Here is a 72,089-nt window from a genome sequence, read left to right on the forward strand (position 1 = left end):
ATATTTTTTGCATGCAGCAATGAATTTTGTTCACTCAAATTCAGCTTTTCTTCGCTCACAATAAATTTCTCCTCAAAATGCAACACTTGCACCTGCAAACTTTTTTTTCTTGCACTCCAAATATTTTTACGTGCGCTCAGAATAGTGGCACAAAATTAACCCCATAGACAGCTTGCTGAAGAACTCGAGTTTCTTCTCCCCCCTCCATGCTGTCAGACACTTGAAAGTGACCCGCGCGTGCTTCTCAGCCAATCACAGCGGTATAGACACCCAGCCTTCCATTTCCATTAAACTCTTTCATTCACATAAATTATTCTCTTGCATACATATATTTTCTTCACACATGAATGCATTCTCTTCTTACATACATGTATTATTTGTGAGATTAAATGCAGTAGGAATGCATAAATGAAAATGCATGTATGTTAGAGTGAAAATTTGTAAATATGTACATTAAAATACATGTATAAGAGAGCACAATATTGCAATGTGTGTGTTAAATATGTGTAAACATGAGAATAAAAATATCTAAATATAAAAATTTAAATAAAACTATGTGAGAGTGAAAGTATGTGTGTGAAAGAAGAATGTATGTGTGTGAGAGTGACAATACGTGTGTCTGACAGAAGAATGTATGTATGTGAGAGTGAAAGAATGAATTTTGGCTTGTACGGCCCCTCATATATATACACGAGGGGCCGTACAAGCCAAAATTCATTCATAGGGTAAGTCCTCATCATTATCCCATAGCGGTTCAGGTAATCTCTCAGGGCCTTGGAAGGGTGGCCATGTCCAGTCTACCTCATCAATGTTGGGAGAGTCGCCGAAATACAAAAAATCTTCCTCGTTGTCAGTGTCCATAGTCCACAGTTGTGGTGGTGAGGGGGGTGTGCTCCACTCCGACACTGGTGAATACGGTGCGTTTTCACTCCAATCTTCAAATGTAGGGTTCGTGGCTGGATCTTCAGAGACTAAAGATTGCTCAGTATCCCTGGTACCAAGTACCAAATATGTACCAAGTTCTGTCACTCTGATGGTTGATTGAGCAGAAGGGCTGGAAGATGCCATTTTCATGGAGAATTTCAAGCCCAACAGATGGGAATTACCGTTCTTTTCCAAAGTTGCAGCTGCTAGGGACACAGTGGCCAACTCTACGGTTTTTGAAAATTGCTACCACTCCTACCCGCACCCTTTAAGATCAACCCACTTCCAGATCACGCCCCCTTCTGTTATTTTAAAAAGAAGACCGCCGTCTCATTCCTTCAAACCTTTTTTTTTAGGTTGGAGGTGAGCTTCACTCCCTCCAAGAAATCTACAGGAAGCGGTGCCTGAGGAAAGCGGGAAGGATCATCAAGGACGGGCCAGATGGATGGCCTTTTCGGGTTGAGGATGGAGTCAAGCTCAACTCCCAGTCCTACTACCAGTTTCTGGAAGACACCTTCTTCAAGCAGTGGTACAGGAAGAAGTCTGCATCCTTCAAGAAAAACATGATTTTCATGCAGGACAATGCTCCATCACACGCGTCCAAGTACTCCACAGCGTGGCTGGCAAGAAAGGGTATAAAAGAAGAAAAACTAATGACATGGCCACCTTGTTCACCTGATCTGAACCCCATTGAGAACCTGTGGTCCATCATCAAATGTGAGATTTACAAGGAGGGAAAACAGTACACCTCTCTGAACAGTGTCTGGGAGGCTGTGGTTGCTGCTGCACGCAATGTTGATGGTGAACAGATCAAAACACTGACAGAATCCATGGATGGCAGGCTTTTGAGTGTCCTTGCAAAGAAAGGTGGCTATATTGGTCACTGATTTGTTTTTGTTTTGTTTTTGAATGTCAGAAATGTATATTTGTGAATGTGGAGATGTTATATTGGTTTCACTGGTAAAAATAAATAATTGAAATGGGTATATATTTGTTTTTTGTTAAGTTGCCTAATAATTATGCACAGTAATAGTCACCTGCACACACAGATATCCCCCTAAAATAGCTAAAACTAAAAACAAACTAAAAACTACTTCCAAAAACATTCAGCTTTGATATTAATGAGTTTTTTGGGGTTCATTGAGAACATGGTTGTTGTTCAATAATAAAATTATTCCTCAAAAATACAACTTGCCTAATAATTCTGCACTCCCTGTATTGTCCATATATTTATTACTCTCAGATTTAGCCATTCTTATATTTTTTTTGTTTTATGTTATTGTATTTTTTGCACACTTCTGTTGCTTGTGAAGCTCGCACACAAGAATTTCACTCGCATGTACTGTACCAGTGTACCTTCACATGTGATGTGACAATAAAAGTGATTTGATTTGATATTGTCCTTGAAACATTGGAATTTCATATATGCACGAATGGCTTGGCGCGCAAAGAATAACGTCACAACAATGTGATTGGTCACTTGCGATGTTGAACCTCATGTTCTGTTCATTCCTCCGTTCTCTGCAATAAATCACCAGTCCTCACCTACCTGCAAGTCCTGCATTTGAGTTCTTTCTTCCTCGCCTTCAAACACAACCCCTGACAATTCTTCATTCAGAAATGAAATTCCAAAAGTATCTGAGGTGAGTTTATAATCGGGGGGGCCCTCCCCGAGCCAAACAACACCCGTAGAAGGCTGACTCGAGCTCCTGCGCATGCTTAGCCTCCTGCCTCACACTCTCCTTGGGGAAGGCACAAACTGCAAACTGCTGATACCAAGCCGAGTCTGCTGGGTCCATGTTCTGTACTTCTGTCATGTGATGTGTGCAGCAGGAGAGAAGGACCCAATGTGCGGACTCCAGGAGGCAAAAAGTGTATTCCAAAAACAGCTTTATTGCTGAAGATAAAATAACTAATCTGAAAATACCAGTAAACTAAACAGGCAGGCTGGCAAATGGACAACAGAGTGTGGGATGAGGGAGATCACGACACAGACTGAAGAAAACACGGGGCTTAAATACACAGAGTGAGCAATCAGGGAATGGGAGACAGGTGGGAAACACAGCTGGGACAAATCAGGGCTAACGAGACAAGGGAAGCAAAACCAGATACATTAACATGAGACACGTACATTCAAAGTAAAAACAGGAAACATAACACAGAGACATGGACTTGACAAGGGGATACAGCTGACAGGGGAGACAGCAACTATGGAACACAGAGACATAAACCATAGGACAGAGAACTCTAAGGAACCAAAAGACTAGAAATTATAAATAATATAAAAGTTCAATAATAATGTAAAACTGAAAACTCTGGGTCGACAACCCAGGCACCCCAACATTAAAAGCTCTGCATTTCACTTAAATTTTTTTGTTTGACTTGTACCATCCAAACTGTAAAGGAAAATATTTGTTTATGGTCCAGTGTTGAATACCTATAAAGGCTACAACATAGTGTATATACACTATCCTCCTAAGACCCGAAGTCTTTCATGGCATGCATTTTTAATTTCTCTTTGATATTTGGGCTTATTGGGACCTGATGAATGTAAAAACCAAGAATTACCAGATTCTTTTTTTTTTTACCTGATTTTTGTTTCAGAGAAAAAATAATACCACATAAGAGGAAATTCACTTTGATAGAACAGTGGCAGTGTAATGTCCTCGTAAGTGGATATCAGGTCCTTGTAGAGCGAAATTTAGTATTTTGGTCTACACCAGGGGTGTCCAAACTTTTTTCACCGAGGGCCACATACATAAAAATATAGGAGGGGCTAGGCCTTCCACTCTTAGTGAAACTGTGGTCTCCATCTGTCATATACTGGGTTGCCTGTGCCGAGCTGGTGGGCGTTGCGGCTTTACGCCACCATGACATGCTTTGCGGCAGGGCTGTCAATGTGCAGTTCCTCTCTTAGCTGCCACACCCATTGTTGTGCTGTTATAACCCATGCTGGATACACGTTCAATAAAGCAGCAACATAAGAAAGCTACCGAGTGGTCATTCTACATGGTGTCAGAAGCGACCCGGACCATCGCCAGAATAACGCCATAAGGGAGAAAACAACAGAATGGCTTAGTTTAATCCCCCGAAAAGCTTCCCCTTCGATAAGCCGACGGAATGGCCCGACTGGAAACAGCGTTTCGAGCGCTACAGGATCGCAACGAAACTCCACAAAGACGAAGGACAAGTACAGGTGAGCTGCCTAATCTACACGATGGGAAATGAAGCAGAGAACATTTACTAGTCACTCACCTTCGCCGCCGATGAAAGTCGTGATGGCTTTGCCGTCGTAATGAGGAAGTTCGACGAGTATTTTTTCCCGCAGAGGAACATTATACATGAGAGAGCATGTTTTCACCAGCGTGTCCAGCGGCCAGGTGAAACGGCGGAGAGTTTTATCTGAGCCCTGTATGACCTCTCAGAGCACTGTGAGTTTGGTGCATGTAAAGAGGAAAATATCCGCGATTGTATTGTGGTCGGGATACGAGACAAGGACCTCTCCCGCAGGCTACAGCTGATGAAGGACCTCACATTGGCGCAAACGACCCAGATCGTCAGAAAGTCAGAGGAGGTCGCAGCACAGGTCAGCTTGCAGAGAGATGCGGGAGACTCAGTACAGGAGGTACGGGATAAGCAGAAAAGCATGGACTGGAAATCACAACAACAACAGCGAGGCAGGCTACCCGCGGAAAAAAAATGGGTGGGGCGTGACAAGAAATGCGGTAAATGTGGGAAGACACAGCATGCCAGGGATGAAAATGTGCCCAGCAGCAAAATCTGTTTGCCATGGCTGCCGAAAAATTGGACACTGGGCCAGGGTGTGTCGTAACACCAGATCAGTGAATGAGGTTACAGAGACAGAGAAAAGCGAGCAGGCCTCATATTTTCTAGGCTCAGTGTGTAATGCAAAAGGAAATAGCGAAGCATGGACTGTGCAGTTACTGCTAGACTCTGCCCCAATAGAATTTAAGATTGACACAGGAGCAGATGTCACTATCATAAATGAAGACACGTTCCACACACTTGCTCATAAGAGAACAGTAGAGCCTTCTAATCTCCCTCTAGATAGTGTTAAGATTCAGTATTGAGGAAGGGTACAAGAGGTGATCGAAGAATAACCACACCGATCCGGCCGGGTGAAGTCAAACGATGATTTTAATGAACACACGTGTGGGAAGACAACTCTGTACGCAGACAGGAAGTAGTCTTCAACTTAATCAAAGCATGAACAGATATTTTATAGCATCAGGGTTTGTTTACTGACGCCCCTTCATGCGTCACCGGTACATTTTATACATAGATCAGATCAACATCATCATGACTTTTCACCTAGAAAATCATCTCCTATTTTCATGGCTTGGTACTTTCCGTTCTTATCTTAAAATGAATTGTTCCTCTTTCTTGCCGAGACAACAAGGACGGTTCCTCTAAATAAATTTAACTCTATGTGTGTGTGTCACGACCTCACATGCTCTTTGTGTCACCTCTTCACCTACTGTCTGTGTCTCGTCCTCAAATGCTCTTTCTCAATTCACCTGTTGCACTTCTGACCTTTTACCAGACCAGAAGCTCACTGAGACTATGTGTATGTCTTCTACTAAATAAATGTTTTAACCAAGAACCTCTACTAAAACCTTAATATAAAATGATCTGATATATAAGTGTTTTGTAAGCATGTATTGCAATTCCTTCTCTGGCTCCAAGTCACTTGCACAATAGATTGTCCGAACATCGCGCCGAACAAAGCTTCCGACCCCCAATTAATTGACCGAGCTCCAACTCTTTAATAAGCACAGATATGCATTGTGTATAAAATAGTCATAACTGCTTAAGGCCTTCTTAAAGCTATCTGTTACATTGTTAAAGCCTCGTCTTAGCCTGCGGCTCAAAATAACTTCCTGCTTCTTTCAGCATACAACTTCCTGTCAGCCTGCAACTCAGTCTTTCTGAAAGAGACACTGTTTAAACCTTGGAATGCAATATCCATGCTGCAGATTATATTATTAATGCAATGACAATTATTTAACAATAGCAGTAAAATAATTTCCCTCCTCGACAATAGCCCCGGAGGAGAGCTGTTATGTCTCGGCTACTTAAAGGCCACAATAAGTTATAAAGGCAAAGACTACCTATCCAAGGTGTATGTGGTTCGTGGACGCAGAGTTAGCAACCTTCTCAGCCGCTTCTCGTCAGTGCAGATGAACCTGGTGAGAAGAACTGATGAAGCAACAATCACTGCCACCAGGAACCAACCACTTTACGGTGAACACGGAACACTAAAAACTGAACTAGTCAAAATTCAGTTAAGGGACGATGCTGTGCCTTTCCCCATGCTGCAGAAAGTGAAGGAGGAACTACAAAGAATGGAGAACCATGATGTCATTGAGAGGGTGACCCAACCTACCGAATGGTGTGCCCCAATGGTGCCTATCTTGAAGAAGAACACAGCAAGGGCCAGGATCTGCGTTGATCTGACAAAACTGAATAAGTCTGTCAAAAGAGAGCGCTATATCTTGCCTACCCCTGAGGAAACCATGTCCAGGTTGAGTGGGGCAACGGTCTTCTCCTCGCTGGATGCAGCCAGTGGATTTTGGCAGATCCCGTTGCATCACGAGAGTTGCAAACTAACGACATTCATCACGCCATTTGGCAGGTATTGCTTTAAGAGGCTGCCCTTTGGGATAACAAGTGCACTAGAGATCTTTCAGCGAAAGATGTTGGAGACCTTAGAGGGGCTTGAAGGTGTGGAGGTCTTTATGGATGACATCCTGATCTATGGGGCCACAATGAAACAACACAACACCCGACTTGAGAAGGTGCTGCAGCGCATTGAGTTAGCCGGATTGAAGCTCAACCGAGAGAAGTGCTCCTTCAGACAGAGCCAGCTTCGCTTCCTAGGGCACCTGATCGACTATTCTGGGGTCAGGCCAGACCCTGAGAAAGTGAACGCCATTCTTCAGCTGCCGTCACCAGAAAATGTGCAAGAGCTTAAACGTATCCTAGGAATGGTTAATTACCTGGGCAGATATATTCCTGCTCTTGCCACAGTATGCCAGCCACTGTACGAGTTGCTTAAAAGCAAAAACAGTTGGACCTGGGGTCACCCACAGCAGGCAGCCTTCGAGAACATTAAGAGAGCGCATACATCAGCACCTGTTCTTGCCTTCTATGATGTCAACAGACTCACAGCCATATCTGCCGATGCCAGTAGCTACGGGCTTGGGGCTGTGCTGCTTCAGCTTCATGGCGTAGAGTGGAAACTGTGGAGCAGGGAAATTATTTTACTGCTATTGTTAAATAATCATCATTATTACCATTGCATTAATAATAGAATCTGCAGTATTGATATTGTATTCAGAGGTTTAAACAGTGTGTCTTTTAGAAAGACTAAGTGCAGCAGGCTGACAGGAAGTTGCAGAGAGTTTGCAGGAGAGTTTGCAGAAGCGAAAGCAGAGTCTAAGTATTCTGAGCAGGTTAGACGAGGCTATTTGAATTACTAGGTTATTAAAATTGTCTGTTATACTTTTATATTCTTTTATTAAGCTCTTAGTAGAGGTTCTTGATTAAAACCTTTATTCAACATAGTACATGTATTTTCAGTTAGGTTATTGTACCTAAGGATGAGCCTCTGTTCTGGTGAAAGGTCAGAAGTGCAACAGGTGGATTGAGAAAGAGCATTTAAGGACAAGACAGTAAGTGAGAGGTGACATAGAGGCTGAGTGAGGTCGTGACATACACCCACACACACACACACATTAGTAGACTCATTTATAGGTGAGAAGTTGGTCATGTTTGTCTCTGGAAAGAGGAACAGCGTCTGGCAGGATGTGGGGCTCGTGTTCCAGACGAGACGAAGACAACGTTTTTTTAAACTGTGTTAAAAGCCAATGTGGTTGATTTGACGTATGTATATATTCTGTCGGTGACGCACGGAGGGGCGTCAGTAAATCAAACCCTGATGCTATAAAAATCTGTGTATGCTTTGAGTAAGTCGAAGATCAATTGCTGTCTGCGTACAGAGTTGTCTTCCCACGCGTGTATTCATTAAAATCATTGTTTGACCAAGATCTTCTGGACCATGGTGGTTTGTACTCTCCTTCCTCAATATTTGAACCTTAACATTTTGGGGGCTCGTCCGGTGGTTGAGGAGGGAGAATTGGAGGTGTAGATGGAGAGGTTCGGTGGTCTGACGGGCAGACATGAATTCCAGTGGTCGAAGTGAGTGGGCATAAGCCGGCTTATCCAAAGGTAAGGCACTACCTGTTGAATTATTTCCAAAGTGTGCCAAATTGGATATGATAAAATTTAAGTCTACTCACTGAAATTACTGGTGATGTCTGTTTTGATTTTGATGAAAATCTCATGAGTAGAAGCAGTAGAGTCTGCTAAGAAGAAAGAAATGAAAGCAGTTTGAGTCTGCATACTGGGTTGAAGTCCCAAAGAAATTGAGTTAGAGTCTCAAGTAGTTTGGTAGGGAATTTGGTCATTTTGTGGGTTAGAGTCCCCATTGTCCATCAGGGTAGATCTGCCTCAGTCATACACTTGTTTTGGGTGTTGATTGTTGTTTCAAAGTGTTATAAATTATTCTAGAACGGCAGTTAGAGTCTGCTAGGAAGCGCAGTGCTCAGAGGTAACGCTTGCCAATGCCAAGGACGCTTAGGCATTGTCCTCGAAGAGGGATAGTCAGTTGGTCACTGTGGAGCTTGGGGCACTCCAGAATAACTAGGAGTTAGAGTCTCCTTACCGTTTGGAACGGTAGTCTGCGCTTTTTTGGTCAGCAGAAGTTGGACTTCGGGCGTGTAATTTTAACTTAAAACTTCGGGGTAAGCCTTGGCTGTGAAACGCCAAAAAATAGAGCTTCAGGCAAAGTTTGGGTTGGTTGACGCTTTTAAATTGAGTTAGGGACTTTAGAGATGAGGCCAGAAACTGTTGGACAGATACTGGTTAATTGATCACAAAAAAGTTGGACTTTATCGGTTAGACCGTTAACTTAAATTTGTCAAAATTGGTTAGGCGCTAAAGCTGACAGATCTGACAGTGGTTGTAAATATAAGACGTCTTTGTAATATAAAATAAGAAGATCTCTGTGTGAAAGGAGTCTGAGGCAATGCTGGAGCTATTTTTAGACGGTGTGTGTGAAAATGCAAATTAGTAAGCAGTGAACTGTTTAAACCACAGTTGGTTTTAGATATACTGCAGCAAACATTGTTGAGTGTGTGTTTAAATGCCATTTATGTTTATTAGAGGACTATAAATAAAGTATTGAGTTGCCGTAGTGGATGTATAGTAATTGACTGAAGTTGGATATAGATATATAAATATATTGAGTGCACTGTATATACTTAAGACGAACATATTACTTCTCTCCAGCAGTAGTTGCTGGTGTGTTTTATTTTTTCAATTTCTTGTGTGTGCGGTGAGAATTAATAGAGGTTTCAGTCGTTTTTTCTTTGTTTTTGTTTACTTGCTCTTTCTGATTATGAAAGGCATGTCTAAAATACTCGTAGGAAAGCGTGTTTTGAGTTATATTCCTCAACTCTAGTCACAGTTTAAGTGTGTGAATGCGGTGAGTAGAAGGTTTTGAATGATGAATAAAGGTGTGAGAGGTATTTCTTTGGTGATGTAAAGTAGGATGTTTTAAAGTTTGAAAGTGTTTTCAATTTGAGAGATGCATGAGTGATGTTATAAGAGTTTGAGTTTCCTTTTCTTTCAGTTCAAAAACACATAAGTACATACACTTGGTACACCCGTTTACTCTTTGATCTTATTAAAACAGACGGTGTATTTGAGTTTGTTGCCTACTGCTCTAGACGCCTCACGGAGGCTGAAACACGCTACGCACAAATCGAAAAGGAGTGTTTGGCAAGTGTTTGGGCCTGTGAAAAGTTTGATAAGTATCTATGTGGCTTAGATCACTTCAGGCTTGAGACTGACCATAGACCTTTGGTGCCCCTGGTCAACAGCCGGGACCTTGACAATGTTCCATTGAGGTGTCAACGCCTCCTGATGAGGCTCATGAGGTACAAGCCGGAGGCCGTCTATGTCCCTGGCAAAACGCTTGTCATCGCCGATACGTTGTCACGGACAGAGATGGGCAGTAACGCGTTACTTGTAACGCGTTACTGCCTAATCTGATTAATCTGATTACTTTTTTAAAGTAACGAGTAAAGTAAGGGATTACTATTGCAAAAACGGTAATTAGATTAACGTTACTTTCCCGTAGGAACGCTGCGTCACTGCGTTACTAAAACCGTGATTTTTTGCGAGAATGTCTCACGACAGTGACGTAAGCGAGTGCGCCGTTAGTGACAACAGCTGTGTGCAGATCAACAATGGATCACATATCGAGTGCGGGGGAGAGTATGAGCGTGCAGCGTTTAAAGCGTGGAAGTACTGACCTTACTTTAAGTTTGATTCCATAAAAAGTGACAAAAACATTAGCGTCTATCGTGCGTGGGAAGAAACCTTCTTTTTACAGCGAAAAAAACCCCTAAACTTCCAAGCAAGCGCCGAGTGCGCTATGACGTAATGGGAAATTCACAGAGAAACTCGCGGATTCTTCCATTGACCGCGGCACACCTGCACCAGGGTAAACCTCCGCCTACCGCAGTCCTGCTTTACAGGTGAAAATAGAGCAACAGGACCGCTGAGTCTTTGACTTTATTTATTTTCTGCTGTGTTTTACTTGCATCTATTTGAAAGACTGAGTGTAAACACAAAAAATATTTTACTTTATGTGCTGGAATGTGTAGAAAATAGGTTTAAATGTTAAACTAATTTATTCAAGTCAGAGAATGTTGCTTATAGTTTAATTTTTACTTTATGCATAAAGTTAAAAGATTAAAACTGATAAAACAAGTTTAAAAAAGAGACTTTAGAAAAAAAACAGCATACAGATTTGAGTGCCGACTTGGCTGAAAGCATTAAAGATGTAAGAAAGCAACTAAGCGATCTGTCTATGGAGGAAATAGAAAAGAAACTGAGATTCACAAAACAAACATTTTATGAGTCTGGTTCCAAAGCAACCAAAGTACTGGCTAAACAGTTAAAATCAATACAAATAAGTAATGCAGTTAATAAGATTAGAGATCCAAACACCAAAGAACTATTATATGAACCAATACAGATAAAAATGCCTTTCAAAAATATTATAAAACAATGTATAATCAACCCGACCAAAAAAACAGACAAGAAATTGAAGAGTACTTGGATCAGTTAGACCTTCCTTCTATTGGGACAACTCAAAATGATTTTTTAACTAAACCAATCACTAAGGAAGAACTGGAAAAGGCAATAAGGAGATTGAAATCTAATAAAAGTCCAGGGAGTGATGGGTATCCCAATGAGTGGTATAAGACTTTTAAAGAGGTTTTGGCTCCTATTTTGATAGATTCTTTTAACTGGACATTGAAACACGCTAAAACTCCACCCTCTTGGAAAGAGGCCATTATATCAGTCTTACCAAAAGAAGGTAAAAACAAGGAAAACTGTGACTCTTATCGCCCAATTTCTATTTTAAATGTGGATTATAAATTATTTACATCCATAATCACAAGACGCTTACAGCTGTTTCTCCCAGATCTGGTGGATGAAGACCAGACAGGGTTCATTAAGGGGCGACAGACACAAGATAATATACGACGCACATTGCATATAATTAATGAAATTAATAAAGAGAAAATCCCAACAGCCTTAGTGAGCTTAGATGCTGAAAAGGCCTTCGATAGAGTCTCTTGGATATTTCTTTTTGCTGTTTTGAAGAGAATGGGCTTTAACAGTATCTTCATCGAGTGTATACAATCCTTGTACCACAGGCCATTGGCTAGAGTTAAAATAAATGGGGACCTGACAGACAGTTTTGAGCTCTTCAGAAGAACCAGGCAGGGTTGCTGCCTGAGTCCAGCCCTTTTTGCTCTGTATATCGAGCCTTTGGCTCAGTATATACGGCAAAGTGCAGACTTAAAAGGGGTTTTAGTTTCTAAAATTGAACAACGAATAGGTCTCTTCGCTGATGATATAATTATATACCTACAAGATCCTGACACTGTGGTGGACCACTAGAGGGCTCCACTCACACCCAGTGTAGAGGAAGTGTGTTCCTGTGTTTTGTGGCGCGATATGCGCAGTTGATGTTGGAGACGAATAAAGAAGGAGTGAGAACTGAGAGCTGTGTCGTTGATGCTTACCTCCACATTGGTGACCCCTGACTCGAGCATGCAACGGGCCGTAGATAACGCACACTCCGCTATGGATGCATCAGCGGCCGCCGGACCTCCGCCTCCTGTTGCAGCTACGTTCGCTGTGGCGCTGAAACTGCCGGACTTTTGGCTCCATGACCCCCCGTCATGGTTCGTACACGTGGAGGCTCAGTTCGCCCTTCGCGGCATCTCAGCTGACGACACGAAGTATCACCATGTGGTGGCCTCGCTCGACCCGCTGGCCACCCGTCGCGCGATGGCGCTCCTCCGGGACCCACCCGCCCAAGGGAAATACGCCGCCCTCAAAGAGCTGCTTCTTCGGCGCTATGCCCTCTCCGACGCCGAACGAGCCGAGAAGCTCCTCAACCTGTCAGGCTTGGGTGGCAGTACCGCGCTCGAGCTCATGGAGAACATGCTATCGTTGCTCGGGCCGGATGACGGTGGTTTCCTCTTCGTGCACCTCTTCCTTCGCCAACTACCGGCCGCCGTGAGAGCTGTCCTCGCGAACTCTCCGCTTCTGCCTGCGAAGGATTATCGCTCCCTGGCTGAAGAAGCGGATCGTATTCTCCTGGCTAGCCGCACTTTCGACGTTCACGCCCTGGCTACGGACACGCCGGCGGCACCTTCCACGCCTCCACCTGCCTCCCCCGGAGCATCCGCCCCCTTGCTGACGGCAGGGATTGCTACACGCCGGCACCGCGGAAAGAGCATCTGTTTCTACCATCAGCGTTTTGGCGACAGAGCGCGTCGCTGCCTGCCGCCTTGCGCTTTCACGGCCCAGGGAAACGGACCCGCCAGCGCGCCGTAGCAGCCGCGACCGCTGGCAATACAGAAAGGCTGCTCTTCATAGAGGACTCGCGCTCCGGGAGACGTTTTCTCGTGGACTCCGGCTCCCAGAAGAGCCTCCTTCCCCCTACCGCTGCCGACGGACTAGCAGCGAACTGTGGGCTGCAGCTCATTGCAGCTAACGGCTCTCCCATCAAAACGTTTGGGGAAAGGTTGGTGACTGTTTGTTTTCATGGCCGGGATTTCCAGTGGAACTTTGTTGTTGCTGCTAGCTCTGTACCTATTTTGGGTGCTGATTTCCTGTGTGCTCATGGACTACTTGTCGATGTCGCTAACAGACGTTTAATCGATGCTCTCTCGTTTTCTTCGCTACCCTGTTTTACTCGGGCCGCCGAGCCCCTGATTCGGGCTAATGTAGTGACCTCCGGGGATGCTTTTCAGTGTTTGCTTTTAGAGTTTCCATCGCTGTCTGTCCCTAATTTCTCTAGCACGGTAACGAAGCATGGGGTTGAGCATTATATTCCCACGGTCGGGCCCCCGGTGTTCGCGCGCGCGCGCCGCCTCGACCCCGCGAAACTGTCCGTCGCTCGGGAAGAGTTTGCAGCCATGGAGCGCCTTGGCATTGTACAGCGTTCGAACAGTGCATGGGCCTCTCCGCTTCACATGGTGCCCAAATCGGACGGTCGGTGGCGGCCATGCGGAGATTTCCGCCGTTTAAATAATGCCATGGAGAATGACCGTTACCCCATCCCCCACATTCAGGATTTTTCTGCCAATCTCGCCGGAACGTCGATTTTTTCTAAAATTGACTTGGTGCGGGGGTATCACCAGGTTCCCGTGCGCCCCGAAGATGTTCCTAAAACCGCTGTCATTACCCCCTTCGGCTTGTTCGAGTTTTTGCGCATGCCGTTTGGCCTGAAAGGTGCCGCCCAGACCTTTCAGCGGCTGATGGACTCCGTTTTGCGTGGGCTGCCGTTCGTTTTTGTTTATCTGGACGATATATTGGTGGCCAGCTGCTCAGCGAGCCAGCACGAGTCCCATCTGCGCCAGGTTTTCCAGCGTTTGGAAGCGCACGGCCTGATCATCAACCCTTCCAAGTGCCAGTTTGGGTTGCCTGTTCTGGATTTCCTCGGGCACCGCATTTCCGCTGAAGGTGTGGTTCCGTTGCCCGACAGAGTCCAGGACGTTTCGGCTTTCCCGCGTCCCACGTCGGTTAAAGCGTTGCAGGAGTTCTTGGGGATGATAAATTTTTACAACCGCTTTCTCCCCAGAGCTGCCCACCTGCTACAGCCACTCTATGCTGCCTTAAAAGGTAAAACAGCCAAAGATCCGGTTGACTGGCTGCCTGAATGCGTCCGTGCGTTTTCCGCAGCCAAGTCTGCGCTGGCTGACGCCGCCCTGCTGGCCCACCCGCTTCCGTCGGCGGAGATCGCGTTGACCACCGACGCCTCGGACGTGGCAGTGGGCAGAGTGTTGGAACAGCGGGTTTCAGGTCTCTGGCAACCGCTCGCCTTTTTCAGTCGTACGCTCCGGGATGCTGAACGCAAGTACAGTGTTTTTGACAGGGAGTTGCTGGCCCTGCACCTCGCAACACGGCATTTTCGTTTTTTCCTCGAGGGTCGCAACTTTGCTGCGTACGTTGACCACAAACCTTTGACGTTTGCGATGTCCAAGGTCTCTGACCCATGGAGCGCACGCCAGCAGCGCCAGTTGGCGGCCATTTCTGAGTTTACCACAGACATTCAGCATGTGGCTGGTAAGTCCAATCACGTCGCTGACTGTCTCTCACGTGTGTTGGTTTCTCCGGTGTATGTCGGCATCAACTACGCTGCCATGGCCGCCGAGCAACGTGCTGACCCGGACGTCCTTGCCCTTCAGTCAACAAAAACGGGCCTCGTGCTGGAGGACACCCCGGTGTGGGACGGCGGTCCGCACCTTCTTTGCGACGTTTCCACCGGCCGCCCCCGCCCGGTGGTTCCCCTTTCGTGGCGTCGTCGTGTTTTTGACTCGGTGCATGCCCTCTCTCATCCCGGCGTCCGGGCCTCGGTCAAGCTGGTCAGCGCCAGGTTTGTTTGGCCGGGCCTTCGTAAGACGGTGAAAGAATGGGCGGCGGTTTGTATCCCATGCCAACGCTCGAAAATCCACCGGCACACACAGGCACCCCTCGAGCCTTTCCGTGTCCCGGGTAGGCGTTTCGATCACGTTCATGTGGACCTGGTTGGTCCCTTGCCGCAGTCACAGGGTTTCACGCACCTTTTGACTGTGGTGGACCACACAACCAGGTGGCCGGAGGCGGTACCCCTGGCGTCCACGACAGCGGCGACGGTGGCCAGGGCATTTTTGTCAACGTGGGTTTCACGTTTCGGCCCCCCTGCTGACATTACCTCGGACAGGGGCCCCCAGTTTGTTTCCGAGCTTTGGTCTGCTATCAGAATCAGAATCAGAATGGGTTTATTGCCAGATGTTGAGGTTTACAACATTTGGAAATTGCTGCGGTGCTTCAGTGCAGACAATAAGAATTAAAGTGCTATGTAGAAAGAAAGATATGTGCATGAGATATACATGAGATATATACATGAGAATAAGAATTATGAGTGGCTGACGGCCTGGGAGTCAAGGTCCACCGCACCACAGCATACCACCCGCAAGCTAATGGGATGTGCGAACGGTTTCACCGGTCACTTAAGGCCGCGCTCCGTGCTTCCTTGACAAGTGGCGACTGGGTCGAACGTCTTCCGTGGGTTTTGCTGGGTTTGCGTAGCGCGGTTAAAGAAGACCTCGGGGTTTCCCCGGCTGAACTGGTCCTCGGCCAGCCTCTCCGGGTCCCCGGGGAATTCTTACCTGAGAGCCCTCCCCCATGTTTCGATACCTCTTTGTTGCCTTTTCGCCCCCCAAGAAACTCATTTCCTGTTCCTGTTCCCGTGCACCACTGCCTGCCTGACACCTTTGTTCCGAGTTCATTGGACTCTGCTCGTTTCGTTTTCGTCAGGCACGATGCCCATAGGACTCCGTTGCGTCCACCATATGACGGGCCATACAGGGTTCTTAAACCAGGCAACAAACATTTCGTTTTGGACTTTGGCGGTCGGCAGGAAGTTGTCTCTGTTGACAGACTTAAGCCTGCACATGTTATGCAAGAGGATCAGGTGGTCCCGGCCCAGGCCCCTCGCCGCGGCCGCCCACCTGCCACCGGGCTGATGGATTCTGTTTTTTCCCCCAGGAGCGACCCGAAATCAACGGAGTCCGAGTCGTCTTCAGCTTTTTCTGACCGCCAGTGCCAGCCTCGCTCCCGGGCTGGGTTGCCCTCTGTCAGTTCCCCACCCCCCCAGTTCAGCCGCTCCGGCCGTTTGCTTAAGCCCCGGGTCCTGGACTAGTTCTGCTGGGTGTTCGGGGGGGGGGGCATGTGTGGTGGACCACTAGAGGGCTCCACTCACACCCAGTGTAGAGGAAGTGTGTTCCTGTGTTTTGTGGCGCGATATGCGCAGTTGATGTTGGAGACGAATAAAGAAGGAGTGAGAACTGAGAGCTGTGTCGTTGATGCTTACCTCCACAACACGACCTTTCCTCGGTTGATTAAAGCATTAAAATATTTTGGCAAAAACTCAGGATATAAATTAAATATCGTAAAGACTCAAGTACTCTGTCTGAATTATTTCCCCAAAGAATCAATTCAAAACGAATATAAACTAAAATGGGACTCAAATAAGATCAAATATTTAGGTGTCTATCTAACTAGCGAAATAAGTACTCTATACGAGGCAAATTATGTAAAGATTAGTAATACAATCCAAAAAGATTTGATTAAATGGGCTCCGCTTGTCATGGACCTTAGCTCAAGAATAGAGGTAATAAAAATGAATGTGCGTCCCCGACTACTGTATCTATTCACTTCATTGCCAGTCCATATACCAGATGCACAATTTGGTAGATGGGATGAATTAGTTAGTAGATTTATTTGGAAAGGGACAAAGCCAAGAATAAGATTTAAAATACTCCAATTAAGAAAAGAAAAAGGAGGACTTGTCCTCCCGAATTCCAAGGAATGTTTCTATGCAGCTCAGCTGAGATATATTGTTTACTGGTGTTCACCGGATTACACCTCAAAATGGAAGCATATGGAGATAAATTATTGCTTATCATGTCATCCACAAGCAAGATTGGGAGAAGAAACTATCCAGTCTACGAACACAAATCTCATTACTGAATTCACTATTAAACTCTGGTGGATTATAGTGAAGAAATATAGAATTTTAGAAGACTGTAAATTGCTGATTTGGCCTGCATATTCTCAAAAATGCCAAAGTGGACAATGGGATAGTACATTTTTAAGATGGGTCAATAAAGGAATTACAGCAATGTGCACATTAATAGACGGGACAACATTCAAATCCTTCGAGAATCTACAGAGACAGTTCGGACTGGATAAATCAGATTTATTTAGGTATTTTTAATTAAGACATTTTTACAATACAGAAATTAGGAAGAAGCTCTTGAGAGAAGGAAGCCATATAACAGAAATAATAACAGGTGCATATAAAAATCCTCCATCAAGAATTTTATCGAAATTATATAATGGCCTGCAAAATTTGAATAGGAATGAAACATTATATATCAAAAAAAAGTGGGAATCTGAATTACATCTTGAGCTGTCAGAGGATGACTGGCGATCCATATGTCTCACACAGCATAATTCCACTAGCTCTAGACGATGGAGAGAATATGGCTGGAAAAATGTGATTAGGTTGTTTATTACTCCTTATATCAAAAGCAAGCAGCTGAAAACACCCCAAAAATGCTGGAGATTATGTGGAGACTGGGACGCCAATCATTCTCATGTGTTTTGGAAGTGTAAAAATATCAAACCTCACTGGGAAAGCATTGTGGTAACAATGACGAAAGTGCTGGGGTATGACGTGCTGTGTGAGGCACGAGTAATGTATTTTGGAATATGGGAAAATGTAAGAAAGGAGGACCGTTACTTGTTTAAAATTATGTTGTTGTCAAGCAAAAAGGTAATAACAAAAAACTGGCTGAAAAGTGACCCTTTAAAATTGGAAGAATGGACTGATGTAATCGAGGACATATATATAATGGAGAAAATGACCTACACTTTGAGACTGAAATCTGACAAACACCGAAAACAGTGGACAAAATGGATAGCTTATAAGACTCACTCAGCCCCATAGGGCAGGGACCTCTCCTCGTTCTTGTTGTTGTTTTTTTGTTTGTTTTTTTTCCTTTCCCCCTCTTCCACAGATTGGGTGTCCTTTATTTTATTTTTTTTTATTTGGTTTGTTTCCTTTGTGTTCTTTTTTTTCATGTTTTTGTTTGCATGTACTATAAAATTGGAAAAAGTACAAAATAAAAAGTAAAAAAAAAGAGAGACTTTTCCATTTGATTACATTTTGTATGATGGATTATGCAGAAAAAGTAGAATTGGGCTGAAAGATCTATCGCTTTATCACCTATTCAGGTTGTAAATTGTCTTTTTAAAAAGTAACTAAGTAACTAAGTAATTACTTAATTACTTTTGAAAATAAGTAATCAGTAAAGTAACGGGATTACTTTTTTGGGGAAGTAATCAGTAATTAGTTACTGATTACTTTTTTCAAGTAACTTGACCAACACTGGTCACGGAGTCCACAGACTTGGGCTGAGGATGACACTAGCACTCACAGCGAAATGGACTGCTACATAGCCACCGTGTTACAGGGCATTCCAGCATCCCCAAGCTGAATGGAAAGCTTTAAAGCAGCCACTACAACGGATGTTGAACTACAGACTGTCATCACGTACATACGCAGGGGTTGGCCTGTATACGGAGCTAGTGTGCCATTGAACATTAAAGCGTACATGAAAGTGAAAAACGAGCTATCAGAGGCTGACGGGCTGGTTATACGAGGCTGCAGAATTGTCATTCCAAAGTCACAGAGAACAGCCATTCTACACAAACTACATTACAGGCACCAAGGCCTCACCAAGTGCGGGGATAGGGCTAATTCATCTTTGTGGTGGCTGGGGCTCTCCACTGAGCTAAAGAATGCAGTGCTGCAGTGCCAAACATGTCTGGCACAGAGGCCAACACAGACAAGGGAGCCGCTCATCTCCACACCTTTGCCGGATTGTCCATGGCAAAGGATAGCCCTGGATCTCTGTGAACACAACCGGAATAATTACCTTGTTGTGTCGGACTACTACTCACGTTTTCTGGAAATACTGCACCTACCATCCACGACCAGTGGCCAAGTTGTTCAGAAACTGAAGTCGACCTTTGCTAGGTTTTGGATCCCTGACGAGGTGGTGAGTGACAATGGCCCTCAGTTCTCCAGCTCTGAGTTCCAGGCCTTCGCAAGAGAGATGGATTTCGCCCACATAACGTCTAGTCACCACCACCCATAGGGAAATGGTCACGCGGAGAGGGCAGTACAGACTGCAAAGAAAATCCTCCGGCACAATGACCCACTGATAGCACTAATGTGCTTTAGGTCTACTCCCTGTACCACTACAGGTTTCAGCCCAGCGGAACTTATTATGGGGAGGAAGATCAGGACAACCCTGCCTACCTTGGAGAAGAATCTTCAACCTAAATGGCCCAACAAAAGAGAGGTTTAACGAACGGATGCTGGTCAGAAGGCCAAGCAGGCGTTCTACTACGACCGCCGCCATGGTACTAAGCCCCTACCTCCACTCCATCCAGGGATGCTGTCCTAACTAAGCTGGACCAGGAGAAGGCTTGGGCAACACCGGCCATCATCTCCAAGGAGAGCGTCGGGACGGAACCGCCGCCATCTCCGCCTCGAACCATCTCCACGGGCTATGCCACAACCCCTTCCAACACCCACTGTGGACACTGAGGAGCTGCCATCTCAGGGTGCGCAAGCCAGTCAAGAGGCTGGATCTGTAGACACTGGGGTAATGGGAGAGAAGGAAGGACTGGGGATTGGGAATGTTGTATTGTTGCTGTTTTGCACTTATGTTTTGAGCTGCAACCAATACTGCTGTTACCTGGTTGAGTTAATTACCTTAAAGGTTTACCATGTTTAATAAGTCCTGTTTTGTGGACACTGCCCTTCATGCCGACAGTAAGCCAATTGTGCCCGGTCCTTAAGAGAACCGCCCAGAGGCTATTATAGTGTCACATGTTATCATTGTGTCGTTGCTGTTCTATTTGGGGTTTGTTATTGGAAATAACATGAAAAGGGGGGGAGATGTCATATACTGGGTTGCCTGTGCCGAGCGGGTGGGCGTTGCGGCTTTACGCCACCATGACATGCTTTGTGGCAGGGCTGTCAATGTGCAGTTCCTCTCTTAGCTGCCACACCCGTTGTTGTGCTGTTATAACCCATGCTGGATACACGTTCAATAAAGCAGCATCATAAGAAAGCTACCAAGTGGTCATTCTACACCATCGGTCATCCATTGCTCCCACGCCGCTCGCAGCCTTACTTTGAACGGCCGGTTCACACCGATGTCCAGCGGTTGGAGTTCCTTTGTCAGGCCTCCCGGAATGACAGCAAGCTCAGAGTTCATTTGCTTCACTTGTTTTTTCACATCAGCTGTGAGATGGGCACGCATAGAGTCACAGATCAACAGCGATGGTGATGCTTGGAAAAAACCACCTGGTCTCCTTACATACACCTCCCTCAGCCACTCTTTCATCATTTCCTCATCCATCCAGCCCTTTTCATCTGCCTTAATGATGACTCCTGCTGGAAACTTCTGTTTAGGCAAAGTCTTTCTCTTAAAAATCACCATAGGCAGCAGTTTCTGTCCATTAGCATGGCAGCCAAGCACAACAGTAAAGAAGACTTTTTGTGCCCCGTTGTGCGTATCGCTATCGTGCTGGTCCCCTTCTTCTCCACAGTGTGACTCACCGGAATGTCGAAAGTGAGCGGCACCTCGTCCATGTTAGTGATGTGGCTGGGCTGGATGTGTTTGTCGGCGATGTGTTTGCTGCAGTAGGAGCGGAAGATGGCCAGCTTTTCATTATAATCCGCTGGAAGTTGCTGCGCTACCATAGTCCTGGTCCGGATGGAAAAATGGCACCGTTTCATGAAACGAAAGCATCAAGGTTCAAGGTTCTTTATTTGTCACATGCATAGTTATACAAGTATAACACACAGTGAAATGTAACCTGACACGCTCCTCGACATGTGCAAAAAAATTGGGGGGGGGGTTGTAGAGGAAGAACATTATATATAGTATATACATTGGGTGTGCAGTAGTAGCAGCAAGCAGGTGAATTCTGTACATTAATTTGAATAGACATCTGACTATTTTACAGGATAGACAATATAAACATATTTAAAATTAAAGGAATTGAAATGTACATTGTGCCTTGGTTTAGTGTCTGGAAGAGTCCTGACTCAGTCAATTATAGATGATGTGAGAGGGCGGGTGTGTGTGTTTAGGGCACGGATGGCTTGGGGATAGAAGCTCCTCTTGAGTCTCTCTGTCCTTGCCCGGAAGATGCAGAACCTTCTACCAGATTGCAGAAGTTGGAACAGTTTGTTGCCAGGATGGGACGGGTCCTTCAGTATCTGCGCTGCTCTAGTCCGGCATCTCCTGGTGTAGGTGTCCTGAAGCGGGGGGAGAGCAATCCTGCAGCAGCGTTCTGCTGTACGGATCACTCTCTGGAGAGCTTTTTGGTCCTTCACACAGCTGTTCCCAAACCACGATGTCATGTTCTGTGTGAGGATGCTCTCCACAGCGCCTGTATAGAAAATCCTGAGGATCTTTGGAGAGACCCTGAACTTCCTCAGTTGTCGTAGGTGATACAGGCGCTGCCTAGACTTTTTGGTCTGGACCTGAATGTGGGCAGCCCATGTCAGGTCTGAGGAGATGTGGACACCAAGATACTTGAAGGACTGCACCCTCTCCACTGGAGCTCCATTGATGATAATGGGCTTGTAGTCTCTGTGCTGACTCCTTCTGAAGTCCACCACCAGCTCCTTGGTCTTGCTGACGTTCAGCTGGAGGTGATTGTCCTGGCACCATGATGCCAGATTCTTCACTTCATCCATGTAGGCCGTCTCATCGTTGTTGGAGATGGCACCCAACACCACTGTGTCGTCAGCAAACTTCACAATGGTGTTGGAGCCATGGGTGGCCACACAGTCTGAAGTGTAGAGGGAGTAGAGCAGTGGCGAGAGGACACATCCCTGAGGTGCTCCTGTGTTGATGGTGATGCTGTTGGAGAAGCACCTGCCCACCCTCACCACCTGAGTTCTGCCAGTGAGGAAGTCCAACACCCATGCACACAGACGGCTGTTAAGTCCCAGATCCCTCAGCTTTGTGAACAGTCTGCAGGGCACTATTGTGTTAAACGCTGAACTGTAATCAACAAACAGCATTCGCACATAGTTACCCTGTTTCTTGTCCACATGGCTGAGAGTGGTGTGTAGGACGTGGCCGATGGCATCCTCTGTGGATCTGTTGGATCTGTAGGCGAACTGCAGTGGATCTGTGGTGTCTGGGATGGAGGAGGAGATGATGTTCTTCAGCAGCCTCTCAAACACCTTCATTACTACCGAGGTCAGTGCAACTGGCCGGTAATCGTTCAGGGATGAGGGTTTGCTGTTCTTGGGCACAGGGATGATGGTGGATCTTTTGAAGCATGTGGGGACCACAGACTTCGCCAGGGACTCGTTGAAGATTTAAGTGAACACACCTGCTAGCTGGTCAGCACAGCAGCGCAGCAGACGGCCGGTGATGCCGTCTGGCCCCGCCGCTTTCCTTGTGTTCACTCTCCTCAATGCCGCTCGGACGTCATGCTCCGCGATGCTGGTCACCGGTCTCTCGCTGATGACGTCACTGTCCTCGGTAGTCAGGCGGTAGATAGCATTAGCCGCCTGGCTAACCTCGAAACGGGCGTAGAACTGATTCAGCTCGTTGGTGAATGCAGAGTCAGCAGCGTTGATCAGCGCAGTGTCCCTGGCTTTGTAGTCCGTAATGGTGCGTAGTCCGTGCCACATACTCCGTGTGTCGCCCTGGTGGAAGTGGGACTCCACACGTTTCCGGTACCGGCGTTTGGCATCTCTCACCGCGAGCCGCACGCCGTATGAGGCCGCTTTGTAGGCGCTCATATCGCCAGTGGCGAGACCCGCGTTGTAGGAGGCGGTCCTGGCGTTTACTGCGATCGATCTGTCCATCCACGGTTTCTGGTTTGGGAATGTGGTGACTCTCGCAGTGGGGATAATCTCCTCCGCTAGCATATTGACGAAGCATACTGCTACTTCCGTAAACTCGTTGATGTCGACTGCGCATGCTCTGAACATGTCCCAGTCGACGTCGTTGAGTGCGTCCTGTAGCGTAGCTTCTGATTGGGCAGTCCACCGTTTCACCTCCCTCGTGGTCACATCTTCCCTCCGTATGCTTTGCTTATACTGGGGAATGAGGAAGATGGCGTTGTGGTCAGACTTCCCAAAAGCCGGGTGTGAGACAGCTTTGTAGCCCTGCTTGTATGGCGTGTAGCAGTGATCCAAAATTCGATCCCCTCTCGTTGGACACGAGACATGCTGGTAAAAGTTTGGCATGACTTGTCTGAGGTTCGCTTTGTTAAAATCTCCTGCTACAATGAGGGTCCTTGTTTTGAAGCGAGCTCAGCACATCATGTAATTTGGACAAAGCCATACCTGTGTCCGCTTGGGGTGGGATGTAGACCGCCGTGGCGATGACCGAGGTGAACTCACGGGGCAGGTAGAAAGGGCGGCACTTAATGCTCAGGAACTCCAGATGTGGCGAGCAGCCGCTGGAGAGAGTAGAAATGCTCCTGGCATCACACCACTTTCTGTTTACCATGAAACACACTCCCCCACCTTTGGTTTTGTTTGACTCTGCCGTTCTGTCCGCGCAGAGCACAAAGAATGAATCTGACGGAGTTACGGCCTGGTCAGGCACGGTGGGGGTCAGCCATGTCTCCGTGAAGCACAGAATGTTGCAGTCCCTCATGTCACGTTGGAAGGTGACCCTTGCTCTTAAGTCGTCGAGCTTGTTCTCCATGGATTGTACATTGGCCAGTAGGATACTGGGCAGTGGTGCGCAATGCGCCTGCTGTCTCAGTCTGTTCCTAATACCAGCGCATTTCCCCCGGCGCTTCTTTGTTCTGCGCCTCGGATGAGCGGCCCGTCCTTTGTTGTTCTCCGCGCCGCGTAGAATCTCTGACGGCCAGGAAGGGTCGGGTTTAAAAGTGTCCAAGATTAGATGTGCAACCTTGGCACCGATGTTTACAAGTGATCCGCTGTCGTAAACTATAAGACTAGAGGATTTTGGGATGAAAACCAGAGCAAAAAATAGGTAAAAAACAAGAAAAGTAGATAGTCGGAGCGGAGTGGTCAGGAAGGCGTCTGGACGTGGCCGCGCCATCTTAAGACAAGACGGACCTCCTTGGAAATGTTCAATTTTCATTTCTTCTGCTAGCGTTGCTGCTTTTAGTCGAATGGTGACCGTCGAAACGCTTCTCCCACTCGTTCTTTGCTCAATGATCTACTGCTCGAGTCTTTCCTCCAACTCGGGCCACCTCGCCTTATGTCCGCGGAAACTCAGCTGCGTCTTCTTGACCTGTCGGAGCTCGTTTTCCAGCTTCCTCCACTTGCAAACCATCGATTCATTAATCTTAAATTCTCTCGCGGTTGCTCGATTTCCATGTTCTCCACATAGCTGATGGCCTTCAGTTTGAACTGTGCTTCATAAACGTGTCTCTTTGCCATTTTCAGGGTTGTTAAAACAACGATGTTCTGCATAACGCACATACCTGTTCTTTTATATTCAATTCAATTCAATTTCAATTCAATTTTATTTATATAGCGCCAAATCACAACAAAAGTCGCCTCAAGGCACTTCATAAATATACAATCAACGCCCACACTTCCCCCTTTAGCGTTCTCATGGTGTTCTCTACTACGTCTTCCTTACAACAACAACACACACAGGGCGCACTGCACTATAGGGTGCGCCGCACTTTTTGAAGAAAATCTAAGACTTTTATGTGCGCCTTATAGTCGTGAAAATACGGTATATTGCTTTTCATTGTTCAGGTGTACATTTTGGGCTGTACAGTGTAACCATATGTTGAAAAGCATTATTAAAATAAACATTTTTAGTGTTGTACCCTACTGAAGGCATTATGTTAATAGTTCCCAGATTCATCTTTGGAAGTAAGGTCAGTATGCTTCCCCCACATTTATCATTATCGTGAAATGAGAACATGTTCCTTCTATTGTAAACTTGTTATGAGGCAATGACTATGTTATCTTACAAGCCGAGCAATAACAAATAATCACACACACATAAAAGCAACAAACACAATTTTCTTATACAAAATAACTAAAATAACTAATAATTTAAGTGACTTAAATATATAAAGTACATTCCAGGGTCCATCTATGTCAGAAACGATTAAGATGGGTGGCTAATATGTATTCCATCATCCAGCTGGGGCCTTTCGTGCATGTTCTCCCCGTATTTGCCTGGGTTCTGTTTGGGTATTCTGGCTTCCTCCCCCAAAAGATATACATAGGGTTAGGTTAACTGGTGATTCTAATTTGCCCATAGGTGTGAAAGCGAGTGCAAACTGTTATCTGTTCCCTGTGACAGACTGGCAATCTGTCCAGGGTTAACCCCACCTCTTGTCCTATGATAACTGGCATATGCTCCAAATCCCCCACAACCCTGATAAGGATAAGCAAGAATGGATCGATGGAAAATTGGCATTCGGAAAAAGAACACAAATCAAACACACTGCTCTCAGGCACATCTGTTTATTTAAAACCTTGTTCAATCTTTATTATGGAAAGGTATGACTTGTCTTGAAAGGTATACTTGAAAGGTATCCAGTATGACTATCAAATGTATTCAATAACCCTTTAGCAACAAACCTCTATACTTTTCTTTTTTTTTTTCATGAACAAGTTACAGGGGATTATGACTGCACTTTGGATTTTGCATTGTATTTTCTATTATTTTGGAGGCAAAATGTATATAAGCAGGGCTGGACTGGGACAAAAAATCAGCCCGGGTATTTTGACTAGAGACCGGCCCACCAGGTATTATAGGAAAAACCATAAAGCCTTAGAATGAAAACAAACGTTGTTGTGACAGTGATGTGCACTGTCTTGTTGGTACATATGTATCAATCTAATAAACTTAAACCTACACCATCCTCCCTATTCTGGTATTCTAAACAGTACTTAGCCAAAACCCAAAGGCTGCTTGGTTGAGTTAACTTCCTGAACTATCTACAACATATGGTGGAAACCTGAAATTAAGACAGAGAAGACTAGAGGTGAGACATGATCATTACTGAATATTAAAAATAATAAATGACAGATTTAGTGATATTTTCATAAACTATTTATTTACCACATCAATAAACAGCATGGCAGGGCAAAATATTTTTTCTAACATAGCAACCTTTTAAAAGTGAAAGGCGACAGAAAGACAGGTGAGAAAGATTAAAACTTAACTGACTTTTTGATAGGATTTTACACAAAGTACTAGTACAGTATCTAGAAAATGTAGGAAGATACTAGCATCATGTACAGTACTTTCTTCTGAAGAAATTATGTTGGGACCCTGAAAAAAAACTTACTATGTACAATAATGGATTTCTATAAATTTGATATCAGATGAAAACTTTGGTTGTAAGATTCGGATAATTATTAGTTAAAAGCTAGAAATTTTAAATGAGAATAAGAGAGAAAAGTATTTCTTTGTGCCCCCCTTTCCCTGTTAATGCTCTACCTGGCCCCATGGCAAAACTTTGGTAGACCCGCCCCTGCACAGTTAACAGCTGTCAGCTACATAGAAAAGGATCCTGGTGTAAGTTGTCTCTCAGAAGCAGTTCATGGCTTTCCTTCAACTCATTCATGTCAGCCAAAAGGTAAACCAGTTTCTCCATCACCTGTTCAGCTCTGATGATTCAGTAAGGACATCTCCTGGTTTTATCTTCATGTTTCCCTCTCACCAGATAACCAAACCGATATCATGACCAGCAGCTTTTATGGCTCCAACAAACATCAGCTGATACTAGAAAGTAATATTAAATAAATTCTAACAACAGCTTATCAAGTTTAAAGGCGCTTCTGCTGTTTAACGCGACCTCCGCTAGTTTCCTCTTTCTGGCGCAAAGCGGGAGATAAACAAGCAAGAGAGACGGGACTTGAGGCAGAAACGCTGATCAGCTGATCATTGATCAGTTTCATGATTGAAGTAGCAGCAGGAGAGGGAGGGGGGAGAATGAGAGAAGAAGAGGCAGCTGACAGGGTAAAGACACAGAATAACTCCAGCTTTTTGTCTTTTTCTTTATTGTAGCTGAAGTACGGGACAAATCGCATTTATTTTCAGCTCAATACAAAACGCGTAATATTAACTCTGAATACCAGAGGATTCCGTTTTTTACAGGATGGTAGACAACTCTACTAATTAACCATATGAATAAAATAAAGTTCACCAGTAACATATAGCACCCACCCAGCTGTATAAAAACTCTGTCATGCTAGCTAGTACACAGTACGAGTTATTGTAACTGACTGTAAAAAGTTAGCACAACGAAAACAAACTACAACTAAACTTGGTTTATATCTGACCCAGATAGACTGCAGGTCATAACTTCTTACCTGAAGCTCATTTCACCTGACAGTCAGACCGGCGGCTGCCATGGGTCTCTCCACCTCTGCCTCCCCTTTCCCCCATCCACCTGCTGGCCTCCAGTACTTGCTAATTTTACTGAATCTGTGAAAGCTCCACCATAGCCACTACCAAACAATTGAGTTAATTTTACATGTCTGCCAGCATCTGTCCAATCCGCCACCTTTCACTGTTTACACGGTTACGAAAAAAAGACAACAACAACAACAAAACATCGGCCCATTTAAAACAAAAAATTACCATCGGCCCACCGGGCAAATGCCCGGTATGCCCAATGGCCAGTCCAGCTATGTATATAAGGTTACTAGTGATAAAGTCAAATATAGATAAAGTTAGTGTATAGTGGTGTTTATTTTGAAGGGGGGGGGGGGGGGGGGGGGCAATTACCATCACTTATTCATTTTTATAACACAGGTCTATGGTTAGATGATTTGCAACTGATAAAGACAGAAATGAAAACATGAAAAAGAAATTACCATCCTTTAAAAAAAACAATTGTCTTCTTTTTGTGTAATTTCTCTATCATTTTATATTCGTCTGCTCCTGGATGGGCTCCTGTTTTAAATTTTTTGTTTTTGAAGATTTCAAAGTAATGGCTCCAGCTTCCCCCGCTGTCTGCTCCAAACCCAAAGATAGTGACCTGGGGAAAAAAATTGAAGTAAAGATTTAATGTATTGTTTCCACTAGGAGCATTCTATTTATTTGTTTATTCATTCATTCTTTTATATATTAACTAATAGCATTCTTAAAAGACATCATTATCTCCATGTCCTATTGAGGACATGGAGAATACCACAAAGCTGACTGAGGAGTTAATGAAAATCAGCCCATAGAGCACTTTATGCATAAATGCTGTGATGACAGGGATTCTGCAAAAGGAATAGGGATGGGTAGTATCTTCACTGACAGTTTTAGCGTTAATGAGAGCACTCACTGGAGTGAAGGTTCTTCTAGCAGTACAACAACCCTAAGCATGCAACCAAGATAACAAAAAAGTGACTTCTTGACCACTTTGTAAATGTCCTTGAGTGGTACAGCCAGATTCCAGACTGGAACATGACTGATAATCATTGATAATCACTTCTCAGTCCTGGGATCCCCTAAGTGTCATGTTTCTGGGTCCTTTTGACCCAGTTTTTTGTTTGTTTGATTTTTTTGTTTTTTTGGTGGGGGGGGGGGGGGGGGGGTGTTGTGCATTTTTGGTCATTCAAATCAAATCAAATCACTTTTATTGTCACATCACATGTGCAGGTACATTGGTACAGCACATGTGAGTGAAATTCTTGTGTGCGAGCTTCACAAGCAACAGAGTTGTGCAAAATACAATAATGTAAACAAGCAAAATACAAGAATGGCTACATCTGAAACTAATAAATATATGTACAATATATAATAGTATATGCATTTCTGGATGTGTATACTAAATATTTTTCTACGTGTGTGTGTGTGTGTGTGTGTGTGTGTGTGTGTGTGTGTGTGTACACATATTTTACAAATTAAATAGAGTAAACAATGAATAGAATATATAAAATAAATAAAATAAAATATACAGAGTGAGACATGTGCAGAACAGTGGCATTACTGTACAGTATGGAGTGCATAATGTTAAAGTTCCAGTAGTGAAGCTGAGGTGTCTATGAAGTGTTCAGCAGTCTGATGGCCTGATGGAAAAAGCTGTCTCTCAGTCTGCTGGTACGGGACTGGATGCTGCAGAACCTCCTTCCTGATGGAAGTAGTCTGAACAGTTTATGGCTGGGGTGACTGGAGTCCTTGATGATCCTCCCCGCTTTCCTCAGGCACCGCTTCCTGTAGATGTCTTGGAGGGAGGGAAGCTCACCTCCAATTATCCGTTCAGAGCACCGCACTACTCGCTGGAGAGCTTTGCAGTTGTAGGCGGTGCTGTTGCCATACCAGGTGGTGATGCATCCAGTGAGGATGCTCTCAATGGCACAGTGATAGAAGGTCCTGAGGATGCGGAGGCTCATGCCGAATCTTTTCAGTCTCCTGAGAAAGAAGAGGCGCTGCTGCGCCTTCTTCACTGTTTTGTTTGTGTGTACTGACCACGTAAGATCCTCAGCCAGGTGTACGCCAAGGAACCGGAAGCTGCTCACTCTCTCCACAGCAGCGCCGCTGATGGTGATGGGGGTGTGTACTTCTCTGCACCTCCGGAAGTCCACTATCAACTCCTTTGTCTTTGCGACGTTGAGGGTGAGATGGTTGTCTTGACATCAGTGGGTCAGGGCGCTGACCTCCTCCCTGTAAGCTGTCTCATCACTCTTGGTGATAAGACCAACCACTGTAGTGTCGTCCGCAAACTTCACAATGATGTTGGAGTTGTTAGTGGCTGTGCAGTCGTAGGTGTAGAGTGAGTACAGGAGAGGGCTCAGTACACACCCCTGTGGAGCACCAGTGTTCAGTGTGACGGGGGATGAGGTGATGCTGCCCAGTCTGACCACCTGGCGTCTGTCAGACAGGAAGCTAAGGATCCAGCTGCAGAGGGAGCTGCTCAGTCCTAGATCCTGCAGTTTCCTATCCAGCTTCGAGGGAACGATGGTATTGAATGCTGAGCTGTAATCTACAAACAGCATTCTCACATACGTGTCTCTCTTCTCCAGGTGTGACAGGGCAGTGTGTAGTGTCAGGGCTATGGCATCATCAGTGGACCTGTTGTGGCGGTATGCGAACTGTAGAGGGTCCAGTGAGTCGGGTAGTGCAGAGCAGATGAAGTCCCTGACCAGCTTCTCGAAGCATTTGCTTACGATGGGGGTCAGGGCTACAGGTCGCCAGTCGTTCAATGAGGAGATGGTGGAGGATTTGGGTACAGGGACGATGGTGGCCATTTTGAAGCAGGCTGGGACTACAGACAGAGAGAGGGAAAGGTTGAAGATGTGCGTGAACACTCCAGCCAGCTGAGCCGCGCATGACTTGAGGACAAGGCCGGGAATCCCGTCCGGACCAGTAGCTTTGCGTGCGTTCACCTTCCTGAAGCACCTCCGCACATCCTCCTCAGACACAGTGTGCGCACTGACGTCATCCGCAGTGCGCACACTGTCCGGTCTCATGGTGTTCGCTGTGTCGAATCTAGCGTAGAATACGTTTAGATCCTCACACAGAGAGGCCGTGGTCTGCGGTGTGCTGGTTTTCCCTCTAAAGTCTGTGATCGTGTTTAGTCCCTGCCACATACTCCGAGGGTTGTCAAACTGTTGCTCCACCCTGTCCCTGTACTCACGTTTGGCTGCTTTGATCGTCTTCCGGAGTTGGTAATGTGCGTGTTTGTAGTCCGATGTGTTCGCGGAGGCAAAGGCGGTGCTCCGTGCCGCCAGTGCCGCGCGAACATCTCCGTTAATCCAGGGTTTTTGATTGATTCTGTATTATTTTTGAGTTCACTTGTATTCTATGGTTCCTAGCTTATTCTGTTCAGTATGGTTTATTAGATCTCCCCTTGTGTCTTTGTCCTCTGTCTCACCTGAATGTCTGTGTTTATACAATGTGAGCCTTGTGTCTTGTTTCCCCTCCATGTGTTTTATTCCTTCATATTTCCCTAGTCCATCATTTTTGTTCTCTCTCTCCCTCGCTCCCTCTCGGTTGCCTCTCCTCCATACTTTGATAGTCTCCCGTCAGTGTGCGTTATTTTGTGTTTGCTCTTCCCCTGTCTCTTTATGGTTATTCATGCCAGCTGTGCTTTCCATGTGTTCTCACTTCCCTCATGATCCGTCTGTGTATTTATGTCCGCATCTCCCTCAGTTCCGTGTCCTCATAGCTTTGTGACTCTCCCTGTGTTTCCCTGTGTGAATGATTATTAGAATTCCCCAGTTTAGTTCTGTATGATTTTTCCTTTTTCCAGCAATAAATCCATGTTTTTTGAGTTCACTTCCTGCTTCTGGGAGTCTGCTTTTGGGTCCTATTCCTGCCTGCACACAGCGAGTTCATGACACTGAGGCCACTTGCCCACTTTGGGGGTCAATGTTCCAATTACCACTGAATCACTGTTGTGTTGCCTTCACCCACCAGATCTTCTCAAGGTCCTTTCTCAGCCCTAGGTATATCTCAAGCTTCTCGTGTTCCTTTTTCCTGAGGTTGCTATCACTTGGTATAACTAACCAATATGTTGTGTCTATCTTGCTGATGTACTCATGAATCTTTTGTTTCATCCTAGTCAGTGGTTGTGACACTCAATAGACCTTGGTCACCTTCCCTTCTTAGGACAATGTCTCAGGTGGCTGAGTTGCAGCTTTTCCAGTGGCCTCTTCATGGTTCCTATTTGCCTGTTGAAGTCCCTGGTACTTGTGGCTATCCTCAGTGTCTACAAGGTTCTGGTAGTGCTATTCCCTTGGTTCTGAGTAGTTTCCCTCTCTTTATTACCATCTGACAACAGTTCTTCCGTCTGAATGACATTCCAATGTCATTGTTGTACATCCAAGAGAATTGATGTCACTCCTGGCATACATGTAACACCTGTCTCATGTAGCTGTGAGTGGGGCCTGGGTCTCAAAGGTGTAATTTGCTTTTGATATTGTCTTGTTCATGCTTATAACCCAAAATATAAATCAACAAGCAACAAGACAAGCATATCAATTGAAATGCACTTCACTTTAGTGAGTGATTCCCAGTAGAAAGAAAAAAATGAAATAAAGTAAAAACATTTGAGTTTAGTGGTAAATTAATATGTAGAACTGATAAAGTGGTGTTCACTACATTTCATTCACTATGATCAGGGGTGCACATAAGTGGTCCGCAGGTGCGCATGCGCTGTCAAAATAAAAGACGTGCACCAGATAAGAAGTTGCAACGTGCGTTTACGTACATATAAAACGCACTGTTTTTGTCCGCTAGAGTGGGATTTTCACGGCATATTCTGCCCCACTTCTCTGTGCGTTCATCATTTGTTTGAAGCCAGCTCACCTCCTGCAACCACTTTTCCGAGAATACGCGCTTCTTTTGCGGGTTCAGACTCCTTCTGACATTTCTTTGGAAGTGGAGGAACACCAAAGTAATTGCTTAAAGGAGCTTGCTTCTTCGACATCTTTAAGAATTCTAAACAAATGTCTGTCCTCCTCCAGAAAATCTTATGTACGCAAATGCGCGGGTAGCCCACGCACACTCAGTCCCAGACGTTCTTAAAAATAAAACCCTTGTTGCAGGCCTAAATCATGGCTGGGGTGCACTGTGGCCACTTCACTTGTAAACAACCAATAAAATAAAAGGCGCATGCCAACATCGATATTCAGAGCTTCAGACAATTCAAAGGGACAGATGGGAAAAAGGGCATCAAGGCTACCAGCAGGGTTCAGCCACGACACACAAAACCCACAGTCACACTAAATTCAAAACTCAAATCAGCAGAAGAGACCATACGAGCTTTGCTTCCATCACACTGGTAAAACGTCTGTCTCCTCCTCCTCTTGGTAGGTTACAACAGCTCCACATATGAGGTACTTTCAACCATGAAAGTAACAGCATGTTGCTAGTTTACAGACTCAAATGTCCACTCGATAGCAGTAGCTTATCTCTCCTCCCTCTCTCACACACAGTAGACCCCACAGCCCACGCCAAATCCCACCCCTTTACCTAAAACTCTTATGGATTGGCTGGGGGCACACGAGCTTTATTACATGCCTATAAAATTAAACAATATAATAAAGGACACTTCAAAATGTAAATAAGAAGGCAGTGAGCCTAAACAATACACATCACATACGTTAAACACGTGCATTCCAAACTTTTCCACTTAAAAGTTAAATGATATAATTTTTAAATAGTTTCTCTCTACATTTTAACTATTTGTCATGGTCCTGGGTCAGTGACCCAGCGCTTTTGGTTATCATTTTCTAGTTTATGATGATGATTATTATTTTTTGAGTTCTGTGTTATTTTTGGTCTGCCTTTGAGTCTGTGTCTCTGTCTGTCTATGGTGTCACCCCATCTGTTTGTGAATCTGTCTGTTTAGTTCAATGTCTTGTCTGGTTCCATGTGTCTGAGTTTCCTGTTTTATTGTGAAGGTCTGTGTCATATGTGAGTGTGCTCAGTTTACGTTTCCCCTGCCTCGTCAGCTGTGATTTCTCCCAGGTGTGTTCCCCTCCTGTCTCACATCCCTTGATTACTGCCATCTGTGTATTTAAGCCCTGTGTTTCTCTGTGTTAGTGTCGCGTCGTACCCTCAACTAGCTGTGTGTTCTGCTTCTATGTTCCTAGTGTTTGGTCTTCTGCTCCAGTTTAGTGTTTCTTTCCAGTGTTTCAGTCCTTGGTTCCTCTGTTCTGACTTTTGGTTTTCTTTTGGTGAGTTTAGTTTGTACAAGGTTTTTCCCAGCAATAAAGCTGCGCTTTAAGTTTCACTTCCGTGTCTGAGTTCTGCATTTTGGGTCCACCACTCCTGCTTGCCTGCCACACAGCGATTCATGACACTATTAATATGCTTTTGAAAATTTAAGAACATAATGACCTGAGATCGCTTTTTCAGTAATCAAAATAAACAATTTGTTTTGGCAAAGGCTACATACAGCTTGATGTCATCCAGATTGAGTTGTTGAATAACAGTTGCACTATTCTGTAGTTGGTTTCCATAGCCAGGCTTGTTAATAAACTGGCTAAGGGGATTCGAGCTTATGCAGAACAGCAGTGGGGACAGAGCAAAATGGCACATTTGATAAAACTTGTGCAACTGGCTTGAAGTTTGCCTGTATTGTTGTTCACTACATCTCTATTGAATACACTCAGTACAGTTTTCACAATTTCTGTTGCTGGGATCTTAGCTCCACTAGCCACTGAACATTGTTGTTATAGGTTGCATCCTTCTCTCATATGCACTTCCACTTTTGTTAAATCTTCAGCCTTGGTGGGGCTGTTGTCATATTGGCAAGTGGTACATTTATTTATATAACACCCAGCACGCCCCTGCGGGCGGTTTATCCTTCAAGCTCGGGTCCTCTACCAGAGGCCTGGGAGCTTGAGGGTTCTGCGCAGTATCTTAGCTGTTCCCAGGACTGCGCTCTTCTGGACAGAGATCTCCGATGTTATTCCCGGGATCTGCTGGAGCCACTCGCCTAGCTTGGGAGTCACCGCACCTAGTGCTCCGATTACCACGGGGACCACCGTTACCTTCACCCTCCACATCCTCTCGAGCTCTTCTCTGAGCCCTTGGTATTTCTCCAGCTTCTCGTGTTCCTTCTTCCTGATATTGCTGTCATTCGGAACTGCTACATCGATCACTAAGGCCGTCTTCTTCTGTTTGTCTACCACCACTATGTCCGGTTGGTTAGCCACCACCATTTTGTCCGTCTGTATCTGGAAGTCCCACAGGATCTTAGCTCGCTCATTCTCCACCACCCTTGGGGGCATCTCCCATTTTGACCTCGGGACTTCCAGGTTATACTCGGCACAGATGTTCCTGTACACTATGCCGGCCACTTGGTTATGGCGTTCCATGTATGCCTTGCCTGCTAGCATCTTGCACCCTGCTGTTATGTGCTGGATTGTCTCTGGGGCATCTTTACACAGCCTGCACCTGGGGTCTTGCCTGGTGTGATAGACCCCAGCCTCTATGGATCTTGTACTCAGAGCTTGTTCTTGTGCTGCCATGATCAGTGCCTCTGTGCTGTCTTTCAGTCCAGCTTTGTCCAGCCACTGGTAGGATTTCTGGATATCAGCAACCCCCTCTACCTGCCGGTGGTACATACCGTGCAGGGGCCTGTCCTTCCATGATGGTTCCTCGTCTCCCTCCTCTTTCTTGGGTTTCTGCTGCCTGAGGTATTCACTGAGCACATCTTCCCAATGTATTCTTGGATGTTCGTTGTCTCATCCTGGACTGTGGTGCTGACACTCACCAGTCCCCGGCCCCCTTCCTTCCGCTTAGCGTACAGCCTCAGGGTGCTGGACTTAGGGTGAAACCCTCCATGCATGGTAAGGAGCTTTCTTGTCTTTATGTCAGTGGCTTCTATCTCCTCCTTTGGCCAGCCTATTACCCCAGCAGGGTACCTGATCACGGGCAGGGCGTACGTGTTGATGGCCCGGATCTTGTTCTTACCATTCAGCTGACTCCTCAGGACTTGCCTGACCCTCTGCAGGTACTTGGTGGTTGCAACTTTTCTAGCGGCCTCTTCATTGTTCCCATTCGCCTGCGGGATCCCCAGCTACTTGTAACTGTCCTCTATGTCTGCAATGTTGCCTTCTGGTAGTTCAATCCCCTCAGTTCTGACTACCTTCCCTCTCTTTGTTACCATCCGGCTACACTTCTCCAGTCCGAACGACATTCCAATGTCATTGCTGTATAGCCTGGTAGTGTGGATCAGTGAATCGATGTCTCGTTCACTCTTGGCATACAGCTTGATGTCATCCATGTACAGGAGGTGGCTGACAACTGCTCCGTTCCGTAGTCGGTATCCGTAGCCAGTCTTGTTAATGATCTCACTGAGGGGGTTCAGGCCTATGCAGAACAGCAGTGGGGACAGAGCATCTCCTTGGTAGATCCCGCACTTGATGGTGACTTGTGCTATGGGCTTGGAGTTGGCCTCTAGTGTTGTACACCACATCCCCATTGAGTTCCTGATGAAGGCTCTTAGGGTCCCATTGATCTTGTACAATTCTAGGCATTCCAGTATCCAGCTGTGGGGCATTGAGTCATAGGCCTTCTTGTAATCAATCCAGGCAGTGCACAGGTTGGTCAGTCTGGTCTTGCAGTCTCGGCTGACTGTTCTGTCTACCAGTAGCTGGTGTTTTGCGCCTCTGGTATTCTTGCCAATTCCTTTCTGTGTCTCACTCATGTATTGACCCATGTGCCTGTTGATCTTAGCCGATATGATGCATGACAGGAGCTTCCATGTAGTACTGAGGCAGGTTATTGGTCGGTAGTTGGAGGGGACCGGTCCTTTCTTGGGGTCCTTGGGGATCAGGACCGTCCGACCTTCGGTTAGCCATTCCGGGTGTCTCTCGTTAACAAGCAGCTGATTCATTTGTGCTGCCAGTCGCTCGTGGAGTGCAGTCAGCTTCTTTAGCCAGTAGGTGTGAACCATGTCGGGCCCTGGTGCTGTCCAACTCTTCATACTGGAGACCCTTTCTTGGATATCTGCCACTGTGATGGTTACTGGACCCTGTTCAGGGAGGTCGCTGTGGTCTGCCCTCAGATCCACTAGCCACTGAGCATTGCCGTTATGGGTTGCGTCCTTCTCCCATATGCTCTTCCAGTATTGCTCCGTCTCCAGCCTTGGTGGTGCTGTTCTCTTATTGTTCCCTTGCCACTGAGAGTACACCTTTGCTGGTTCTGTTGAGAACAGCTGGTTTATTCTCCTGCCTTCTATCTCTCTGGTGTACCTCCTCAAGCGACTGGCCAAGGCTGTGAGTCTTTGCTTGGCAGTTTCCAAGGCCTCAGGTATGGACAGCTTGCTGTATTTCTTATGCACCTTCTTTGTCGCACCTTTCTGCAACTCCGTTAGTTGGCTAACCTCCCTCCGTGCTACTTTGATCTTGCCCTCTAGCCTCCTTCTCCATGGAGGGTACTGCCCCTTGTGGCTGTTCAACTTGTAGCCAAGCATCTCACTGATCACTGCTGCCGTATTGTAGATCAGCTTGTTAGAGTCGGTAATCGTGGTTGTAGGTATTGTCCGTAGTGCTGCATTAACATCATCTAGCAGACCTTCTGAGGGTACTTCACGTAATCTTGGTAACCGGCTACGGGGGATCCAGGTTTCAAGCTTGGCCATGATCCTATTTTTCAGGTCAGCTCCTCTCGCACTCAACGATCCTTCTCCTATCGCACTTGGGGCTATGTACCCAATCTCGGGTGGGGGTGATGATATTTCCCCCCTGACCTGGCGTCCTGACTCCTCCTTGCCTCCATTTGTGTTGTACCTCGTCAATCTCTAGGGGTGAGAGCAGTCCCTTCTTTCGAATGTTGGAACACTGAGCTACTAGTTGTTTCGCCGTCATTGTGGATGTTGGGTATCGAAGAATCCATAGGTCCCTCATCCTATTCATGTAGCCCCTTCCGCCGGGGTTACTTGCGTAGTAGCATTCCAACAACGCCCTGTTTATCTCCAGTGTTTCCTCGGAGGGGTCTCTCTGTACTGGGGCTGTGATCGACCGTGGCTGCTGGGTCTCTGGGGGTCCTCTCAGCCTGGCTGGGGGGCTCCTTTGCCTCCCTTCTGCTGTGTGCCCAGCCTGGAGGCTGTGGTCTGTGACCGGCTCCCGGTGCAGACAGCTCCCTGTTATAGTGTTTCCTCACTTGGCTCATGTGAACCCTGCCCAATTTTTACTCTTTAAGTGTGCGCGTGTGTGTGTGTGTGTTGTGTGTTGTGTGTGTGTGGGGGGGGGGGGGGGGGGGATATGTGTGTATTGTCTGTGAAGGTTCTCAGTCATCCAGGTCATCGTAGTCAAAGGAGTTTGCAAAGAAAAGCGTCTGGACTTCTTTGAGTTACTTGAAGATGTTTCACCTCTCATCCGAGAAGCTTCTTCAGTTCTAAGGTCAAATGGTAGAGAGTCCCAGATATAAACCTAGTGGGAGTAACCCCCCACAGAGGGACAAAAGGACCCCCTGATGATCCTCTAATCGCCTGAGCCAAGGTGTGAAACTGGGTGTGGGTCCCAATCAGCCAGAGTTTCGGGTGTGTTCATTGTGAAACCTGGCCCCACCTTATCATGCGAATTCCTGAGGTCAGATGGCCCAGGATGTGAGTGGGCGTTAAGGCGTCTGGGAAGGGATCTCAAAACTGGATTATAGATGGCAGAGAGTTGGTGTCGTAAACCCCCGCCTCTGTTCAAAGATGGTCGCTCACAGTGGACATAGATGGCTTCTTTCACTCCTCTTTCAAACCATCTGTCCTCTCTGTCCAAAATGTGAACATTGGCATCCTCGAAAGAGTGTCCTTTATCCTTAAGATGCAGATGGACTGCTGAGTCTTGTCCTGTGGAGGTGGCTCTTCTGTGTTGTGCCATGCGCTTGTGAAGTGGCTGTTTGGTCTCTCCAATGTAGAGGTCTGGGCATTCCTCGCTGCACTGTACAGCATACACCACATTGTTAAGTCTGTGTTTTGGCGTTTTGTCTTTCGGGTGAACCAGTTTTTTGTCTGAGCGTGTTGCTGGGTCTGAAATGCACCGGGATGTCATGCTTGGAGAAAACTCTCCTGAATTTTTCTGATACACCGGCTACATAGGGGATGACAATGCTGTTGCGTCTGTCCTTCTTATCCTCCCTCGCTGGTGTCTGGTCTTCTTTTCTGTGCCTCTTTGCTGACTTTAAGAACGCCCATTTAGGATAGCCGCACGTTTTGGGACTCTCCACCATTTGACCTTAGAACTGAAGAAGCTTCACGGATGAGAGGTGAAACGTCTTCAAGTAACTTAAAGAAGTCCAGACGCTTTTCTTTGCAAGCTCCTTTGATATTTGTGTATTCACATCATTTATGTTAATGAGAGTGTGGAGAGTGAGTTGGAGGGTGGGGTGGGCTGCTTTTAACTATGTAAAGCACTTTGTGCTACATTTTTTGTATGAAAAGTGCTTTATAAATAAAGATTGATTGATTGATTGATTGTGTGACACGTTGGTAATGGGACACCTTTTTTATAGTTTACGAGTTGGAACTGAACCAGCTGATTTTAATTTGCACTAAGTGGCAGGATTTACAGTTAATGATAGATTTTAGCTGGTATCATGACTTAATGATTTTTTTTAATACATCTTCCAGAATTTCAAGAAAATTTTTTCACTTTGTCATTATATTGTGCATATTGTGTGTGAAATTCTGAAAAATGAGTTTGGAACAATAACAAATGAAGGGCTGTGATACTTCCCAAACAGCCTGTTTATTTTGGTATGAAAATAATGTTTTAATGTTTAGATTGAGTTAATGTTAATTTTCAATGTTTAAGTGATCATCATACTTGTTACTTTAGCAGACCTAGTGCCTACAGATTATATTCAGACATTTAAATATATTCAGCCAACTGTTAGATTTTAAATAAAATATTTTAGTAGAACTGAAAAAATATATACATCAAACATAAACTAAGGAAATTTCTGAATGTGGTAACCCTTGATTTTTAAATGTCAACTTAATTTCCCTTAAAGTCACTAAGGGTCCCAAAGCGCTTTACATATTCAGTCATCCACCCATTCACGCACACATTCACACACTGGTGATGGCAAGCTACATTGTAGCTACAGCCACCCTGGGGCGCACTTACAGAGGCGAGGCTGCCGGACACTGGTGGACTCTGACCCCCACCAGTAGGCAACGGGTGAAGTGTCTTCCCCAAGGACACAAGATCGCCCATTTAAACAAAACCTGACACAAAAATTGTTTTTCAGGCAAACAAACACATTCAGCTCAAAAATCATGTTACACTGTTCTTGCCAAGTTAAAACTAATTGTTGAATCTGGTTGACTCCAACACTGGCCCTGTATTTAGCATTGAATCAATACCAAGTGTAGTGGCGGCACTCCATCTCTATTTCACTCTTCTGTACCACCTTTAGGAGTCAGTCTGGCAACATGCATTTGAAACGCGAGCAAGTCCAGGTACTTTTCTTGCAAAAAAGATGTTTATTGAAACTTTTAATTTACATGGCAAGACTCTGTCAAAAAACTGTGTTGCTTCCAGCTTATCCGACTCCCCAACTACGTAATTACAGTGTGCCGGAAGCCCAAAATACTAAAAAGTGCATTAGAATGTCGCACTTTTATATTCTATACCTTTAACAAAACAGTATTTTGAAATTAACTAGAAATTATATTCTTAATATCAAACGTATAATGTATATTTCTCATCTAATCATTTTACCAGTACCAATAAAATTAACCTAGAATTACTGAGCCTCTTTTTTTTCCTGGTACAAGTCCCTACTACTAGATCTATTAGCCCTGCGCAAATTTGCGTAAATCCCCTGAACCTACCGGTAAGACCTCCTAGAATTACTGACTTTTTTATTTTCTGGTGGATGTCCCGAGGTGTTAATCACCCCTGCTGAAATTTTCACAGGTCATCAGCTCGATTCTCCTCCTGTTTTTGTTGTGCAAACCACCCATTATCTTTGAGGCCTGGAAGATTTGCATTTGTTCACTCAGAGTAGCTCAGATCCAAGGTAAGAGAAAAATCTGGGTTACAACCCTACAATGGAGCTGAAGGCCTCTCAGCAGGGTACTAGGAGGTGTTAGGTTCAGGGAATATACGCAAATTTGCGCAGGGTTAGTAAAAATTCAAATTTTTTATTTGTCACACACACACAACCATACACAGTATGACATGGGGGTGAAATGCATGTATATGTATGTATGCATGAAATAAATGTAGTAGCTCCATTGTTCTCCTGCTTTTGTTGTGCAAAACACCCTCCCCCAACCAGGAGAGATTTGTGTATGTGTAGGAGTGGCATTGCTTGACTACAGCACAGTACTGTACATAAAAGCAGACCGACCAGGAGGGAGAATCATTTCTTCTTCGCATTTCTGAGAACGCACATCAGGATGGCCTCCGTATCACTGCCATGCAGGAATAACCTATCGGCGCAACATCCTTGGGCCTTGCTTCAGGAAATGAACGAAGCAGATTCTGATGGAGGAGAGGTTTCATTTGTCCAGCAGGCCACTGATACCTCCTCAGAAGAATCTGAAAAGGAGACGGAAGAACCCAACATGCCTCCTCGGAAGATGCCTCCCTGGTACTGGGAAGCCCTGTCTGAGCCAGACGGCAAAAGAAGGCACTGCGTGGGTAGAGGAGGACAATGGAATGCCCAGTACAGGAGCAAATCGCTCGTGCTTCACTGCGCAAGCTGGACCCACAGAGTCTGCTAAGGTTTGTCATTGCCATATTACATATGATATTTATATAAACCCATTTAGAGTGAGGTTCATGTAAATTTACCATTCTCTATTTGTTTATCTTCCAACAGCGTGAAATTACATGTGTGCTCCAAAGCTTCCTTTGCCTGTTAGACGTGGGAATGCTGCACACCATCAGAGAGTGTACGGTATACACTGTAGCAACCGTCTGGCCTCACGGTAACCTTTGTACACAACTGCGAATTAGCTCCTGTGGTTCGCCAGCAGTGAACTGTTCCAAAAAATACAGCTTATCTTGATCGTTATCAGTCTTTTGCTCTACTGCTTGTTCGAAGGCTCTTATGAAGGCCTTATACTGTAGTGCATCACCTTTAAAAACCGGAATGTCCTTTGATGGCAACTGAGCCAGCTGCTGCTGTTTCACAAGTAACTCAGTGATTACATTCTGTTTCTGCATGACTGACAATACATCATCACTTCTGTTAACGTGACCATTAAGCCCATGAGTGGGGACTGGATGTGGTACCTGTGAGTTTTGCACTTGTGAATTAGCGTGACTACTCACATCAGCTTGTTGTGGGAGCATTATGCCAACTCTTTCCTTTTTAACTCCTCGACCTTGGGATCTTTGTATTGACACATAACTGCTCAGACCATCTTCAGATCTTTCACATTCTTTGAGCACCTTTAATTTTGCTTGAATTTCTGCTAATGCAGTCTCCAACTCTAACTCTTCTTTTTCCGCTTTGACTCTTGCTGTTTCAAACTGAAGATGTTGCCTAATCCTGGCCAACTCTAACTCAGGTTCTTGCTTTTTCTTCTTTTTCTTCAATGCTGCGGCTCTTTCCAGCAAGGCTGCGTGTTCTGCCTCCTGTTTAGCACGAGTGGAGGAAACTCTAGATGTTGTAGATCAGGGGTGCCCAATCCCAGTCCTCGAGATCTACTATCCTGCAGCTTTTAGATGCATCCCTACTCCAACACAGCTGAATCAAATGGTGTGATTACCTCTTCAGCATGCCATCAAGTTTGGCAAAGGCCTGATAACAAGGCATTCAGTTGATTCAGGTGTGTCAGAAGAAGGATGCGTCTAAAAGCTGCAGGACGGTAGCTCTCGAGGACTGGGATTGGGCACCCCTGTTGTAGATGCTCGGCTGACTTGAGACCCACGCGAGCTATGAACTGCATCCTTTCTAGCTCCAACCTGTGATGCACTGTCATCTGGGTTAATAGCTTCCTCCAAGCCAACTGTAATGTGCTCCTGCTGCTCAGCTTCATTTGGAATCATATGCTTATGATCCTCTGCTATCCATTTCTTTGTTGTTTTCATAAACTCTCTTATTGATGCCATTTTGGGCTCAAACCAATTGTCCTGGTCAAATATTTTTTCTTCTTCAGACAAAAGGCTCATAACCTGGTTATTGTGACTTTGAAACTCATTCAGAGCCTATGCAAAGTCACTTTCCACCCTTTCTTTCAAATTTTGAAGGTTCTGAGCATCACTCATCATTATCTTTATCTCCTTTATTTTGCCTGTGATTGTTCCTAATGTTCGTCTTCTTAAAGCAATACATCTTTGTAATTTTTCTTCCAAAGCCTTCTCTGTTAACTTACATGTTCTTCCCACCTCTCTTTCATCTGCCATCTTATAAGTTGCAGGGGTTTATTGGCTCAGGTTGCATGCACTATTTGTCTTCTGCTTAGAATTTTTAATAGACATAGTGTAAACCAGCTTCATAACATGCCAAAAACTCCACATTGACTGTATCTGTCATGGTTTTGGGTCCGTTGGACCCGGTATTTTGAGTTTATTATGTTTTGGTTTAATTTTGCATCATGGATTGTTTTCTTGTTCTCTTGTTGTGGTTGTGATTATTATTATTACAGTTTCATGTTTCTGTTATCCATGTTTTAGGAATTGTGGCTTCATGTATAGTTCAGTTCCATGTGTCATTTTCTGTCTCTCTGTGTTGAGTCCGTGTCTCTGAGTTGTGATTCATGTTTCCTGTTTTATTGTGAAAGCCTTAACTAGAAATTATATTCTTAACATCAAACATGTATATTTCTCCTCTAATCATTTTACCAGTACTAATAAAATTAACCTTTAATTGGCTCTTACATCAGGTATGGCATTTTTACACATTGCTATCCAAGAGTTATGTAAAACTACTTTCAGCTGTTCTGTTGACACAAGCGGGTAGGCTCTACATGTTCGATTTGGCAATACTTTTAACACTTGATATCCTTCATGGTACCACCTTTAAACACAACCCATGTGTCTTTAGCTAGAGTAGTTGCTGCCTTTGGTTTGCAGGTAAATGTGTCAACCATCAGATGTCCACTCTTCTTGACTCTTCTTGAAATAACCATAGATACATTTCTGTTTTAGGCATGTAGTCATCTAAGGCAGACTTTTCTCAGCTTTGCTGGTAAATCAGTGTTTCTCAGTGTTTAACTACCACCACTGTCAGTCAGATGCATAATGTACAAATTGTTTAAAGTGAACATACCTCATCACACATCACTAGGCTGAGAACCACTGCAAGAAAGCCAGTGGATGGATAAGCACCCTTCTTTCCCAGCCATTCTTGATGAACATATTTCATGAAAGCCGGATGGAGGATCCAGATCTATTATGAATCAGACATAGCCTTAAATCTGAGTTCTATGAACTATTACTTTCTGCAATGAATTCACAAAATACTTTAAATTAGCACGACTGTAGCTAAAAGAAGCCAGTATTTGTTTTTGGTGGTATGGCTTTGACTATTGACCCGCATGACCTTCCAGGCACATAAATGCCAAGTATGAGAGATTGGGAAAACCATAACAATACCCAATACAGAGCAGAGTAAACAGTAAATACTGCAACAAAGAAAAAGCTGAGGTGCAGGTGACTTGTGAAATGGCTTGCACATCTGTAGCAATGGTGGATATGCTAAATCAGGTTAATAGTAAAACCTACTGTATATGAGATTATCCAGTTCAGTGTGTAAAATCAGCTGACTTTGTTTCCTGCCTGAATTAATGGTAGCTTATATGTCAGTTTTGTTCATGTAAACCTAAAATACTCACCAAATCTTTGTTAGCTATCTTCTTTAAGTTTGGAGCACCATTTTCCCTGTTAAAAAGATGAAATGAACTGATTACATAAATAAATGCTAATAATTACCTAAGACTAGCACATCACAACAAAAGATTAAGTTGTTCATATAACAATTCATATAACTTTATGCACTTTTTGCTGTTTAAAAAAAGAAAGGCTGACCTCTGATGGGTTGTCTCAAAAACTGTTTTGTTTAATTTGGTTGTTCTAACAACAAAACAAAAACAAAAAACTATACTGCATTTTTCCTTACAATTAGCTGAAACTATGTTGCAAAGCAGTTAAAATCTGCTATTCAGAGCAAAACAGTTATACAATTTCTGGCAACATAGGTTTTAAGACAGTAGCCCTTTTAGCCTACCCTCGATTTATGTCCTTCATGAGCCACAAAAAGTCACGTGTTTTGAAAGGAAAAAACAAGAGATGAGTGGTATTGTCCAGTCTAGTAGAACTCTCTGGATACATGACATGAGTTGTTTTGGTTCCAACATCTCTTTCATAGCCTTTGGTACGCCCCCGATTGATTCTAAATAATACAGAAGGATACATATTTAGCACACATTTTTGCATTTTAGATACATAAATATAATTTTTTATTTTTTATTCCTATTTATTCTATTTATCCCCTTTGTATATTTTATTTATATTTGTCTCTGTATTTATATATGTGTGTGTGTGTGTGTGTGTGTGTGTGTGTGTGTGTGTGTGTGTGTGTGTGTGTGTATATATATATATATAACAATTCTGTAACTGTAACTTCGGTCGTTGCTGTGCTTTTTGGAAGTCGAATTTCCCAGAGGAACCCACCCGAGGGATTAATAAAGTTCTATCTTATCTTATCTTATACATAGACTTATATTATATTATACTATATTATATTATATTATACTTTTTGTCTCGCAAGAACATTGTTTACATTAGATTTTGTGTTTGTGTTAAATGATTATTACCTTATTACGATATCATGGGAATCAATAAGAGGTCCATAATGCGATCCTCTCAAATTTCCAGAATTCCCCACCACGGCACAACTCCTGCAGTGATCAGGACGAGGTTCTCCAATATCTGCAATTGGTGTTATTGTCTGAAATAGCCTCTCTAGAGTTTTATTGTACAAAGTCAAGTTCTGAAGTCTTGCCCCCTGTAAGTTCTGACAAAGAGGAGAAAGTTATTGAAAAAAAATCAAACTTCCCCACAGAACAAAAATATTATAGAATTTCCCAATGATTACAAGTTCATGAGTCACCAGTAAGTCTGGGAAAGACCCTTTCAAACATTTTTCCATATCAGCATCAATATTATGATGCGCCATTTACAACAACTGTGAAAGATCACTGAAGCTCAAGAGTAAAAAATGTATACTGATTTAGGCAAAAATCTTATTAGGCCTGAAGTTTAATTCAGTACTTTAATTTGATATTTAGAATTAGGGCTGTTCGATATAACGATATATATTCGATGACGATATAAAAACGTCTATCGTTTCATTTTATGCTATAGTTTGTTTCGTGGTGTTGCATAATGAACTTTTTACAGCAATATTTTTTCATTGTTTTGATGGTCACTGCAGTGGCTATATTAATTTCTTAAAGTTCTCTCTTTCTCTTATATTTAATATAACCACACTTCGGGCGGACAAGCGCCTGTTTTTATGCGTTGTGGTTAGCAACAACGACGGTAACACCATCGCGTGTCCGTTTGTTTATGTTCCACATAAACCTTTCACAATAAAGCTCATGATCCTGTTGAGACTTTTCAAAATAAACTGAACCACGCGAAAAAGTAGATTATTTACGCATGAATAGTAAAAAAGAGCCGCCAGGTGCTAAAAAATAAACCTTAGACTCAAACGTTAGAACCGGCTTTTCTCCGCAGCATGCCGTGTAATAAATACTCACAAAGAAAACGGCAGCCGTTACAACTTATGTCTAAAAATGTATCGTTTCGTGCATCGGTTAAAACACTCGACTCCAGCTACATGACGCGCAGCTGGAAACACTTCCCGCAAGTCGAGCTGCCCGATATTCACAGAATTAACAGAAAATGTCACATTTTTGTGATTTATATCGTTATCAGGATGATAGAATTCTTATATCGGGATATGAGATTTTGGTCATATCGCACAGACCTATTTAGAATTGTTCTGAAAAGTTTAAGACTGATCTGCAAGATACAACATCAGCATTAATCTGTAAGTTTCTTCAAGCATATGAGTTGTGCACATTTATGCAATGATAGATTATGAACAGTACTTACACAAACATATACTGTAGATTCGAATATTTTTTTTGTCTTTCAATTCAGATAGAGTCACAGTTTTACCTCAGAGCTCTAAGTTATCATTAGTGAGAACCTCAACCCCTGGGCCTGAACGCTACCCCTTTCTTGAGAGAAACAAAAAAAATACTCATTGCCATATTAAGCCATTTCTTTTGACAGAAGTTATATCCAGAAAAACTCCATAAAAGGTTGCAGACCAAAACAATTGCCTTACTGATTGTCTTACTAATAAGTGGGAATTCGCTCTCATGCTATTTTGCCCCATTTAGTAAATCTGGCCCTTTAAAAAAAATGCCAATGATCCAGTTTTATGCGTAGGGAGGCGCTTTCATATTGTGATATTGCGACTTTCACTAAAGGAACTAAAAAAGTTTTCCAGAACTTGTCATTGCCAGTAAATGGTAAGGATTTTACCATTCTTCAGGTAGAAATACAGTAGGGTGAAGAGTGCAGTATATTTAAAAGAATAAACGATGGATAGTACAAGGTGCTCTAAACTTGTGTAGTTTGTTTACTTACACAATAGAGGAATATTTGTGCTTGTTTTTTGGATGGAGGTAGACCGTGTCATTTAACAGCAGCAATATGTTGTTAAATGTCATGACATACTTGATACTGCTCTTTAATAATAATAATACCTTTAACATCACCACAGAAGCCAAAAAAGTGATATGTTGATTTTTTTTTATTATTTACCTTCCACCAGAGGAAATCTTCCTCTGAAGGTATATGTTTCTGTGACAGAAAGGGTACAGGAGCTTCACTAATGATGTCATTAAACCAAGGATCACTGTCTCTTAGACATTTCTGACAGCCACAAAGACTCGGCTCGCGATGACAGAAGGTATATCCAGAAAAACTCCATAAAAGATTGGAGACCAAAACAATTGCTGTGATACTCAGTAGCGGGAAAATGCTAACTCTGGATCTTCCCCATTTGAAATACATCTTGGCAGAGTTCCAATCTGAGAACAAATACATGTGTGAATGTGAAAAATAGGACTAAGCCTTTAGAATACAGTAATAGAAACAATAACTCTTTACTTATAAATATTTATAGTTTGCAGCATATTAAGAGCATTGCACTGGAATGCACAAAATCGGATAAGCATAAAAAGTTGGTTAGTGTCCTCTTATATTCATGGCATTTGAACAGATAGCATTTACCAGCATAAATCACCTCCCACATTATTAGTTCATGTAAGTAACAAGATCTGTTGTTTGAAGTTGAATAAAACAGTATGACACCCAACAGAATGGAAAACACAGTACAAAATATTTCTAGATCTTGGTCAGATTCTGCATTTGCATGAACTGTTTATCTCATTGTTTTCTCTGCTTACCTCTGTTGCTGTTGAAAAACTCCTGTTCAGTTAAACTTTCCTTGTGGTTCTGGTGCTGATTAACCTAAAACGAAGTAACATAGCAACAAAAACAACACAATGATTAAAAAGCAAAACAACTCAAAATGGCACTCATTAAAATTATCCCATTTGCTTCTGAAGAATTTGACTACACAATATGAGGCCACTCTATTTGAGGCAGAACAAGATAAATTGCTAAACTGTTTGAAAAAATAGGGAAAAAAGAAATCTGGGAAATGCATACTAAATAAATGCAAACACACTTCAGAGGTTCGCTACAGATTAGTGTGAGATAAGACAGAGTGTAAATGTAATGCATCTGCAAACCAGGAATATGAGTCAAGAAGAACTTGTAGGATATATCTATTAAGCTATCCATGTAGCTATCAAGTAATGAGCAACTATTCAGTGGGAGAGGGAGGGAGGGAGTGGTTGTTGACTATGTGCAAATAACTATAGAGGATCTGACTTGTGCATTGCCACACAGAGAAGTTGTGACAATAAATTTTATTTTATTATGACAACCCACAAACCGACACACATGCAAACACATATACATAAATACCTTTAAATATATATTCTATTAGCCTCTTATCAGCACAATACAGCTGATATTTGAGTCCATGTTTTACACCATAACATTTAACGCATAACTCTTACTAGAGGTTCTTTATTATTAGCTGAAAACTTAAGAATCTTAAATGGTAAATGGCCTGTATTTGTATAGCGCTTTTACTAGTCCCTAAGGACCCCAAAGCGCTTTACACAACCAGTCATCCACCCATTCACCCATTTACACAAACATTCACGCACTGGTGATGGCAAGCTACATTGTAGCCACAGCCACCCTGGGGCGCACTGACAGAGGCGAGGCTGCCAGACACTGGCGCCACCGGGCCCTCTGACCACCACCAGAAGGCAACAGGTGAAGTGTCTCGCCCACAATCGCCTATCTTTAAATCCTCTAACTCTAAAACACTATGCAACATGGTAGCTACAAATACTAACACTCACCATTCATTGAGGCTACTAAGAACACAAATGAACAAGTAACAAAGTAATAGAAAACCCAACATAAGTTGTCTAAATAATGCTGCCAAAACAGCCTCAAGAGGATAGTGTCATTGATATTTGGGCAGGACCCCTTCACATGTCATTGTCTGATGTCATTTTTTGTGTCCTTTGCTGCTAGTATTACCATGCAAAGGACATGCTAACTGTAATAAAAAATAAATGGAGAACCTTTATCGTTGTGTAATATCCAGTGTATAATGTGAAAAAGTGTTTCAATAATAATAATAATAATAATAATAATAATAATAATAATAAGAGTTCTTATTGTTGTTGCAATTGTTATTGTTATTATTATTATGATTACTTGATAGGACTAAATGTTACAATCCCTAAAATAATTAGCACCATTCTTGAGTGGGCTTGATGACCGGGTCTGTTTTCATATATAAGGTGCACCGGATAATAAGGCGAATTAAGCTAAACAAAACGGCCAGATAAGCCAAATTTTACTCAACTCATTCTTCTAGCTTCCTCCACTTCTGTACCATTGATTGATTAATGTTGAATTCTCTCGCAGCTGCTCTATTACCATGTTGTTGCAGTATATTAATGACGAACCTTGTATTGTGGATGGATTATCTCAGTTGCTAAAAAGTTAGCGTTCATCCTCCAGCTTCACTGTGTTTATGTTATGCTAACATAGCTGTGTCGCTAGCGATCACGCAGCACATCATTATATACCAACTAGCCCAACTTCAGTAACCCTACAAACGTCACTATTTAGTTTTCTGTCTTAATTTATGTTGGAAGTGATGGCAGAGCTGTACGTTTTCATTTTTTCAGAACTCATCATATTTATTGTGCGGAAAATATGGTACCATATTTCCCCTTTATATCTATAAAGAGGTCTTGCCTAAGTATTAATGAAAAATCAACATTAATGAATCAATGGTATGGAAGTGGAGAAAGGAAGAAGAATGAGTTGAATACAATCTGACTTATCTGACTGTTTTGTTTCGCTTAATGTGCCTTATAATCCGGTGCGCCTTATGGTCCGAAAAACACGGTACATTGGGCCCCTTTGATGCAATTATTTCTGACCTCTGCCACTGTTCTTACTGTGATGTTTTTTTTGTTTTCACATTGATGTCTTCAGGTGAAACTTTGGGTATTTATTTCAACCAATTGTGTGTTTTTGTCCTCATACAGCATTAAATGGTAAATGGTAAATGGTAAATGGCCTGTATTTATATAGCGCTTTTACTAGTCCATTCTTAAGCCATTCTTTATGGATGTCTCTCTGCCCAGAGTGTGTCACATTTTGTGTTTTAGTTTGCAAAATACTTCTTCCAAAACCTAATCTTTTTTTTTCATTGATATGCTTCATAAGTGGCTTCTATCATCCAGAAAAATAGATTTAATAAAATTATTAAAAAATAAAATAGTTGTTTGGGGGTTTTTTTCAAGTAAATTTTAAAAGAACTATTTGTCATACTAACTAATTTGACTTAAACACTGGAAAGCAATTTATTTAATATTTACAAAACAGTAGTGTTATATGATATTTTTGAATTAAGATACAGATTATTATCTTTGCTTATAATATGTTAGCTGATTTGGATCAGTAGAGGATCATGTGAGTGCAGCTGGCTTGCAAAAGACACATGATGCTTAATATATTTTTTTTCTCTCAACTGAAACATTACAAATAACATCACTTAGAAATGCTTGCTTGCCTATCCCATTTAAGTTTATTCTTAAATGGGACTAATGGCAATATTTTTCTCTCTTGCAAAATTTAGATTTTCATTTTTAAATTTAGGTGAAAGGAAGGTGTAGGGAATTTTAGGGGTTTATCTCTGCCATTTCCACTATGTGGAAACCATTGGATGTAAACTTCTTAGACAAGTCACTGTTTTTACACTGTGACTTGTCACTGTTTTGCCCTGAAGCATCAGGTTTGTTGATAGTGAAAATAATGTTGACAGAGAAGGCGTGGACACAACCTAAGGTTGTCAACACATTAAGTGTCAGTAGTACAGACGAAAGGACTGGTAATAATGCGTTAAATTTGCTTTCTAAAGTTCTAAAGTTCTAAACTTTTACTTTATTTTGTGACCAGTATGACTGCTGACATGTTAAAAGGTTTGTCAGCTGCTTGCAATAATAACAGCTGTTAACTACTGACTAACGAATACAATATGCATATTTCATGGTTTGTGAGTGATTCGGTGGTTTAGTAGACAAAGAAGTCAACAGTGACTGTGATATAAACATATCATCACTATAAAGAGGTCTCTAAATAAGTAACAGTACTCTATTATTAAAACTGATGATGATTTGTATGCTATTTACGACATTGACAAATGTTCAAATCCGTCACAATATTGGAGTAAAAGAAACACTTCCAAAAAAGGATACTAGCATACATTTTAATACTTCCTAGATACTGAATTTTTGAATTAAAAATGAATAATACTGATATTAAGCCATTTATTAGTTGTGTAGCAATGTATATACAACTCCAATTACACTATGGATTACATTTTTAAGGTACTTATCTACCTATTTATTATAATCTGGAAGATGATAACTTTGTCACAGATGGCACAGAAATTGACCCAAAAGCAGACACAATGCACAGAAGCGATCGAGTTTACAATCAGTTTGTTTACAATAACATAATCAAAGTTCACAGTGAGAGTCCTGTCCGGGACAGAACGCCTGAAACAGGAGCCAGAGCAGTTAAACAGTGAGAATTGAGCTTTCCTTACTTTTTTTGTGCAGAGGCGTATTAAATCCCAGTTCTTTGTATTCTTTACGGCCAAAAAAGACACAAAGCTCAAAGTGGTCAAACTCAAAAAATGATCTTTAATTTTACATATTCCGGAATATGGAGACTCAGCAGACACACAGACATGTCAGCCAAAGTCTGAAGTAAAACAGGAAGCTTAGTCATTTATATAATTCCTCTAGACGTCACACACACTTCAAGTTTTGATCAAAGACTCTGCTTACTTTCACTTTCTGGCTGCAGGTCCTATTTTTGCAAAAGCATAGTTTCCTGTCAGTACTTTTAACTCAAACTCAAAACTGGCCCTCTCTTATACATAAAACAATATAATCAGCAGATAAGCATTCAGATTATATATTACTTTTATATAACTTTCTCAGATCAGAGGCTAGAGAGGACCGCGCTACCGTTCATTGTTTTGGCAGAACAAAGAAACCTGTTCAACCTGCAAAAAAAACAGTTGAACTCCCATTCAGTCAGATGGCAGCTAGTTTTTGGTCGATTCAGTTTCACTTTAAGCTATGGTGCTTAAAGTGAAACCTGATGCCTTGTCTTAATTTGCTGAAGTAGAAAGTATCTTGTAACATGGAAAATCAAAGACGAGATATGTCATATGTCATGGCTGTGTGCAGGCAGGGAAAAGGACCCAAAATGCAGGACTCACAGAGGCAAGGTGAACTCAAAATGCACAGCTTTATTGCGAGTTGCGGACCGGACAGAAAACTAGCTATTCTGGAGAGAAATAAACTAGCAGACTGGCAAGCAGATAAACAGAACACACAGCATAGTATGAGGGCGAGCAGACATTAACGACCCAACACTGACACAGAGAAAACAGGCCTTAAATACACAGAGGGAGCAATCAGGGGATGACAGACAGGAGGGAAACACAGATGGGTCAAATCAGGGGTGACGAGACAAGGGGGAGCAAGACCAGACACAATACACACAGGACAGGGACTATAAATGTAAAACAGGAAACACACCGACACGTAAACTTAACAGAGACTAGGGAGACAGAACATAGAGACCTGAAATGTGGGACAGAAACCAAAACACAGTCATAATCAGTGTTGGTCAAGTTACTTGAGGAAAGTAATCAGTAACTAATTACTGATTACTTCCCCAAAAAAGTAATCCCGTTACTTTACTGATTACTTATTTTCAAAAGTAATTAATTACTTAGTTACTTTTTAAAAACACGATTTACAACCTGAAGAGGTGATAAAGCGATAGATCTTTCAGCCCAATTCTACTTTTTCTGCATAATCCATCATACAAAATGTAATCAAATGGAAAAGTCTCTTTGTTTTTTAACTTGTTTTATTAGTTTTAATCTTTTAACTTTATGCATCAAGCAAAAATTTAATTACATGCAACATTCTGACTTGAATAAATTAGTTTAACATTTAAACCTATTTTCTACACATTCCAGCACATAAAATAAAATATTTTTTGTGTTTACACTCAGTCTTTCAAATAGATGCAAGTAAAACACAGCAGAAAATAAATAAAGTCAAAGACTCAGCGGTCCTGTTGCTCTATTTTCACCTGTAAAGCAGGACTGGGTAGGCGGAGGTTTACCCTGGTGCAGGTGTGCCGCAGCGGTCAGTTGAAGAATCCGCGAGATTCTCTGTGAGTTTCCCATTACGTCATTGCGCACTCGGTGCTTGCTTGGAAGTTTAGGGGTTTTTTTCGCTGTAAAAGGAAGTTTTCTTCCCACGCACAACGGACACTAATGTTTTTGTCACTTTTTATGAATCAAACTCAAAGTAAGGTCAGTACTTCCACGCTTTAAACGCTGCACGCTCATACTCTCTCCCACAATCGATATGATCCATTGTTGATCTGCACACAGCTGTTGTCACTCACAGCGTACTTGCTTACATCACTGTCATGAGACATTCTCGCAAAAAAATCACGGTTTTAGAAACGCAGTAACGCAGCGTTCCTACGGGAAAGTAACGTTAATCTAATTACCGTTTTTGTAATAGTAATCCCTTACTTTACTCGTTACTTGAAAAAAGTAATCAGATTACAGTAACGCGTTACAAGTAACACGTTACTGCCCATCTCTGGTCACAATCCATGATAAAATCAAAAGTGAAGGTACAAAACTAAAAACACTGGGTCACCGACCCAGGACCGTGACATCATATCCAGCAAATTGAACCAGATTCAGGCAGCTGACCATGCAGACGGCAACAGTGGTGTGTTAACAGTTCTGGCGGCCGGCCACGCTGAAGGCAGTGCAGGTCCGGAGGCCGCCCACGCGGAAGGCAGTGGCGGTGACAGAGCAGGTCCAGAGGCCGACCACGCGGAAGGCAGTAGCGGCGACGACGACCTCGTTCAAGGGACCGACCGCGAAGCCAGCGGCAGAGACAGGGTTCAGAAAGCCGTCCAAGACAACGAAGAATGACCTGTTGGAAACAGCATGACATTGAAAAATATGAAGTAGGTGTTTAACAAAAACAAAGCTAAAAAAGGCACGGTCCGTCTTGAAAACGGAGAAGGATCAGAGTAATGGTTTGATACAGAAATTCACCTTATTTCACCTCACACTACATCCATCAGCCAAATACTTTTAATCTGCGTACATGTTGAATTCATGCACTGGCTTTCTATTTTTGCATTTGATGTAAATTCTGTGCTGCAAGACAATCTAGGGGAAATCTTTTGAGATACTTTGCTTAGTAGCAGGTGTCGGTAATTTTAGCAGCTGGGAGAGAAGAAGGTAGTGTATGCTGACTGTAACATCTAAACCTACAGAAGATTGTCATTTTTTAAAAAACTGGGGTGGCATTGGAGGGACCAAGAAGAAAGCTGGGTAAACTCAGATGAAATCAGAATATTTTATCTGAAACAAAATGAACTAAATTAGAAAATGTTGAGTATGATTTTCAGGCTCATGTGCCCAAACGCAGATGGCATAAAAAGTGGCTGCACAACTGCCTAAAAATGTTTTACACAACATAACCGATCAACAAGTATTAAGAGTCTTTATTTGAGAAAAGTCACAATCCGAAGGAACAGTACAAAAGCATACTTAAATGAACTGAAGTAAAATGAGTTGTTATGAGGACTCTTTATCAGACTGCATGTTGCGGAAATAATTTTGTAATAGAATGTGGTCTCAGTGGGGGAGGTTGTTACATCTTGCAGGAGCTCTCCTCTCTTCAGGAACTCACTCTGCAGGAGGGGGAGATACAGGAGAGGTGGAGGAAGATCTCAGCCTGGGCGTCTATTGTCTTGTGTAGTCTGGAAGATGAGTGGATGACGGGGTGGGTGCAGTTTTCTCTGAGGTGGGGTCGGGTGGGCTGTTCCGGGCTCTGTAGGGCCGCACGGTGCTGCTGTACTGGGCCCCGGTCCAGATGGGCCTGGGCCCCCTTTCCCTGGCGGGTTGCAGAGTATGGGGGTGCCTACTGGGGTCAGCAGGGGGAGCTGGCCCCAGGGAGGGGTCACTTGCCCCTCCCTTCCTTCCCTCCCCATCTCCAGCTGCCTCCCTCTTCCCGCTCCACCACAATCACCCACACATGCCTTGGGGTAAAGATGTGTCACCAGGGTGTAGGGGAGGCATCCCCCCCTTTGTCCCCTTCTGGCTGCCTGTGCCTCAATTTTATCTCACAACTTAGACATTCACATTACTCACACTCTCATAACACATACATATAGGATCTTGGGGGTGGGCACGCTACACGGAATCCAAAAGACCATCAGGGTGTACAACCTCACCCCTGGCGTCATTGCCCACCTCTCAATTTTAAATACACGTAGACATTGAGGGCTAGCAGGAGGGGCTATGCGCTTACCTGGTGCTCTCTGGCAGGTAGCTCCATGCCCTCCTGGGTTTTAAAGGCACCTTAGAACACACATACATCAACACTACAATGAGCGGGTGGAGGGAGGTTTGGAGTCTTCTCTCACCCCCGTTCTCTGCGGCCTGCTGGAGCGGGGGGGCTAGGAGGAGGAGTTGGCCGTCCGACTGCAGTCTGGAATGTGGGGCCTGGGTGCAGTTTTGGGGAGTGTGATTGTGTGTACAGTGTCTCTCTATGTCTGTCTCCACGTTGGGTGAGTGTTGATTAATTGCATATGAGAGCATGCGGGTGGGAATGGATGTTTGTATCTGTGTGTGCTTGTTTGTCTGTGTCCATATGTCAGGTCGGGTATCAGACGCCACCTCTCTGGGGACATCCCAGGTCTTCCAAGGTATGGAGGCCTATCTCCCCAACCACTTCCCCTACCAGTGGCAGACGCCCTCAGACATCGATTCGTTGGTGGTTCTTTGTGCACACCAGCTCACTCCTTGGTGGCTGCTTATCGGGGCCTGGAGCCACTTCGGGGGTTGGCTGCCCTCGGCCTCGGGCTCGGTCACTCTGGCACAGCTGGCTGCCGGCGGAGCTCACGGGCGCATCACTGCAACCCCCCTGGCTTCTGCTCCACAGCTGCTGGTTGACCCCTCATCTCTTTCTGCGATAGTGGCGCAGCTGCCCCTCTGTTGGTCTTCCTTGGTCTGTTGTGTTCTGGGGGCCTCTGGATGTCTGGAGTCTTGATCTCCTCCAGTGGCTCCCCACACCCTCTAGCAGATCATTACATGAAGGAACCTTTTAAAACCAAGCGCGTCCATGCTCACAGGTGTAAACACGGGTGCTCACACATACAAACTACACCCTTTTTGGCTCCTACCTCAAAGCACACTATGCGCTGTCGATCTTACGTGCTGCACAATTATGTTTAATATTTAGTATTTACTGTCATATTCCCATATATCATCGTGATCTTGTTTATTGTATTGCTCTCGTTTTCTTCTGCTTGTTTTCTTTTTTCATTCTCAACAGGTGAAATTAAAAAAGTATCTACTGTTATCTATTGTTAGCTAGTTTATTGTGATGGTGTAGTTTTTATTATGTTGCTCTTTGTTGTTTGTTTTCTCTTCTGGTTTTTTATCTCCATACAGGTGATCCAGGTGTTTTGTTTGTTTTTCTTTTTTTTTCTTCCCATCTCTTCTCCCCTCTATTTTTCTTTCTCTCCCTCTCTTTCTTTCATTCTTTCTCCCTGTCCTATCCCCCAGTCATGTCTGTCCCGTCTTTAAAAAACAAAAAATAAAATAAATACATAATTATAAAAAAGGTCAATCAAATGGACCAATATGGCAAGGCCATGATGATCCACTCCAAACGGGACAGGCAAAAAAAAAAAAAAAAGGCAAAAGAAAAAATAATGTGGTCTCAGTGGTGTGGTGTCTTCATGGAATACATTACAGAAACACTCAGGTAACAAGCGTGACATCTATACTCATTTGCTAACCGAGAACGTGATACCTTCATCTCTGACAAAAATGTGGAGAGGTGTGGTTTGTGAGGATTTCCTTATGTACCCATGTTCAGGTTTGGAAACCGCTTCACCCATTTTGTAAAGGATAGTTAGATAGTTAGTCACACCAGGACAAAGCTGTATCTTGTTTATTGCATCACAGATTACAGATTACACAAATGAAGAAAATCCCTTTTCTCTGTGGCTGCTTTCGTGTCCATAAAGAGTGCCTAAGTTCGTTAAAGTGTGAGTAACCACCGGACAAGCTATATTTCAATAATTTTTTTTATTGAACAACGAGAGGGTTGCACCTCGCGACAAACGAACAAATACTGTTAACTATAAAAACACGTCCACAATCCACATATATTCTTTCTGTCCGATAAAGATCTTGGCATATTAGTTCCGCTCTCTGTCACTTATTAATGTGGACACACCCCGATTATGATTTTCCCCGATTATGAATCTTTTCCTTATAAATGTCACATGATCAAGATTATGTTAATCGATGTTATGTTTATCGATGTTATCCCCAATTAGCAGTATAATTATCAGTAGTGAGTAATTATCATTACTGTTAACCATAGCCCAATTAACTGGATATGGAGTTCCTGGGCAAAATTCTTCTGTTGGGCTGTAATGGTCTAATGGTATGCATTTATTTTTAGGGCGAATAAAGCTGGAAAAATTATCAATTAAATTTTTATTTATATAGCACCTTTCTAGACAGAATCACAAAGTGCTGCGCATAAGATAACAAGTCATAAAAAGATAAAACTGAAAATATAAAAAAGGCTAGAATTAAGCAAAAGCAAAAGAGTCCAGAGTTCTTAAGGTTTGAGGGAGAGAGTTCCACAGTCTACGGGCCACAATCGCAGAAGCTCTATCACCCTTAGTTCTCATCTTAGTTTTTTATAGCAAGTAATCAGAAATCAGAATCAGAAACTTTATTGTCATTGTCATGAGAACAACGAAATTAAGAATGGTCCCCGATCATTGCATCATCCCTAGCAATATCAAAATATAAATAAAACAATAAAATTCAATAAATAAAATAGATAGAATACTTAAAATACTAATAAGATATAACAGTAAAACATTCACATACATTCCCACACACATGCTTCAGACCGTGCATAGATTAACACAAGAGTGGCGTGATGGACATTTTTTTGTAGTATTCAGATGTGTTATTGCAGTTGGATAACAGCTGTGTTTGAGTCTATTAGTCCTTGCTCTGATTGCCCTGTACCGTCTGCCTGAGGGCAACAGTTCGAACAGGGAGTAGCCAGGATGTGAGGTGTCTTTTATGATGTTTTGGGCCTTTTTAAAACAGTGGGCGTTGTGTAGAACTTCCAGTGTGGGGAGAGGGCAGCCAGTGATCTTTTGGGCGGTGTTAATGATCCCTTGGAGTGCTTTCCTCTGAGCCCCTGTGCAGCTAGTGTACCAGATGCATATGCAGTAAGTTAGAACACTCTCAATGGTGGCTCTGTAGAAGGACACCAGCAGTCTCTGTGTGATGTTATTCCTCCTGAGAATTCTCAGGAAGTACAGTCTCTGTTGGGCCTTTTTCAGCAGCTCGGAGGTGTTCACACTCCAGGAAAGGTTCTCCTCTATATTGACTCCCAGGAAGCGGAAGCTTGCCACCCTTTCTACACAGTCCCCATTTATGAATAGTGGTTGGATCTCTGCCTTTTTCCTTCTGAAGTCTATTATGAGTTCTTTGGTTTTTGAAGTGTTGAGGAGGAGGTTATTGGCCTTACACCATGACGTCAGCTGCTCCACCTCGTCTCTGTACGTAGACTCGTCTCCCTTGGAAATGAGCCCCACCACTGTGGTGTCATCTGCAAATTTCACAAAGATGTTGCTGTGGTGGCGAGGAGTGCAGTCGTGTGTGTAGAGAGAGTAGAGCAGTGGACTGAGCACACAGCCCTGGGGTGAGCCAGTGCTGAGACTCAGGGCTGAGGATGTGTGATGGCCAACTCTGACTCTCTGTCTACGGCCCGAGAGGAAGCTATTGATCCACATGCAGGTGCTGTATGGAAGCGCTGATCAGATGACCTCAGGGACCTGCTAGGGATTTAGGGCTGTAGCAGATCAGAGATTTAGGCTGGTCCCAATCTGTGCAAAGCTTTAAAAGTCAAGACCAGGATCTTAAAATGGACTTTGTCAAAAGCCTAGCTGCAGCGTTTTGCACACCCTGCAGACAATCCAGATCACCTTTGCTTAGACACATAAACAGTGAGTTACAATAGTCCAAGTGTGAGGAAATAAATGCATGTATAGCAATCTCCAGTTCAGAGCGAGATAAAATAGGGCTTAACTTAGCTACATTTCTTAAGTGATAAAAACAAGACTGAACCAGAGATTTAGCATGACCATCCAGTGTGAGAGTCGAGTCAACAGTGACACTTAAATCCCTGACAGAGGATTTAACATAAACTGAGAGAGGACCAAGGGCTTTCACTATGGGATAAAGATCTGTCAGGAGCACATATAAGGACTTCAAAGAAAAGCGTCTGGACTTCTTTAAGTTGCTTGAAGACATTTCACCTCTCATCCGAGAAGCTTCTTCAGTTCTAAGGTCAAATGGTGGAGAGTCCCAGATATAAACCTAGTGGGAGTATCCCCCCACAGAGGGACAAAAGGACCCCCTGATGATCCTCTAATCGCCTGCGCCAAGGTGTGAAACTAGGCGTGGGTCCCAATCAGCCAGAGTTTTCGGGTATGCATACCCGAAACTCTTGTAACCCCATGTGATGTCTGTGTTATGTGTGCAAGGTTGGGGGGGGGGGGGGGGGGGCAACCTGCTTGTGACAAATAAAGCTTTGATTGATTGATTAAAGTTGATAAATATTAGTACAGATTGTACATATGAACCGGGGTCAGGACACTGTTCCAACTTGCTGCTTCTCACATGCAGTAACATAGTGTTTATTGACAGTCCAAATTGGTGAGGAAGTCTTTGATCCAGGAGCAGGTGGCAGGGGAGATCTGAAGGTGGTACAGTTTGGTAGTGAGAATGTCTGGTATTTTGGTGTTGAATGCTTAGCTGTAGTCCACAAAGATCCTCACATAGCTCTACCTGTTCTCCAGATTTCCCACCGCTCTGTGAAGGGTGATTGTGATGGTATCCCCCGTGGCCAGATACGCTCTGTAAGCAAACTGGTGGGGGTTGAGAGAGGGATTTAGGCAGTCTCTGATGTTCCTAATCAACCCAACCTAATCACTTGAAACACTTCATGACCACAGGTGTGAGGTCTATAGGTCTTTAGTCGTTGAGGCTGTCTATTCCAGTCTTTTGGGGGATGGGAATGATCGTGTGGGCCTTCAGACAGGTAAGAACAGTGGCATGTGATGTCTTTGTTGTGTGTGTAAGTCGGGGGGGGGGGGGGGGGGGGGTCCTATTCCTCTGTGGGGCAACCTGCATATGGCCAATAAAGCATTCATTCAATTCAATTCAATTCAATTCAATTCAATGAGTCAGGGAGAGGTTGAACAGCCCAGTGACGATCCCTGCTAGTTTGCCCACACAGGCTTTTAACCAGAGGCCCTGTGATGCCTTTTTTTCCTGCTTCTATGTCAGGGCTGGTGAAGACCGGGTGAGCAGTACTTACATGTATTATATTACAAGGGAGTGCCAACTGCTTCCTGGCTAGTCACATGTTTGAAAAACTTATCATGCATAACACATGAGTCATTTTTGCATGGTTTCATCCAGTGCTAGTCAAAACTACTGTATGTTAGCATGTTTACTGGTTCCTTTGAGGCAAATCCTGTTCTAACCATGCAGAATGGTGTGGCTGTTCCACTGTCTCTGTTGAAAGTGAAATATATCAATAACTATTGTTTACATTATTTTATATAATTATAGTTATAATTTGTTTATCTCTACATTATAACTCCTGTTAGTAAGTGGGATACATTAGGGAGCAAGTGAACATTTTGTCCTCAGCACTGATTTGCTTTTTTTTTTTATTTCTGAATTTTGTAGTTTAGCACTGATTTGTTAAAACCAGGAAAAATGGGCAAGTGTAAGGATTTAAGTGAGTGTGAAAAGGGCCAATGGATATGCTGGACAAGCAAGTCAGCTCCATGGAGCCGCCACCTCACAGCTTACAGCACCTATTACCCACATAGCAAAATTGGTATGGCCTGGATCTGGCCCCCACATTGTGCTTACACATAGCCAATATACCGCAAAGAATGAAGGCCCTTTGGCGGCCCATGTGTGGTTTACCTCTGGCAAACCTGATCTGGGCCACCAAAGTGTCGTCATTCTTTTTGGTATTTTGGCCATGTGTAAGTTGTGTGCAGCCACGGGCCAGTTGCAGACACTATGCTGGCCCTGTGCTGGCTCAGAACAGTTTCAGCTCTGGCCCCAGATGTCAGTCTAATGTGTACCTTAATAATGTAATAAAAACATAATAGTGCAAAAGAAACATGGCGAAACTCTATTCAGACAGGGAATGGATTACTTACGGTGCTCTATACAACATGCCATAACACTAGGTTTTTGATAAAGTAAACACTCACAAACCTGTCAAACCTGCATTTGAAACGTTGGCTACCATAGCAGTATAGTATTGCAACGTGGCAGTTAGGTCTTCTAACTAAAATAGATAGGATCATCAGAGGTCCTTTTATCCCTCTGTGGGGGGATATTCTCCCACTAGCTTTAAATCTGGGACTCCCCACCATTTGACTTTAGAACTGAAGAAGCTTCTCGGATGAGAGGTGAAAAGTCCAGACGCTTTTCTTTGCAAGCTCCTTTGACTACGATGACCTGGATGACTGAGAACCTTCACAGACAAATAGTGCCATCATTGTCAGACCTGGCCCACATCTGGTTGACATACACCCTGCCATGACACCAGCCAGTCAGAAGTGCCAGCTTGATGCCGGATTCAGGCCAGACCTGTTTTCTATGAGCCTGGACCATGTAAACCAAACCGAAATCGGGCCAGATGTGGCATGCCATCACACAAACAGTGCCATCTATGCCAGGCCTGGCCCATATCTGGATCACATACCACTTACCATGCCAGAAGTCAGGCAGCAGTGCTGGCTTGACACCAGATCTGGGCCAGATCTGTCTGGGTGGGTACTATCTATCTATTACTAACATCTTTGTGTCAGGTACTACAGCACTCTTTCAGGGGTCTAGTGGAGTCCATGCTTCGACAAATAAGGGCTGTTTTCCCATATCAGTATCATTTAGCAATTTAATTCCTTATTGATTCACTTATCGATTCTTATTGGGTTTTCATTGGCTTACCATCACTTAGCAGCATGTCAAAGACATTACTAACATGCAAATTAATTGCATGCTGTGTGTTCAAATGTTTGTACATGTTGGAGGGATTTCCCCCTTTGTTAAAAGGTGAAAAAACAAAACATTGTCCATATCCCTGCTGTAGAATGCACCACTGTTTTCTTCCTCTGGCACACAACTGAAATCTGTTAATTGTACAAGTGCGATAGTAACCGATAGGCACAATCCAAAGAACTGAACTACTGAGAACCAGTTCTCTGAAAAAAATCCTCCCTACATGCAGAGAAATAAATTGACTTTTACGGTATCGTACGGTTACAGTGTAACCTTGGTTCTTTTAGTGAGAGACTATCTCTCCACACCGTTACTTATTCCATATGTACGGGGTACGACTCCCCTTGGTCGTGGGGTGCGGATATTTCTTTAAGACACTCCGGCACGCCCGGCTACGACCCACAGCTTACGTATAAAACAGCTGTGTGGACGTGACACCGGTGATAGTTTGATCGGAACGCGTCTCCGAGTGGCCTCACAGTGGAGAGATAGTCTCTCACTAAGAGAACCAAGGTTACACTGTAACCGTACGTTCTCTAGCATATCAAGACTATCTCTCCACACCGTTACATATTCCATATGTACGGGGTAACTCTGTAAGACACCCTGCAAGGAGACAATGCACCGCCGAGAGTGAAGGTGCCGGGAGTCAGTGACTACGCACCAATAGAGACATCACCCTGATCAGGGCTTCGCAATGCGAAGCTGAGCCAGGGGGTGGAGGCAGCAGTCTGCAGATGCCGCTGGAGAGGAGGGCCAAGCCAGGGACCCAACCTGCAAGTCACCCCAGGACCAAGTGGCTGCCGAGCGCTGTCCGTAGACAGGGGGGCCACAAGAGTGAACTCGAGGACGGAACACTCGAGTACAGCCAGCACTGCAGGCTGGAACACAACACACTCGCTGGCTGGCTTATCAGACACAGCGAGGCCAGGCTAATGTGTAACGGGTGAACCGCATGCAGAGAGCCTGGCGCTGCAGGCTGGAGAACACTCATTCGTTGGCATAGCATCAGACACAGCGAGGTCCAGCTGGCGCGTAAACCGGCGAAGCGTGGGCAATACGCCAGGGAAACACAGCCTGCAGCAGCAACAGCAGCAGCAGCGGCAGCGGCAGCGGCTTAACCTGCGGCCAGAGCCGAGAAGCCGTCCCAATCGAGGAACAAGAATCGAGAATCGAGCCCTGCTGGCCGCGTGAACCGCGCACTGCGGGCAACACGCAAGACAGAACAGGCTACACTAGGCTGGAGAAGGCACTTGCCGCAGCGAGGTGCGACTGGCATGTAAGCCGGTGAACGCGTGCAAAACGCCAGGGCAACACAGCCTACCAAGCCACTCGAGCACAGCAGCTGGCTATCGCTATGACAGAAGCCCCGCGATATGCGGATGACGACCCAGAAGGGAAGGCAGAGCCGCCAGCTGGAGAAGTCAATTCACAACAGATCCTTGCCTGGCACTAGGCAGTGACACAGAGCCAGGGAGAGAGAGAGCCTGTCGCAGCAGCTCGGCCACTCAGAGGATGGCCAAGGTAGGATGAGGCCCAGGGCCTGTCCCAGGAGTAGAGCAGCTGACCTGGACCATCCACGACAAGGGAGGTGCTGGTGGCTTCATCACTAGGGCATAGCAACCACTCCGCGGTGTCTATAGACAGGGGGCCAGCAGAGTGGGCCTGATGAGACACTAACGGAATGACAGGAGGTGTCAGCTCACTGAGCGGGCACCTGCTCTGGCCAGGTGACCCGCGATACAGGGGCAACCGACTAGACAGAGCCAGCGCTGCGTGCTGGAGAACTCCCACTCGCCGGCTGACGTATCAGACACAGCAAGGGCCGACTGGCATGTGAGTCAGCGAACCGCGGGCTATACGCCAGAGGAACACAGCAGCAGTACAGCTGCAAAGCCGCATGGCCAAGGCTGGGAAGCAACCTGTAGGGTCCATCCAACCACGGAGCCGCCCAGCCATCCGCAGACGGAGGGCTGGCGGTCTAGCCCACTGAAAGCCAAGTGGGGACTTAACCCGAAGGTCTGCCCCAGGGCTGAGCAGTCGCTAGCGCTGTCCACAGACAGGGGAGCAGCAAGAGTGAACTTCGAAAACGAGACACCCATGCACAGCGTCGCAGGCCGGAGAACACCCACTCGCTGGCCGAATAATCAGACACAGCGAGGCCCGGCTGGCGTGTAAACTGGCGAAGTGCAGGCAACACGCCAAGGGAACACAGCCAGGAGCTGCAGCAGCTGACATGCCAGAGAGAATCCGGCTAAAATAGGCTGGAGAACGCAAACTCGCTGCAGCGAGGTCCAACTGGCGTGTAAGCCAGCGAATGCAGGCAACATGCCAGGGGAAGACTGCCCGGAGCTGCAGAGCAGCCAGGGATGTGACTCACTGGGGGTGTCAGCTCACTGAGCGGGCCCGGCCGGCCACGTAAACTCGCAACATTTGGGCAATGTGCCAGCGCCGCAGGCCGGAGAACTGTCAACTTCTTGCCGAGCCGTCAGACACAAAGAGGTCCGACTGGCGTATGAACCGGCGAAGCGCGGGCAATGGGCCAGGGGAACACAGCCTGCAGCAGAGCTGGCCACTAGGCCCAACTCAAAGGATGTCAGGAGGGAGGAGAGCGGCTGGAGGACAGCTGAGCCTAGGCTCCGAGTCCTCCCCACCTCAACTGAACACGGCCGTCTCTGCACACCTGCAGAGACCCCTCAGCTTCTTTAAAGCGAGGTGGCCGCAGGCCAGACAGACAGTTCCATCAGGCAACCCTAGTCGTCTGACCGGAGCTAAGCGTCATAAACATCAACCTCCTGACCATCAACCTCCACCAGCACAGGCCTCAAGGAGGCGGGGCCATGGGTGGGAATGCCATGGGAGGGCCCCAGAACCAGGGAACCCAGACATGGGTTCACCCGTCCAGACCCTAACCCAGTGGCAGCCAGAGGGGATTGAAGCTTCTTCAACATATACCTCACAATAATCAACCTCCACCGGCCCAGGCCTCACGGAGGCGGGGCCCTGGGAGGTAACGCTGCAGCCTGTCCCGTTTGGCTCTTTTGCCATCAGAATTATTGTCTAAAGGCAAAGAAGGATGCCAAACGGATTTACTTTACCAAATTGACCATCCCAGCCTTGCCATAATGGTCCATTTGATTCACCTTTTATTGTTTATTTTATTTTCACTTGCTGAATACGGGACAGACTTGACTGGGGGAAGGAAAGGGAGAAAGAAAGAGGGAAAGAGAAACAGCTGAGAAGAGGGACGGGGGAGAAGGGCAAAAAACAAAAACCAACAGAATGGGCAGAAAAAAAAAAGAAAAAAATGCATATATCGATCACCTGGATCACCTGTTGAGAAAGAAAAAAGAAAACAAGCAGAAGAGAACAAGAGTAATAGAATGAACAACATCACAATGATATATGGGAATATAACAGTAAATACTAAATATTAAACATTATTGTGCAGCACATAAGATCAACAGAACACAGTGTGCTTTGAGGTAGGAGCCAAAAAGGGTGTAGTTTGTGGGTGTGATCACCCGTGTGTACACCTGTGAGCATGGATGCGCTTGTTTTTTTTAAAAGGTTCCTTCATGTAATGATCTGCTAGAGGGTGTGGGGGGGCCACAGCCCTGTCCTCCAGGGCATGAAGCAGGTATGAAGGAGATCAAAACTCCAGACATCCAGAGGCCCCCAGAACACAAGAGACCAAGGAAGAATAACAGAGGGGCAGCCGCGCCACTGTCCCAGAAAGAACTGAGGAGAGTCCCAGATGAGGGCTCACTCAGCAGCCACGGAGCAGAAGCCAGGGGGAGTTGCAGTGACGCGCCCGTGAGCTCCGCCGGCAGCCAGCTGTGCCTGAGTGACCGAGCCCCAGGCCGAGAGGCCGGGGGCACCCCACCTCCGAAGTGGCCCGAGCGAGCCCCAGGCTCCAGGCCCCGATAAGCGGCCGCCAAGGAGTGAGCCGGTGTGTACCTGGACGCCCATCCCCAGACACAAAGAACCACCAACGCACCGATGTCTGAGGGAGTCCGCCACTGGCAGGAGAAGTGGTGGTAGGGGGAGATAGGCCTCCAAACCTTGGAGGGCCTAAGATGTCCCCAGAGAGGTGGCGCCTGATACCCAACCTGACATATAGACACAGACATACAGGCACACACAGATACAAACATCCATGCCCACCCTCATGCTCTCATATGCACTTACTCCACACTCAACCAACGTGGAGAAAGACATAAAGAGACGCTGTACACACGATCACACTCCCCAAGCATACTCTACGAACCGGGTCTAGGTACCCTTGCCCCTGGAGAGGGGAACTGCACCCAGACCCATATCATGTTTGCTTTTAATTGTGGGCTTGCAGAAGTGCTCGCTCACTGCAAAAACATTGTCTGCGGTTTTGGAGAAGCGGGTTGACAGGAAACATCTGCTATGAAGACAGAGAATGTTCTTTTTAAACTGTGTTAAAGGTCATTGTGGTTTTGATCTGACCTTTGTATGAAATGGATCTGACGTTGAGGGGGCGTCATTAAATTCAAACCCTGATGGTATAAAATATCTGTTTATGCTTTGATTAAGTCGGAGATCAGCGCCGTCTGCGAACGGAGCTGATCTTCCCACACGTGTATTTCATTAAAATCAATTGTCTGACCAAGCTCTTGGACCCTGGTTGTTTGTACTCTCCTTCCTCAATATTTGAACCTTAACATTTAACAAAGGAAGACACTTACCTTACTCCTCTCTCCTTACCTACCTGTCATTTAATTACATCTATCTAATACAGGCAATCTATGAAGCAAGGATATTGTCACGGTAGGGTACACCGGTGATGAGGAAGTAGATGTAAAAGCAGGACATGGAGGAACACAAAACTGTGGTAAACTAAAAGTGAGCCGTTTATTGTGGCTGATGAAAAACAGGAATATACAACAAGGTAAAATCAACAGTGGCGGGAATTAAAACTAAACCTAAATTGGGCGAGACTAGACTATGGCAACTATGATACCTGACCTTAAAATGATAGTTAGCAGGGGCATGATAGAAACTGTGAGGAAAACCCAAGACTTGAAACATGAACATGCCCTAAACACAATCATGCAAAACACTAGAAACTGACATGACTAGGGGTAGTACAACAGACGACCTGACAATGACTGAATGGAAACACACAGACTAAATACACACATGGGGTGATCAGCTGAAGTGGAAACACATGAGGAAAGAGCTGACACAATAGATCATAATGACACAACAAGGAAAGTGTAAGCTAAGTACACAGAACATGGAAACAAGATTTTCAAAATAAACAGGAAAGATGAGGGGACACAGATATGAAACGAACTTGACAGCATAAACCACGCAGACATGAAACATGACAGGTTAGACACACTAACCAACAAGGGAGACTTAACACAGGGAGTGATGACACAAAGGAATCTAAATAAACAAGAACTATAACTAGGCAACCCAGGAGCTTATGACTAGATGGACTTAAACATAAACAATGAATAACAAAATACAAGGAAACTCAAATCCAAACTAATAACAGCCACAGCAAGATCTTAACATACCTACCTACCAATACCTACCAATATACCTAAGAAATCACAAAAATATAACAATAAACTCTAAATGCTGGGTCACAGACCCAGTCCCTGACAGGTATATTGTCTTTTTTCTGCCCCAGTTTTCTTTTTTAATGATATACCCAGTGTAGCGGCAACCTTTGGTCCTTCTTTGCCACTTCTGCAGGACGTAAAGTTTCTGACTCGTGCTCTTCTTGAATCGCTTGTATGCCTTTCGGTAGCAAAAACGAGGCAAATGTAAAAAAAAGGAAAACATTTATTCTCGATACAAACCGAAAAATACAAAACAAATGCCTCTGGTGGGAGCTCTGTTTACATTCCTTTTATGTTACAACGATACCACAATAAACGGCGACGATCAGAAAACTGTTGCTCCACGTCCTGCTTACTTACTTAACCAATAGATTAACAAGGCAGGACAAATTTGTGGAGCATATTGTTTCATGTTGTAATGCAAAATAATCAAGATTATAACTACAAACTCAAAATAAAGATCACAGCAAAATGTTGGCCTAAACTGTTTAAGCTCCAACACCCAGTTCCCCAACATAAGGTATATATAAAAACAACTGACTTAACCTGCTAAGACTCTTAACCTCCTAAGACCCGAACTCTTTCATGGCATGCATTTTTAACTCTTTACTATTTAGGCTGATTGGGACCTGATGAATGTAAAAACAAATAGTCACCGGATTTTATTTTTTTTTACCGGATTTCTTTTTCTGAGAAAAATGAAATCCACATATGAAGACATTCGTTTTAAATTTTGATAGAACACTGATAGTATAATGTCCTCATAAATGGATATCAGGCCCTTGTAGAGCAAAATTTAGTATTTTGGTCTAGACAACCCAAAATGTGATGTCCACATATGTGGACACCAGGTCCTAGGAAGTTAATTGTATAATGGAGATAAATGTTAGGCAAATAATTTATGTTATGTTTTGTGTGTTCTGTTCCCACACAGGAACCGTTCTCCGTACTCCTGCATAGGTTCCCTCCAGGTACTCCATCACCCTACATGACAACCTGTAACAGATGGAGAGATGAATGGGTACAGATATGTTTTTTATATACAACCACTGTAAAGTGTTGTTCATGTAGTCAGTAGAGTTGGATGTCTCGAGACCGATCTTTGGTTTTGGTCTTGTCTTGATCTCGGATCACTCGGTCTTGTCTTGGTCTTGCTGTCTCGGTCTTTCTCGGGAGATTTGGAGTCAACAGTATCCATGACACACAACGTAATGTTCGATAATGTGTCATGCGCAAAAGCATCAGTTCTAAGAGCCGTGCTTAGAGAGTGCTTTGTAGGGAATCAGAAGAGTCGAGACTCCCATTAAGCGAGAGCCGGCTCCTCACTTAATTTCCTTTCGCTGCTCAGCTCTCACACAGTGGCTCAGCTATGCTCCAATCTCTCCACATTGTGGCCAATCACATACGAGGATATAGGATAATATCATTATGTGAAAAACAGAGAGGGTGTTGACTACAAGTCTAGTAGTCAGTTTTGGAAATATTTGTTTTCTAAATGGAGATCATCCTTTTTATATATCCACTTTCTTTACATTCCATTAACAAAACACCTCTATTCATAACAAAGTTATGAAGGTTTTGTCGAAGGACACATTTTATCATAAATCTACATTTGATGTGTGTCTTCATTGTTTGACTCTAAGGGTGTGTTTGGAGTGTTTGTTGTTCCGTAACGTGTTGCTACTACCTCTGAGTCGACTAATGACTTCCTCCTAATAAGTCATCAACTGACTTGTGTTTCTTGACAATAGCTAAGGTTTTTCAGATCAAATGTTATTAAGGTACAGTTTTTTGATATCATGTCACTTTAATTAAAAACAATACAAATATAATGAATCAATATTTGTAGTAATTTCAAAAATAATATCAGTTTTACCTTTCCATAGCGCCTTTCACAAGTCTCTTTGACAGACTGGTGACCTGCCCAGAGTGTTTTGACCTGTGACAGCTGAGATAGGCTACAACAGAAGAGAATGGACGGATGAACAGCATTTATGGTTCTGTCTAAGTGAGAAAACTGGATTATCTGTTGATAAAAAAAAAAAAGCTTAGTGAAGTATATTATATCTTGTTTTGTGGTGTGAAATATTTTCCAATGAATTCTTTTCACTGCCTCTGGTGACTGTTTATGTATCTGTGCCTCAGTGAGTGCTTTTCATTAAGTTAATGCTGCTTCATCTTAGTTTCTCCTGAGTAAAGGATGAGTGAGTTTTAGGATAAAGGATTTTCTTTTTCACCATACACTTCTTCAAAAGCCTCTTCTCATCTCCTTGAGATCCATTATGGGACTAAAAGGTACATCTTCACAATAGCAGAGTGAGAATAGTCTTTGAATGTTCTTATGTGCTCATGGGGATTTAAACCTCAAAGATCACTTACCCATGGGAACTTGTTTCACCCCCTTTGAACTTGTAAGAAGTGAGGCACAAATTGCCTTTGAAGGGTCATGACTGGGTTGGGGCTAAGTAATGGAGTTCAGATTTGATTTTGTTTTTTTTCATTATTTTTTTTAATTATCCTCATTACCTTAGTCCAGTCATCTTCTTTGAGCCTCCACTCTGTGTGCTTGAAATCTGTGCTTTCCATCATTTTCCCTTTGTGCAACCAATCTCCTCCCTGTCTTCATCTCACCTGAATTGCGCAGAGCTCCATTTAAGCTCCAGCATCTAGACTCCTTGGGGTCCTGTCCTAAAACCTGTCACTACAGGGATTCCATCTGCTGTTATGGGTAATCGGAGTGTAGTCACCAAATACATTAGTTTCTCTGCCATTAAATCATGTTCAGTTCTTTCAAGTGATCTTGCCTCACTGAACTCTCAGTTAGCCTACTGCATTTTTTTATTGAGTTCATGTGATCATGTTTTCTGCTCTCTGCAGTCAAGCAGGTATTTCACAAAAAGCTCCTGTTCCTATTTAATTTGTTATTATTATTACTATATGAGCTGACAATTGGTGTACTGAACTTTTGAAATGCCTGTCAAGACAGTGTAACCACAATAGAAAATGTCCCAGATGCTATTTACAGAGTTTTTAAAAGGGTTGGTGTGTGACTAGGTATGCTTGCACATGTGTAAGACAATATGTTGTTCCACCTCGTTCCTTATGAACAATTAGATCAGATTACCTTAGATAATCCAAAGACAACAATATGACCTTGGTTTTATTTCTTCTTCACTTTTTAACTGTTTTGTGCATGTGGTTATTTTAAAAGCAGATGGCAGTTGTTTCAGTTTTCTCATTTATTCATTCACATCTCACATTTCTATATATGTGAGATGTCTCACATATCTTCTGTCTCATACTTAGGGATGGGTACCGGTGTCCGGTGCCATGATGGCACCGGTTCTGACATAAACGGTAGTAACCAGACCGAAAAGCAGCGCACATTTCGGTGCTTTATTTCAGTGCTTTTTTTTCCTGAGCTGTGATACACTTCTAGCCAATCCTTTTACGTTTCCGAGGATAGTAGGCGGGTCCAGGTACGTACGTTCTTTTAGAGCAGAGCTACAGATTAAAAATGCCCAAGGCGAAGCGGTCAAACTCTGGTTGTACTTCACAGCAAAAGATGCAAACTCAGCAGCAACAAGTGCTTTAAGCTGATACTGTGATACTGTCAAAGGAGGTAACACCTCGAATCCGATGAAACACCTGGCGACGTATAGCGTTTTTTTTTTTAAAGCCGAAAAATGTGCCATATTTGATGGCTTGCTGCGAGACCTCACACCGAGCACATCTACAGGGGGTGTGGTGCCTGTTATCGGACCCGGAGTTAGCAACATCCCCAAAAACAAGAAGAGGAGAGTCCTGGCCCCTAGCCCTGCCAGTGTAGCAGAAATGATGACGGATGATGATGGCAGCAGCAGCCGTTCTTCTCTGCGTGAGTAGCTTAATGTTGTTCGTGTGTAATTTACGTTGAGTAGGCTAACCACGTTATTACATTAATGCATGTAAGGTGAACTAGCAAACA

At 44.1% G+C, this 72,089-nt stretch overlaps 1 protein-coding gene across 1 annotated transcript; it reads right to left on the minus strand.

Moving 5' to 3' along the window:
• Nucleotides 1-26,246: 26,246 nt before the first annotated feature.
• On the minus strand, nt 26,247-51,925 carry LOC146549710 (CMP-N-acetylneuraminate-beta-galactosamide-alpha-2,3-sialyltransferase 1-like). The gene is made up of 8 exons (XM_085262657.1): nt 51,858-51,925; nt 48,049-48,112; nt 47,402-47,670; nt 45,376-45,575; nt 44,787-44,951; nt 44,395-44,440; nt 43,830-43,949; nt 26,247-28,197 (listed from the first exon to the last, which is right to left on the minus strand). Exons 3-8 carry the CDS (start codon nt 47,651-47,653, stop codon nt 28,030-28,032), a joined length of 951 nt encoding a protein of 316 aa, XP_085118783.1. The 5' UTR covers nt 47,654-47,670; nt 48,049-48,112; nt 51,858-51,925; the 3' UTR covers nt 26,247-28,029.
• Nucleotides 51,926-72,089: the final 20,164 nt, after the last annotated feature.

Source organism: Mchenga conophoros, linkage group LG22, assembly GCF_057382185.1.
Source record: "Mchenga conophoros isolate Kocher_MC1m ecotype Shallow Benthic linkage group LG22, M_conophoros_male_GT1.1, whole genome shotgun sequence".
In the NCBI taxonomy this organism is placed as follows: Eukaryota; Metazoa; Chordata; class Actinopteri; order Cichliformes; family Cichlidae; genus Mchenga; species Mchenga conophoros.

Coding starts and splice junctions, on each gene's coding strand:
- LOC146549710 (XM_085262657.1), bottom strand. CDS start 47,653: ATGTATTTCAAATGGGGAAGATCCAGAGTTAGCATTTTCCCGCTACTG. Junction 45,576..47,401: donor AAGATTTCCTCTGGTGGAAG/GTAAATAATAAA, acceptor CCTCTTTGTCAG/AACTTACAGGGGGCAAGACT. Junction 44,952..45,375: donor TCCCATGATATCGTAATAAG/GTAATAATCATT, acceptor TGTATTATTTAG/AATCAATCGGGGGCGTACCA.